This window comes from Peromyscus maniculatus, chromosome X, assembly GCF_049852395.1.
Source record: "Peromyscus maniculatus bairdii isolate BWxNUB_F1_BW_parent chromosome X, HU_Pman_BW_mat_3.1, whole genome shotgun sequence".
Classification (NCBI taxonomy): Eukaryota; Metazoa; Chordata; class Mammalia; order Rodentia; family Cricetidae; genus Peromyscus; species Peromyscus maniculatus.
This window is the reverse complement of record NC_134875.1, coordinates 81,123,165-81,177,463: the sequence shown is the minus strand read 5'-3', so window position 1 is coordinate 81,177,463 and position 54,299 is coordinate 81,123,165. Positions and strand designations below refer to the sequence as shown.

The 54,299-nt window shown below is 39.2% G+C and overlaps 1 protein-coding gene, 1 long non-coding RNA gene and 1 pseudogene across 3 annotated transcripts; 2 read left to right on the top strand and 1 right to left on the bottom strand.

Annotated features, from left to right (window-relative positions):
- Positions 1-12,241: 12,241 nt before the first annotated feature.
- On the bottom strand, positions 12,242-19,855 carry LOC121825632 (uncharacterized). The gene is made up of 3 exons (XR_006067932.2): positions 19,741-19,855; positions 15,732-15,818; positions 12,242-14,221 (listed from the first exon to the last, which is right to left on the bottom strand). It is a non-coding gene; the product is annotated as an uncharacterized LOC121825632 (long non-coding RNA).
- Positions 19,856-19,957: 102 nt separating this feature from the next.
- On the top strand, positions 19,958-49,233 carry Uprt (uracil phosphoribosyltransferase homolog). Of its 2 annotated transcripts, XM_006991566.4 has the most exons (8): positions 19,958-20,007; positions 20,109-20,531; positions 31,470-31,512; positions 35,317-35,386; positions 36,413-36,475; positions 39,228-39,389; positions 40,037-40,135; positions 42,779-49,233. In XM_006991566.4, exons 2-8 carry the CDS (start codon positions 20,146-20,148, stop codon positions 42,883-42,885), a joined length of 930 nt encoding a protein of 309 aa, XP_006991628.1. In that variant the 5' UTR covers positions 19,958-20,007; positions 20,109-20,145; the 3' UTR covers positions 42,886-49,233. The 2 variants fall into 2 exon arrangements, with proteins under 2 accessions (XP_006991628.1, XP_076418508.1); XM_076562393.1 differs by lacking the exon at positions 19,958-20,007 and having other exon boundaries at positions 20,014-20,531.
- Positions 49,234-50,391: 1,158 nt separating this feature from the next.
- On the top strand, positions 50,392-51,950 carry LOC143271070 (large ribosomal subunit protein uL16-like; annotated as a pseudogene).
- Positions 51,951-54,299: the final 2,349 nt, after the last annotated feature.

Sequence of the window (54,299 nt, the reverse complement as noted above, 5' to 3'; positions counted from 1 at the left end):
ATTCCACTAATAGATATATTAGTAATTATATTCTTTATAATTCTATTCTCTTTTCCTTCACTGATGGCATTATTGTGCTATAGTTTTGACCTGGATTATAACCCAATGGCTCATGCCATCAAGGCTAGATCTGTACTTTGGTGCTTTGGGGAGATAATAGTACTTTTATAAGCTAGTAGGAAGTATTTTTGTAATGGGAACATGCCTAAAGGAAGTGTGGTATCCTGGTATCCTCCTCTAACTTTGTCCTTTATTTTTCACCCATTAGATAAGTAGTTTTGTTCTGCCACATGTTTCTGACATGATCTGCTTCCAGAGACCCAAAGCAACAAGGCTTACTGATGGTGGACTGATACCTGTAAAACTGATGGCCCCCCAAAACCTTTAATTTGTATTAGGTAATTAACTTGAATATTCACTCTATTAACAGCAAACTAATATACATTGTTAGTCATACTACAAACTCAACAACATATTATAATTTTCATTTACCATGTGATAAAATTTTCTTAGCCTATTACTGTTTCCTTCTTTTTCTGGCATTGAAAGCTATTATACATATATAGTAAATTACTATATATTATAAGCCCAGCAATACACAATAATTTATATTATTTTATAATAGCTTTTTAAGTTCATTAAAAGAAGAAAGTAGAAAATCCATCAATAATGAGTATATTATGCTTCTTGTTTGCTATTATGGATTTGAATTATTGTCTGAAGTTTTTGCTTTCAGCTTTATGAATTTTGACTAGTTTTTCTTATATAATGGGTATAACAGCAATATATTATCTCAATTTTTATTCTATTTTTCTGGAAAGCCTATTACTTAGCTAGTTTTTTTATTGTTATTATAAAACATCATGACCAAGGCAAGTTATAGAAGAAAGAGTTTACTTGGGGCTTATATTTTTATAGGATGAATCCATGACCATTATGCATATGCCTGTGCATGGCAGCAGGTTGGCAGGCATGATGCTGGAGCAGTAATTGAGAGCTCACATCTTGAGACTTAACCATGAGGCAGAAAGAGCTAACTGAGAATGGTGTGAGCTTTTGAAACCTCAAATGCCCCAGTAACACACATCCTCTAAAGGCTATACCTCCTAATCCTTCCCAAACAGTTCCACCAACTTAGGACCAAATATATGAACTGTAGGGGCTATTCTCATTCAAACCACCCCAGCATATTAAAATGGATTTGTAAGTTCTCAACTTTTACTTACTTTTACAATTGTTTTTATATTTTTTTTATTTCCAACTTACGTGTATAGGTTATTTGCCTGAATATATGTCTGTGTACCATGTGTGTGCAGTACCCATGGAGGCTAGAAGAGTGTGTCAGAACCTGGTGTGGGATAATCTTTTTGTACACTGCGAAGATGTGTCTTTGACAATGCACCTTCTGATTGGTTTAATAAAGAGCTGAATGGCCAATAACTAGGCAGGAGAGGATAGGTAGGATTTCCAGGAAGAGATAGGAACTCTGGGAACAAGAGAGGCAGAATTCACCCACCAGCCAGACCCAGAGGAAGTGAGATGTACTATATTGAAGAGAGGTAATGATCCACATGCCAGAACATAGATTAATATAAATGGGTCAATTTAAGTTTTAAGAGCTAGTTGGGAACAAGTCTAAGCAGAGGCCAAACATTCATAATTAATAAGAGGTCTCTGTGTCATTATTTGGGAGCTGGCAGTATAAAGAAAGTCTGACTACAAGAACCTCTGGAAGTGAAGGAACAGATGGTTGTGCACCACCATGTGTATACTGGGAACTGAACTCAAGTCCTCTGAAAGAGCAGCAAGTGCTCTTAAGCACTAAGTTATCTCTCCAGCCCCTAAATCTCAACTTGGAAAAAAAACATATAATCATTGTACAAAATAATGGATTTTATTATGAAATTTTCAGACATGTATATAATGTACTTTGAGCATCCCACTTTCCTGTCATATTTCCCTTCTTACTCTGACTGGTCCACTTTCTTTTTCCTAAATAGGTCTCCTTCTATTTTTCTGTCTCCTATTTTTTGTAAGTGTAAGTTTCTTCAGATGAGAGAGCACCCATTTAGTATTTGTCTCTCTGAGTGTGGCTTATTTTGTTTAATATGTTATATCCAGTTCCATTCATTTTCCTACCAATAATATTTTCTTCACGATGGCCAAATAAAACTCCATTATGTATGTATGCTATATTTTTTTTATTATTTATTCATCTATTGATGGTTACTTAGACTGACTTCATAACTTGACTCTTCTGAATAGAGCCACAGTAAACATGAGTATTAAGGTACTGTGATCATTTATTGACAATAGCTTTGTTGAACATAGGATGATTGGTCGACAGTTTATTCTTAGAGGATTTTGAATGTGCTATTCTACTACCTTCTGACTTAAGTTGTTGTTGCTATGAAGCCAACTGATTACCTAAATGAAGATCTCTTATAAGTGACATATATTTTCTCTTGCCATTTTAAGATTTTTGTCCTTGTCTTTGACTTTCATCATTTTTACTATACTATATCTGTTTATGGATTATTGGCATTTATCTTACTTGTATTTTATTGTGCCTGCTGGATGTGCAGGTTATTGTCAATAAATTTAGGGAGTTTCAGCCATAATTTATCTAAACATTTTCTTGCCCTGTTTCTATTTGCTTTATATAGCTATTAGATTCGTTTGTGTAATTCATAGTTCCCTGTATTTCTTTATGGCTTGTTTGTTGTTGTTCTTTGTCTGCTGGTCAGCAAACCTTCTAGCTTCCAATATCTTTCGAAGGCCATTCATTTTTTCTATCAGTTCAGATCTAATGTTGAGCCCTTGCAGTGATTTCCTTTGTTTTTGCATTTTTCTTTCTTTCTTTTTTTAAGGTTTACTTGTTTATTTAGAGTGGTTTTTTTTTGCATTTTTACATACCGCCCACTATTCCCTCTCCCTTCCCTTCTCCTGCTCCCTCTCACCTCCCCCCATCCCACCCCCATCTACTCCTCATAGGGGGTAAGGACCCCCTTGGGTAGTCAACACAGGCTGACATACTAAGTTGAGGCAGTACCAAGCCCCTCTCCCCTGAATCAAGGCTGAGTAAGGCATCCCACTACAGGGAATGGGCTCTAAAAAGCCAGTTCATGTACTCAGGATGAGTCCTGGTCCAATTGCCAGGGGACTCACAAATCAAGCCACACATCTGTCACCCTCATTCAAGGGGCCTAGTGCAGTCCCAGGCCAGCTTCCCAGCTGTCAGTCCAGAGTCTGTGGGCTCTCACTAGCTTGGGTCAGCTGTCTCTGTGGTTTTTCCCTTCATGATCTTGTCCCCACTTGCTCTTATAGTCCCTCCTCCCTTTCTTCAACTGAACTCCAGGAGGTTGGCCAAGTGCTTGGCTATGGATCACGGCATCTGCTTCCATCAGTCACTGGATGTAGTTTCTATGATGACAATTAGGGTAGTCACCAATCTGAGTATAGGGGAAGGCTAGTTTAAGCACCGTCTCTCATCATTGCTATGAGTCTTGGCTGGGGACATCCTTGTGGGTTCCTGGGGATTTCCCTAGCACCAGATTTCTCCCTAACCCCATAATGGCTCATTCTGTCAAGTTATCTCTTTCACTATTCTCCCTCTCTGTTCCTCTCCTGTAGCATGAATCGTAAAAGGTCTTAATAAAAACAAACCTGGAGCCAGGTATTGGGGTGAACACTGAAAGATCAGAGAAACAGAACAAGCCACAGCCAACCTCACCTCACCAATTCCTCAGCTGATCTTGTTTCCTCAGACTGGAACCCTCTTTGTCCTCATCCAAATGGATCTCAGCTGAACTGCTGCTCAAAAGCCTAAAAGCTTAACAAATCCTCTAGTTCCTGGTCCTCACACCTTATATACCTTTCTGCTTCCTGCCGTCACTTCCTGAGATTAAACGTGTCACCATGCCTCCCATTCTGGAGGCTGCTGTTTTGTCTTATTAACCGTGTCCTTTGCTTTACAGAATCTTCTCAGTTTCAGGAGGTCCCATTGATTGATTGTTGCTCTCAGTGTCTGTGCTACAGGTGTTATATTTAGGAAGTGGTCTCCTGTGCTACTGAGTTCAAGGTTACTTCCCACTTTCTCTTCTATCAGGTTCAGTGTAATGGGGTTTATGTTGTTGAGGTCTTCGATCCACTTGGACTTGAGTTTTGTGCAGGGCAATAGATATGGATCAATTTGCATTCTTCTACATGTAGTTACCCAGTTATGCACCATTTGTTCAAGATACTTTATTTTTTTCATTGTACAGTTTTGGCTTTGTCAAAGATCAGGTGTTCATAGATGTGTGGGTTAATGTCAGGGTCTTTTATTCTATTCTACTGGTCCATGTGTCGGTTTTTATGCCAATACCAAGCTGTTTTTATTACTATAGCTCTACAGTAGAGCTTGAAGTCAGGGATGGTGATATCTCCAGAAGTTCCTCTATTGTACAGGATTGTTTTGGCTCTCCTGGGCATTTTGTTTTTCCATATGAAGCTGAGTATTATTCTTTCCAGGTCTGTGAAGAATTGCATTGGGATTCTGATGGGTATTTCACTGAATCTGTAGATTGCTTTTGGTAGAATTGCCATTTTACTATGTTGATCCTACCTATCCAAGAACATGGGAGATCTTTCCATTTTTGGATATCTTCTTCAATTTCTTTCTTCAAAGACTTAAAGTTCTTGTCATACAGGCCTATTGCTTGGTTGGTTAGAGTTACCCCAAGGTATTTTATATTATTTGTGGCTATTGTAAAGGGTGATGCTTCTCTAATTTCTTCCTCAGCCCATTTATCATCTGTGTATAGGAGGGCTAATGATTTTTTTTAGTTAATCTTGTATCCTGCCACATTACTGAAGGTTTTTATCACCTGTAGGAGTTCCCTGGAAGAGTTTTTGGGGTCACTTATGTATACTTTGATATCATCTGCAAATAGCAAAAGTTTGACTTTGGGCCGGGCTGCGGTGGCGCATGCCTTTAATCCCAGCACTTGGGAGGCAGAGGCAGGTGGATCTTTGTGAGTTCGAGGCCAGCCTGGTCTACAGAGTGATATCCAGGAAAGGCACAAAGCTACTCAGGGAAACACTGTCTCAAAAAAAAAAATTGACTTTTTTCCTGTCCAATTTGTATCCCCTTGATCTTCTTTTGTTTTCTTATTGCTCTAGCTAGAACTTCAAGTACTATATTGAATAGGTATAGGGAGAGTGGACATTCTTGTCTTGTTCCTGATGTTAGTGGAATTGCTTTTAATTTCTGTCCATTTAGTTTGATATTGGCTGTTAGTTTGCTGTATATTGCCTTTATTAAGTTTAGGTATGTCCCCTGTATTCCTGATCTCTCCAAGACCTTTATTATAAAGGGATGTTGGATTTTGTCAAAGGCTTTTTCAGCATCTAATGAGATGATCATGTGGGTTTTTTTCTTTCAGTTTGTTTATATGGTAGATTACACTGACAAATTTTCTTATGTTGAATCATCCCTGCATCTCTGAGATGAAGCCTACTTGATCATGATGGATGATTTTTTTGATGTGTTCTTGGATTCAGTTTCCCAGTATTTTATAGAGTATTTTTCAATCAATGTTCATGAGGTAAATTGGACTGTAGTTCTCTTTCCTAGCTGTGTCTTTGTGTGGTTTGGATATCAGGTAGCCTCGTGAAAATATTTGGCAATGTTCCTTCTGTTTTATTGTGTGGAACAATTTTAGGAGTATTGGTATTAGCTCTTCTTTGAAATTCTGGTAGAATTCTGCACTGAAACCATCTGGCCCTGGGTTTTGTTTTTTGTTTTTGACTGGGAGACTTTTTAATAACTTCTTCTATTTCCTTAGGGGTTATAGGTCTATTTAAATTGTTTATCTGGTTTTGATTTAATTTTGGTATGTGGTACCATCTCTTTTGATTTATTTTGTTTGGAAGTCTATTTTGTTATATAACAGAAAGGCTATACCAGCTTGCTTCTTTGGTCCGTTTGATTGGAAAATCTTTTTTTCCCAACCCTTCACTCTGAGGTAATGTCTGTCTTTGAGGTTGAGATACGTTTCTTATATGCAGCAGAAGGATGGATCCTGTTTCCATACCCATTCTGTTAGCCTGTATTTTTTATAGGTAAATTGAGTCCATTGATATTAAGAGATATTAATGACCAGTGATTGTTAATTCTTGTTATTTTTGGTTTTGTTGGTAGTGTTGGTAATGGATGTGTGTTTTCCTTCTTTGGGATTTGCTGGTGTGAGGCTTTCTATTGCCTATGTTTTGGTGGTTGCAGCTAACTTCCTTGGGTTGGAATTTTCCTTCTAGTACTTGATATAGGGCTGGGTTTGTGGGTATGTAATGTTTAAATCTGGTTTTGTCATGAAATATCTTGTTTTCTCCGTCTATGGTGATTGAAAGCTTTCTGGGTATAGTAGTCTAGGCTGGCATCCATGGTCTCTTAGTGCCTTCAGAACATCTGTCCAGGACCTTCTGGCTTTCAGAGTTTCCATTGAGAAGTCGGGTGTAATTCTGATAGGTCTGCCTTTATATGTTACTTGACCTTTTTCCTATGCTGCTCTTAATATTCGTTCTTTTATCTATATGTTTAGTGTTTTGATTATTATGGGGCAAAGGAACTTTTTTTTTTTTTGGTCTAGTCTATTTGGTGTTCGTATGCTTCTTGTATCTTCATAGGCATGTCTTTCTTTAGGTTGGGAACATTTTCTTCTATTATTTTGTTGAATATATTTTCTGTGCCATTGAGCTGGAATTCTCCTTCTTCTATTCCTATTATTCTTAGTTTTGATCTTTTCATGGTGTCCCAGATTTCCTGGATGTTTTGTGTTAAATATTTGCTGGATTTAACATTTTCTTTGACTGATTAATCTATTTCCTCTATGGTATCTTTAATACCTGAGATTCTCTCTTCCATTTCTTGGATTCTATTGGTTATGCTTGCCTCTGTATTTCCTGTTTACTTACATAGATTTTCCTTTTTCCGAATTCTCTCCATTTGTGTTTCTTTTTAGTGCCTCTATTTCAAGTCTTAAACTATTTCCTTCACCTGCTTGATTGTTTTCTCATAAGTTTCTTGGCTTTCTTTAAGGGATTTATTGATTTCTTCCATTTTTTTGTCTTTCTCTTCATTTTTTAAGGGAATTTTTCATTTCTTTTTAAGGGCCTCTATCATCTTCATAAAGTTATTTTTAAGATCAATTTCCTCTGGATCATCTGCACTGGGATGTTCAGGTCTTGCTGCTGTAGGGTCATTGGTGGTACTGTATAGCTCTTTATGTTGCTGAATGTGTTCTTACACTGCTGTCTACCCATTTCTTCCTTCAATCGGTACAGGTGAAGCTCTGGGTCCTCTTCTTCCAATCGGTGCAGGTGGGACCTGTGGTTGCTGTGCCTGGGAGGAGGGGCACAGAATGTGTCCCCGGGGCCTAGGGGCCAGAGAACTATGCTGTCTAGTTGGGAGATGGGGCCTTATCTCTTCTTCCCAACATGTGCAGGAGGGGCGTGTGGCTCTTTGTTTTGCATTTTAGTTATTGTTCTCTTCTCTTCCTCTTCCTCCTCCTTTTGTTCTTGGAAGAGGAACTCACTATGTATCCCAGGCTTGGTCTACAACTCTTAATCTTACGGATTCTGCCTTCTAAGTACTTGGATTACACACATGTTACCAAGCTTGACTTTAATTACTAATTTTGCAAACCCAGAACTTTTTTAAAATTTAATTTTGACTTTTACTTTATTTGTACCATGTTTCTGCCTAGTATCCATGGAGACTAGAAGAGACTATGGGCACCTTTTGAACTGTAGTTACACATGGTTGTGAAATACCACATGGGTGTTGGGAGCAAATCTGGCCCTCTGGAAGAGCAGTCAAAGGTCTTAACCACCGAGCCATCTTTCCAGTCCCTCAAACCCAACTTTATTACCAGTATATTGTTATAATTGTTCTGTTTTTGTTGTTGTTGTTGTTGCTTCTATCAACCTCTTACTGTTTTTAATTTATAAATTAAACTTTATCATAAGGGTGAGGCAGAACAAAAAATTGAGGGATACAGTTTGGCTTTCCTTCTGGAAGAATCAAGAAACTTCAGTACCACTGATATAGATAAAATTGCCTGCAGAAACAATGCATGTTTTCCAAAAATAATCCCAAACAAGGATAATAATAATAATAATAATAATAATAATAATAATAATAATAAGTGAACTATGCCTACTTAGGTTTGGGATGTTTATAACCTTGAGTTTTTACCAACAGCACTCTTCTATGATCCATAAATCTGAACAACACACCTCATAAAACCAGCTTACAATTTCACTTACAAAATGAAATTCTTTAGGAGAAATAAGCAAACAAGCCCATATTTTATTTAATTTTAAACTTTATTTGAATTTTAAGCTTACCTAATCTTTTAACCTTGTTGTAAACTATACTCTGAGCATGTAACTAAAAAACAATCGCAAGATCTCTCTGTTCCTCTCTCTGTCAGAGAGAGAAACAGAGAGAGAGAGAGTCACTGTAAGGAAAGTGAGAGATGACTCTTCTTTGAGAAATGCACATCCATGCTGTCAGATATTCCTTATTCTTTCCCAGAGAACTTTTCTTTATATTAAACTTATGCTTAAGATCTTACATTAGCCGGGCGGTGGTGGCGCATGCCTTTAATCCCAGCACTCGGGAGGCAGAGGCAGGCGGATCTCTGTGAGTTCGAGGCCAGCCTGGGCTACCAAGTGAGCTCCAGGAAAGGCGCAAAGCTACACAAAGAAACCCTGTCTCGAAAAAACCAAAAAAAAAAAAAAAAAAAAAAAAAAAAAAAAGATCTTACATTAAAAATGTCTTTTATCCAGGCGGTGGTGGCACATGCCTTTAATCCTAGCACTCAGGAGACAGAGGCAGGCGGATCTACGTGAGTTTGAGGCCAGCCTGGTCTACAAAGTGAGTTCCAGGAAAGGCGCAAAGCTACACAGAGAAAGCCTGTGTCGAAAAACCAAAAAAAAAAAAAGTCTTTTAACAAGCTCTAACTCTACTATATACAGTGGTTTGTCCTGGTTTATCTAAGGAGGAAGAGCATCCCTGCTGCTGTGGGTGGTAGTGTGGAGGCTGTTTCCACCCTTGCTACCTCTGATAGGTACATGTGTTGGGGAGAAACTCTGTGCATACTAGTATACACATGCATACATATATTTACACATGTATAATATATACATGTATACATGTTTATATGTGCATGCACACAAACTCAGTTTTGGTAGTGTCTGAGGTTTTAAGAATTTACTGAGTATCCTGGAATGTGTGACTTGTGGATATGGAGAACTACTATAATTCAAATATATTAGTTACTTTTCTGTGGCTATGATAAAACACTAAAAGCAACTTAAGGAAGACAGTTTATTTTAGGTGACAGTTGGTGGGGAAGAGTTCATCATGATAGGACAGAGGCACAGCAGCAAGTGACAAGCTTGGTGGGAGGGGCAGGAAGCTGAGAGCTCATATCTTAAAATGCAAGCATGGAAGTAGGGTGAGACTATAAATCTCGATGCCTGCCCCTAGTAACATACTTTTTCCATCAAGACTGCACCTCTTAAACCTCCCCCAAACAACACTACCAACTGAGAATCAAGTGTTCAAATGTCTGAGTCTATGTGGGACATTTCTCATTCAAATTACTGCACCAATCAAATTGTGCCTCCTAAGAAATGTTTTAGTCCGTATTTGATATTTGTTTTGAACCCTAGCAGACTCTTCTGATCTATTTCATTCGCTAATTCTCTCTTGCATGTTTGCTGTTGATAGTCTAGGCTGTGTTGTCATTAGATCTACTAATCTCCACCCAAGTCCCTTCATTCTAACTTGACTTCTTTGTGAGAGCTCTTACACAGTTGCAAATGAATTCAGGTCCTTTGAGAAGAGAACAGGAACAATCCATTTTATAACGTGGTTATCTCTGCCCCCCCCCCATCTTCAATCCTGATACTGAGGCTCTGAGCTGGAGGTAGGGACAATGTCAAGCCTCCCTACGAGTGAAGCAAATACGGTGGGGGCTGAGCATCCAGTGGAGGGGCTGCAGTGGCCAGAGTTCTTTTCCCTTTGCCTCTCCTGATACGGAACCAGGATTTCCTAAGCTCCTCAAGTTAGATCTATTTTACAAGTAGACAATAGAAGTTCTACCTACTGACCACATTGCCCTGGCTTTAACTTGACAATAGGGTTTTACTCTTCCTATGAAGAATGCCCTCCAGCTTGCCAGGAGCTAGTCAAGGGTGTGCCTTCATGAGTCTAGAACGAAGTTTGCACATCACTGAGCTGGGAGGGGGACTGGAGGAAGAGAAGAACAACGCTACTTCACAAACTCTAGCAGATATTTTAAAATTTTTATTTGCTTTTTATGACCATCCCAAGATACTTTCGATGCTGTACTTTTGAAGTACTAGCTCACTTAATTCACTCATTGTACTGGGAAGCAGGTTAGCAGAGCTGCTCCCCCTGTCATCCCAGAAGTCTTTCTTAAAGACCCATGCTTAAATCTCTTCTTGTTAACTTGTCTAGATCCATTTCCTTAATCTTATCCTATATCACATGCCTTTAAATGTCAATTATGCAACTAAAGTTTTTCAAAATGATATATTCTATAAGAATCCACGTCCCTCAATGTGAGTTCCATATCTAACTTGATTGTCATTGGCACTTGGGTATCTAATAGGTACCTCAAATTCATCATTTTTAGATTGGGATTGTTGCTCAATACCTCACCCTAAATCTTGCTCTAGCTATAGTCAATAAAGAGAAATTATCTATCTTTTGTTCTGGTCAAAAAGCTTAGGGCCATTCTTAACTCTTCCTCTTACTGCACATTCAATCTACCGGCAACATTTATAGACTTTATACACAAATATTTGACCACTTCAAACCAACATGGCCAAGTCAAAGTCACCTCTTCTCTGGATTACTGCAATACCTTTCCAACTGACCTTTGACCTACCGCCAACAATCTTCTTCCTTGTATCGCCTGACAGCCCAGTATGAACCACTTCAAACCTCAACTGTATCCTCCTCTCACAACCACCTGGAGTCCGAGAAAATGCCCCTGTCCTCAGAGTGTGCTCAGTGAGTCACAATAGTCTTCTCCCTGTCCACTTTACTCTGTGACCTCATTTCATTACCGTCGGCTCTCACACTCATTCTGCACCACCCTGTTTACTCTACCCTTTTACACATGGCTTTCTCCCAGGACCTTTGTACTTTGTCACTCTGCCAGGGACACTCTTCCTTCACCTATTTCTGCAAATTGTACTTTTCCTTCTTTCATGTCTTTGTTCTTGTTTTTAGCAGCACTGGGGATGGAATGCAGTGCTGTATGCATGTTAGATGAGTGCTGAGATCAATCCCCCTGTCTCCAGCTCTTTCTTCTTACAGAATCTTTTCAACAAGCCTTTTGTAAATCACTCCCATTTTAACCTGATGTCCTCTCTCTGCTGTCACTGTTTTAGTGTGGATCTGAAATGTCCCTGCAGGCTCGTATATTGAATACTTTCTTTCTAGCTAGAGCACTACTTTGGAGGTTGTGTACCTAAATGGTGGAAGTAGGTCACTAAGAACATGCCACTACAAAAAAACAATCAAACAAACAAATGAATAAATAAATCAATAAAGCCAGGTGGTTGTGTACCTAAATGGTGGAAGTAGGTCACTAAGAACATGCCACTACAAAAAACCAAATAAATAAATAAAGCCAGGTGGTTGTGGCAGTGCAAACCTTTAAACATGCAAAGGCAGGTGGATCTCTGAGTTCCAGGCCAGCCTGGTCTACAAAGTGAGTTCCAGGACAGCCAAGGCTACACAGAGAAACCCTGTCTCATAAAAACAAAACAAAACAACAAAAATGAAAAAAGAACACTGGCTCTGACCTGCAGTCACAGATTCTTGCTTTTGATCATATGAGCAGCTCTTCCTCATAAGCCCAAAGACATAGATGGTGACTCCATTTTCCCTTCTTGCAATGGTGGACTGAAACTCTTGAAACTAAAGTCTAAATACAACTTTCCTCCATTAGTTGTTTATGTCAGGTATTTGGGTCATAGTGGCATGAAAGTAATGAGTACACTCCCTATTTCCCTTTCCTGCTTGTCACCCTTATAATTAATGGACATTTTACTTAATCCTTTTGTGTGTCCCTGACAATTGACTATAGTACTTACAAGGATCAAGATCTTTTGACTTATTACCATCCAACATCTAAGAAGAATGTCTTGCACAAAGTTGGTTATAAATATTTATTAAATGGGTGAAATAACAGATTTCAAGTAAAGGGTAACATTTAAGCACTTTCTGGGATGGAAGAAGGGTATAAAAGTAAAAGACTTGAGTTTTGTTCTCATTACAAATTGGTTGCCTTTGAGTGTAAAGGCAACTCGGCTCCATCATCTAGTCAAGTTACTAGGCAGTTGATGTAGAAATCATATGGGTTATGACAATGCTTCCCAACATCCAGGTATACGGGCCTCCACTAATCAAGATGAGATAAATTGGTGGATTTCAAATCCTCTCCATATTCTGTCTAGTATAGTTAGGACTTTGGATGCATATATATATATATATATATATATATATATATATATATATATATAGCCTCAAGGAGAAGAGTAACTAGTGCTTGGAATATAAATGTTGTGGGCCTGGATGCAGAGTCCAGATCAGTGTCAGTCATTTTACTTCCATATCTCATTTACAGAGCCTTCAAAAGACATTCCATAGATTGTAAAGATATCTTGAACACAAAGCCTGATGTCTGAAAGGGACTCTGAGACACCATTTCTACAGTCCACGAATGAAGAACATGAGGCTCACAGAGCAAAAGAAACTTGATTAAGTTACTACATATATCAGAATGGAGAAATCTTTGCTCTTTTCTTCTAGTCTAATGTTTTATATAGGGTATCCCAACTGAAGTGAACTCCTAAGATAAGCAATAGCATAATATAAGCCAAATGCAGTATAGTGGGTCCAAAGTTTGATTTACAAAGTAAGAATAGTAAGAGATCACTGATTCTTTCAAAAGATCTTGTGGTTTATTGGGGGTAAGTGAAGTTGGGAACTTCAACTGTCAACAAGGCAGAACTACTTTATAACACAAAGGAATTTCATCTCAGCAAAACAAAGGTATAAGGTGTATACAGGTTCATATTAGTTCACAGTTTTGCAGCTCCTTTTAACAAATCAAAGCTAGAACACATTCAATTAATTTTTGTCAGTCCAACTCACTGATAAGTGGTTCTGATACTGCAATTTGCAAAGCAGAAGTTGCATGATCTCTTACGATTTTCTTTTGACAGCTTGAATCAAGTTCATGCAGGCACTCATGAGGTTACCTGGAATTTATGTTTCTTTCTGTCACAGAATGGATAGCTCAAAAACAGGCTTAAGTAAAGGTCTGAATGAAGGGAATTTATTAGGGGTAGTGTTCTTGAGAATATCTGCATGGAATAAAAGAAATATGATTGAGCCCAGCTTGATGGAGATTGACTTTAATCCTAGCAGTCAGGAGGCTGAGAGGCAAAGACAGAAGGATCTGAGTCTGAGGTCATACTGGTCCCCTGGACGGCCAGGCCTACAAAGAGAAACCCCATCTCAAGAAAAGAAAAAAAAAGAAAGAAAAGGAGGGGGGAGAGAATAAAAGAAATAAAAGGAGAGAAAATGAAAGAGGATTGAGTTCAGGGAGAAGTTACAACAAAGGATTCATTAACCAAATGAGAAGTTCTGGGGCTTGGACTGGCCCTTCAGGTGCTCTTCAAACTAACTCAAAGTTAGTTACCTTGTTTTGTTGTTGCTGCAACAAGATATCTGTCAGGGAGCAATTTCTGGGAAAAATGGTTTATTTTGGCTCCTGGTTCAGGGAATAAAGCACATCATAGTGGGGAAGGCATGGCAGCAGAACAGCCCTTATTTGTGCATCGGGGAGTTGCTTGTTCATAGTTCAGAAAACCAAAACCGCAGATAAATGGGTAATGCTGGAAGGCTGGCTTCCTTCCGCTTTTCTTTATATATTCAGTCTGGAATCACATCTCTGGGGATGGCACCTGTTCACATTCAGGATAGGTCTTCATCCCCTCATTTAAGCCTTTCTGGAAAAGCTCTTGTAGACACTCATGTACTGCTTATTAATCCAACCAGATTGACAACGGAAACTATCCACCACAGAAGGACATGAAACTTTGTATTCACACAGGATGCAGTCTGACCCTGTGGAAGAAAACAGCGTGTGGAACATTGAATACAGCAGATCTCTCAGGCTCAGCCTAGGATAATTCTTAGGGAGGGAATTAGTAGCAAATCTTGTAAGGCAGCATTCCAGGTGGCAAAGGGATTAGCATTAAAGTTCTTAGTGGAAGATGTGGGTGGCACACCTTAGCATCCATCCCACCTTTCTTTCTTTGCATCCCACCTCCCACCATTTACTTACACGAACGTCTTCAACTAGTTTCATTCATTTCGTGCCTTACTCTGCACTAGAAAGCCTCTCACAGGGTTCAAAAGAATCATCCACTTTCTCTTTGATTTTTAAATAAACACTTTATTAATGATTAAGGTAGCCGGAAGTGAGGGAGCTAACTAGAAGCTATAAACTTAGAATGATGACACCTTCAACTCTTAGCATGTCCATTTTACAAGTTTCCTTTTATACATATAATGTATGCTCTCTTATATGAGATGTGTCTATACTGACCACCCCCCTCCCGCCACTTCCCTGGAGATTGTTTAGGATCTATCTTTAGGGAAGGCTTTGTACTCAACAAGTAATCTAACTTCCAAAGACTAAGCAATATGTATTTAAAACGTCATTAGAGTTTTTAAAATGCTGAAAATTTTGATAATGTCAGTTCGACTGGAGGATATTATATTCAATGAGATGGGTCAGACACAGAAAGACACATACTGGATTGACTTGTGTATGTGCCAAATTCCAACAATTGAACTAAAGAATTAGAGAGTAGGCTGGTAGTATGTGGGAATGAGGAGGTACTGGTCAAATGATGTGTTGGTTAGCTTTTTATTTTTTTTTTTAACTTGACGAAAGCAAGAGTCATCTAGAAAGAGGGAATATCAGTTAGAAACAAGTTCGAGGCTGCACAAAAGGAGACCACCACTCCAATTGAAGGGTCTGAAGAAGGTAAACTTTACTCTTGATCAAAAAGGCGTGTTTGGAAGAGTGAACACGAAGAAAGACAGGAAGTGCATTTGGCTTTTATTCTCTTTAGGTGATCACGACTGTGTCTTTCCCCCTTTGCTAGGGTCTGACCTTCCAGTCTTTCAAGACTGGCTCCTTTTAAAAGAGTCCACAAAGGAAAGGGCAAGTGATTCCTGGCACAAGCTCATCAAGTTCCTGGAATGCAGTCGGGGCCTTTGTGCAAATAAAGGGTTGACTAGGTGGAGTTGGATTGAAAACATTTGCATAAAAGTCTTACAAGGTGGGAGATCAAAAGATTTGAATTCTTTATCAAAAACACAAGTTTTACAGTGTTTAATAGAAAAAAAAATAATGTCCAGTGTTCCTTAAATGTCTTGAGGAATTCTGTGGGGGGCGTTTGCTTGATTAATGATTAATGTGGGAGGGCCCAATTCACTCAGGGCAGTGCCACCCCCACATAAGTGAGTTGCATTACAAAGCAAGTGGGGTGGGGAGGGGCTCAGCAGTTAAGAGCATTTGTTGCTCCTGAAGAGGGTCTGGGTTTGATTACAAACAAGCACTCACATGGTGATTCCCAGCCATCTGTAATTCCAGATCCAGGGATCCAGTGACTTCTGACCTCCATGGGTACCAAGCATGTACATGGTAAACCTACAAACATGTAGGCAAAACACTCATACACAAAATAAAATGAAATATTTAAAAAAAAAGATTTGTTTTTTGTTGTTGCTTTTAAAGTAAGCTGAGAAAGCCACAAGGAGCAAGGAGCAAGCCATAAGCAGTGGCCCTCCATGATATTTGCTTCTGTTCCTGCCTCCAGGTTCCTGCTAGAGTTCCTGTTCTGACTTCTCTTCATGATGAACTGTGATTGAGTTGAGTAAGCTAAATAAACATTTTCCTTCCCACGTTGCTTTCAGTCATGGTGTTTTCAGCAATAGAACACAAACTAGGACAAAGGGGACAAACTTTCAGCCAGAAAATGAATGAGTTCTAGGATCTAGTGTGCAACATGGTGACTGCCATCCATATTATATTATATGCTTGATATATCCTTGCTACAGAGGACATCCTTTTAGGATGTAGAATAGTTAATGCAGGGTCTTGTTACATAGCCCAGGCTAGGCTAGATCTCACTTACTGCCCACGCTGGTCTCAAATACTCTATCCTCTTGCTTCAGCCACCTGAGGGCTAGAATTATACCTGGGCTATACAGCAAGACTTTGTTCTAATAAATAAAATAAAATAAAATGAAACCAAGATAAGGAATATACCTGAATGATGACACAGATATTCATTTTTTGGAAAAAAGTATACAACAATACCTATTCTTTGGATTTCCTTTTAAATAATATATTTTTGTTTATAAGAAATTTAAAATTATAGTAAAGTGGCTGAAACATCATTAAAATCAATGCCAAGAGATTACCAATACAAAGAGTTCAGGTGAGGACTATTTATTTATTTAGAGACAAGCAGTCATGTAACTCTAACTCATGCTGACCTTGAACTCTAGATCCTCTCATCTCTATCTACCAAGTACTAGGATTACAGATGTGTGCCACTATGGTCATGTAGGCATAAGAATTAAAACAAGATAATATCCTGATTCCTTAACTCAGTTATATAACACAATTTTGGCACATGTGTATAGTATTACAGGTGAGATACTGTCTAGTACAATATAAGGTATGGTCCACAGTAGAAGAATATAACCAAGACTAATCTGAGGACATGATTTACAGAAGCACATTGGGTTTCTCAAATTTAGTTTTAAATGCCTGCTCCTGCACTTACGGTCTGCATGACAAATTGTCAAGTAAATTAATCTAAGTCTTCATTTTCTTACATGTAAGATGGAAATAATAAGATGGACCACATTCAAAAGTCATTAGAAAGTTTACGTAAGATACTTAAAGAATAGAAAAGAGAGTTTATTATAAGGTCTCTTTTCTCCCAATTTTACTATTAGTTGGTTGTTACTGTAAGTTAAGCTCCTAACTCTTCATCTTCTTACCTGTTTTGCCATGTCAAATGATATTTAAAAAGTGCTTTGAAAAGACACTGTATAGCTACATGTGAAGGACCCCTGTTGGGATGTATAATCGGTCTGTAGTTAAAAATCATCTTAAGTTCAGAGCTTGAACCTCTGTATTTGACAGTCTGACCAATTTAGTGCATTGCCTGTGATTTCGTCCATCACGGATTAAGAAATACACAACAAAGCCTTACCAATTAGAAACTACTCTTGTATTAGTTGCCTTTCAAAATGTGTTATCTCTTAAATATATCTTTGCAACAAAGAGAAAAATGTATTAAACTGATTTAAAAACAAACGAAGAACAAATCACCCAAAATGAAGCCATGTCAATTACTGCAGGGGGATCTTCCAGCTTTTAATTTATATGGCTTTCTACATACTTCAGAAAGTAGTAAGCAAGAAAGCCAGGTGAAATTAGTTAATGCTGCTGTTTCCACATACGCCAAAGGTTTCAGTGCTGAGTAACATTATCCCTGCTTTGCAAAGATCCAGGCTGTCCACCACCACTTGAAAATTTCAATATTTTCATTTATTTTATCTTGCATCTATGTTGACACCCAGTAAACTGGCTGCATTGTAATAGTAAAGATGCAATCAGTATTTCATTAACTGAATGATCATGTATCTCTACATGTAGGTGAAGACTGGATTCAGAGTCCAAAGACTAGTGCTCCTGTGTTAGCTCCAATCCTTTTGAATGTGTGGTCTTGGACAATTATTTGATTGTGTGAGACAGGATTTGTGTTTTCTCCCCTCCACACCAATGTGTGTGTGTGTGTGTGTGTGTGTGTGTGTGTGTGTGTGTGTGTGTGTGTATCCCAGGCTGGCCTTGAATTGGTGATCCTCCTGCCTCAACACCCTGAGTGCTGGGATTATAGTCATATGTCACCATGTCTGGCTTTTTTCCCCTAAGTTTTCAAATAATAGAATGTATGTGAATGCTTTGTAAATTATAGAACACAAAACTTCATGTGCTATCATGATTAATCAGTAAAATTTATCTTACCAGAACCTCAAATGTAGACCTGCTAATGCTTATTGGTTAATATAAGCAAGTGTATGTTTAAATGAAAGTGCAGACAGAAGACAGACTGGCAATTGTACTGTTCCAATTCATTATTCTATGGCATTGAAAATAAGGTCACAGGACTGATGAAACAATGGACAAACTCTAGTGCAGTTTTGGAGCCGGGGTATCTTTGATCATGATACAATACTGGGCTTCAGTGAATTCCCTTAGAGTATTCATTAACAAAATAGCCATTTGTTCTTGAGTACTTCAAGCTAGCAGATGCAGGTTTTAAGCCCAGAGACCCTTTCGTTTGCATTATGTGCTAGGTGAAAAGATGTACAAGCTTTCAGAAGTGTGTGGGATTGCATTCGAGATCGCAATTTCACAAAGCAATGAAACTTATACAGTCTACATTTTATTTGTAGATAGTAATTTACTGACTTGAAAACTGGTACACAAAGGAGACACACAAAGAGGAAAACATGACTAATAATAACACTGCAACAACAAATGAGTGAAGAAAACATAAAACAGACAACTAGATCAAAGTTCAATTTCTGCCAAAGACCTGGGTAGTCCCATTTCTGTTACTCATATTTCTGTAAATTTTTTTTGGGGGGGGCAGTATAAGTATGGGTATAGATAACGAAAATAGAAAGGACATTGCAGGTGGGGAAAAGATTTTTATAAAGGACAGGGGAGAGAATATTATATGACATGAAAGTGGAGACTGAACTACTGTGAGTGAAAGCGGGGGAACAGGAGATGAAGGAGAGGTGTGGGGGAGAAAGGTCAACCCAAATAAAGCATTATGAAAACCATATACTGAAGCCTATCACACTGAAACAAGCAAACAAATAAGCAAAACAAATCGTTGAGTTACTTTACTTGTTAAAAATAAAGATTCTTGGGTCCTATTTCATGACTACTGTATTAGAATCTCAATGGTAAGCTCTGAGATGTTGCTTATTTTATTGTTTTTGAGACTATGGCTTGCTGTGTAACCCAGGCTGGGTTCGAACTCTTGATCCTTTTGTGTCAGCTTCCACAGAGCTGGGATTACAGATGTGTGCCTTCATGTCCAGTCAAAATTCAGCATCTTAACAAGTTCTACAATTGTTCTGATACACACAGATGTTTGAAAATTACTGTCCTAGACATTCATCTCTTTATGGTGAGTACCTATGCATTTTTGAAAGGTATCTATCTTTCCAAGTATTGTTTGGAAGAACAAAGTGACTGCGTATCAAAAACGACAACAAAATTTCCTTGGTAACGTGTGCAATGCAGGGCCCAACCAATACTAGTAAGAAAAACTTTGGTGGTCAAGCACACTTATGAGACTGCAGCTTGTAAAACAGTCTAGAAAGGCCAGGCTTTTCAGTAGCCTGCAGGTGTTCTTACTTCCTTCTGTAACACAGATAAGCTATTATTAGCTTGAAGATACAAAAAAACTACTCAAGTACAATTTCTTTGTTAAGTCACAAAGTCTGAAAGCATGTGCCTTATGTATATAACTCACCGGTACTTTCTCTTGACTGTACCAAAGTTCTGTTTTCAGGAAGTCTTAGGGGTTTCCGGGGCACTTGGCAATGAGGAATCTCCGGTTTAGCCACGTTTGCCAGGCTACGTGTGAGAATCTATCAAGCAGGAAAGACTCCAAAGGGTTAACAAACCAGCCTGCTGCTGACTGGCAGGCAGACAGACCAATAAGGTGTCAAAACCGGCAGTGCGTCTGATGTGGGCGGGTATGGGACAAAGCGTGCGAAAGGACCGTGGAGGCCTAGGGGTGAGAGGGCAGACGGGGTTAGAGATTTGGAGGAGGCGGGGGCCTGGAGAAAGCACGTGTCCGTATCCCCTTCTTCCTGCTCTTTATCCCTTTATCCTTAGGGTTTGACTGCTGCCGAGACAGCCCGGGGCCCTGTGTATGGCCACGGAGTTACAGTGTCCGGACTCCATGCCTTGTCACAACCGGCAAGTAAACTCTACTTCTACCCCAAGTCCCGAGCGTCTGCGAGCAGACGACCCGATCCTGGATCATGCCGAAGAAAATAACGCTGCTATGGCTAAGCTGACTCTGCTCCCCGGGCACGCCCATTCTAGCGTGCTCTCGGAGCGGGACTCTCAGGCCTGCCGTGGCACTAATCTTCACTCTGAGAACCACAGTGACAGTAGTGACAGTGGCAACTACGAAGCACCTGTCGGCGACTCCCTGCTAGGGGACTGTGAACTCTCCCGACAGATCGGGGCACAGCTTAAGCTGCTGCCTATGAATGATCAGATCCGGGAGCTGCAGACTATCATCCGGGACAAGTAAGCCCAGAGCGGAAGGGGGAGAGGGAGTGGAGGGGTGCAGGGTGAAAATAAACAGCCAGTGTTTGGATTTGGCAAACTGGTCTTTGGGGATTCGAGCCAGGCCTCTTTCTTTGGCATGTGAGTAGGAGGGGAGTCAGCTAGACACATCTATAACCCTCTCTTAGTTCTTGTGGTTAACATTGCTTTGTGTAGGAATGAAACCTTGTAGGTAGCCTTCAGCGTCTTCCGGCCTCTTTGTTTCTCTTAAGCAGAACCAATCCTCAACTGTGCCAGGCAGGTACACACCCCTAATGCCATCTGCTCAGTTCCTGACCACGTGGTAAATGTATAACCCAGAAATGGTTACTGCCTATGATTATTATCACCTAGCAGCCCAGGCTCACAGAAATAAAGCAATTTCAAGTGAAATGATATTGTGCTTCTCTGGCCCTCTGACTCATAGCATTTGCTGCTGCAGTGTGCCATTTGTTTACTGTGTGAAGTCCAGGGTTTACCTGGACTTCAGAAAGTTTATCATTCCAATCTGATCAAGATTGTCTTACTGAGAACTTACAGGTCGTAGTTAACAGCAAACGCAGTCTAAGAACATGTTGGACCCTCCTAATCCCACAAATCAGTGTAACAAGAACTTCATGTTAAAATACTTTGGAATGAGTTTTCTCTGAAAAATATGTACCACAATGAAATACAGCTGCTGTCCTTCCTTCTTGTATTCCTTTCTTTTCTTTTTTGAGACAGGGTTTCCCTAAGTTGCTGCTCATAGTCTGGCCTCAAACTCCAAGGCACAAGCCAGTCTCCCAAGTGGGTGGAACTACTGGACATGAGACCATCCCTGGCAGCTTTAAATGAGTAGCTACAGCATATAAGACCACTATCTTCCCAGCGTGCCTTGACATTTTAAAAATGCCCTCACCTAAGTCAGATTTTAGCAACTTTTTCTTCATCCTCTTGGTGTTTCCTCACTGCACTTGTCTTGAGGTGTTCACATTCATGCACCTTTTTAAACACACCAGCCTTGATTTGCTCCCTGCCATCTCAGCAGCCTTCGCTGGCCTATCAGAACCTACCAAAGTCGGGGATATTTGGCCCTTTTGGTTCTGAGGCATTCTTGTTTCTTCTTTCTTTTGGAATGCCCTATATCCCTATTTATGAATGGTCAGGTCCTATTTTTCAAGGCTAAACCCATTCTTTCTGGCTCATTTTCCTGATCTTTTAAAAAAGAAGACTTGTCTTCTATTTTGAATATTATTGTGTATGAATTCCTTTCCTTGCTTATTAGGCTTTATTAAGCTTTTTCTTTTCTTTTTTTCTTTCTTTTTTTTTTTTTTTTTGAGACAGGGTTTCTCTGTGTAGCTTTGCGCCTTTCCTGGAACTCGCTTTGGAGACCAGGCTGGCCTCGAACTCACAGAGATCCACCTGCCTCTGCCTCCCGAGTGCTGGGATTAAAGGCGTGCTCCACCACCACACGGCTTATTATGCGTTATGACAGAAATCATTTTATATTTTTGAATTACAACCATTCCTTGCCAGTAATAGATACTCAAGCATTAAAGATTGTTTCTACCTTTTGTGGATATAGAGTTTTACTATATAGCCTAGTCTGGCCTCAAACGTTTGATCCTCCTGCTTCAGCTTCTTGGATGCTTGAGTTACAGGAGCGCACTACTGTGCCTGGATCTAGCTCTCAAAATTATATTTATGAAACTGTACTATTTGTTTATAAAGAATCAGTATTGAAAACTGTGATCACGTGATCTAATGGCATAGAGGTCTTTAAAAAGATGAGGCATAGGCTTGGTAACAGTTGTTGAGAAATAAAGAAAATATGATGATTCTAATTTTGGTTCTTGGACCCTATTGCCCTTATAGATGAGTTTCGGGGCTTAGGAACTTTCTGGTAAATTGTATTTGTCCGTTATAATGGTTGTTTTAAAAAATAATGTCTTTACTGAAGGACTGGAATTTAGCTCAGTGATAGAACTCTCACATTGTAGACATGAGACCTTGGATTTGATTCCAAGCACTGCAAATAAAAGAAGATCTTTATTGAGATACAATTCATATACAATTGAAGCATTTTAAAGTATACAACTTAGTAGTTTTATATATGTTCATGGCTGTGTTTCATCACCTACCACAATCAGTTTTAGAACATAGTCATGGCCTCAACAAGAGACCTCACAGGTCAATCCACATTTCTCTACCATCTCCTCAATCCCTAGGCAGTAATTAGTTTACTTTATATTTCCAGCCGTTTGCCTATTCTGGGCATTTTTTATTTTTCTTTGTGTGTGTGGTATATATGTGTGTTCATTTTTGTGTGGGTGTAGGTATGCATGCATGTACGTATGTATGTGGAGTGTAGAGAGATGTTGACATCTAGAACCTTCACTTTCACTACCCACCTTATTTTTTGAGACAGTGTCTTTTACTAAACCTGGAGCTCACCGTTTCAGCAAGACTAGTAGCCTAGCAAGCTCCAAGGCTCCTTCCATGTCTATTTCTCCGGTGTTGGGATTAAAGGTATGCACACACCCAGCCTTACATGGGTACTGTGGGGTCTGAATTCAAGCCCTTACGCCAGTGTGCAAGCCCTTTACTAACTGGGCTATCTCCCTAGCCCTTACATTGATTTAACTAATATAAAAACATAAAAGTTTTGCATATCAATGGAGTAGTACATAGTGGTTAAATCAGGTTAAATATGTTTTTCCAAGCACTTGTCAACCTTTTATGGTAAAAGCTTTCTAAATATTTTATTCTTGTGTTTTGAAATGTGCATACATTATTATCTGTACTCCACCTACTATGTAACAGTACAACAAAGCACTTGCTAACTAATTCGTACTCAGTACTCCTTGATCAAACTTTCTACCTCCTTCTCGTCCCCCTTTCTTCCCCAGCCTGTGGTGAAATCCATTTTACTATCAAATTCCCTGAGAACAAGTTTTCAAGACTCCACATATGAGTGAGATCATGGGGTTCTTGCTATTTTGGACAGTTCACATCAAAGAATACAATATGTGGCTGGTTTCTTTTATTGTAATGTTGGCTAATTTCTTTTAGTGTAATGTTTTCAGGGTTCATTCCTATTTGTGGCTGAATGGTACTTCATTGTATAGACCTGCTGCAGTTTGTTTATGTATCCAACGGGTAATGAACATTTGGGTAATTTCCACTCTCTGATTATGATGAATAAGGCCACTGTGAACATTTGCTTATATGCCCTTGTGCAGGGGTAGGGATCTTTAGTTTTCATTACATTTCATAAAGGATCATGATGTAAAGGTTAAAAACCATTAATACAGAGCTTGGAGAGAGTATGACATTCAGCATTTGCATATGATAGTATCTATATGTTTTGATTATATCACATTATTTAGAAAGGCTTGGATTATATAGCAACTTGAGAATAAGTGGAATCCTTTATATTTTTCTTCTGATTTTGAAAAAGGAGACAGTAGAATCCTGTGAAAGGATCTTAGGCAAGATGTTTAACATCTCTGTGTTTCTGCTTTATAATTTATAAAATGAAGATGTTAGTGCAGCCTCATGGAGCTCCTGAGAAGCTAAAACAAGATACTATCCGTGAACACTGTTATAAACTGTGAATCGCTGCGTATATTTACAGCATTTAAATTCTTTGAGTTGGAAATTATGCATGCTTTTTACTGACACAGTATAAGGGATTTGCTTGTACAGAGAATTCAGATTCTTTATTTGAAAATCAATACCAAAGCCAGATCTTGTGGTTCATGCTGCTAATCCCAGCATTCAGGAGGCTGAATGAGAAGGATTGCTGTAGTTGGAGGCTAGTTAGCCTATGGTGATTAGTGAGGAACAAGCCAGCCAGAGCTACCTAGCAAGACCTTCCTCAAAACAAACAAAAATACTGAAAAAGCCTACATAATTTGTATCCCACTTTGACACAGTACAGAAAGACCTACTGTGATTTTTCCCTAATGAGTTGGTGCTTATTATTCAGGCTGGAGACAGTGTTTTTTAGTTTTGTTTCTGTTAACCAGCATAATCTGGTAACAGAAGCTTTCTCTTTCTTTCTTTTTTTAATTGTCTTGCCGTTATGCAAACAAGGCCCATTTCAGGTTCTGTAGGAGCTGACAGAGTGTCTGTTGTAACCCGAGCAATATTCTTGTAGGTCTAGTTATGGAAAGTGCAACCGGTTGTCATAGTCTGTCCTCTTTGAGGCATATGCTTTTCTCTGTTTTCATAGGACAGCATGCATATATATTATGGAGGTGTCTGATACTAGAAGCCCTTGGAGTACATGTTGTTTCTTTTATTGTTCCTGGTTCTTAGAATCTATCTGCTAAGGGATTGCTTTATGAATTGACTCTGGCATGGAGAAATGGGGTGATCCAACAGGACTGCAAGTTGTTGTATATCTATAAAGCAGGCAAGATTGAGGACATTGTACTGATTTAAAATGGCTTTATTTTTTTGAAGTGTACAATATTTGAAACGTAATATGTTGGCTGTATTATTGAATTTCAAGGAAATGATTTTCTCTCTTTGAGAGTGCAGTAATCTAAACACCAAATGGAATGGATAATTTACTCAGCTACACATACATGGGTCACTGGCAAACGAGGAAAAAAATGACTCCCTCATTTTCCTGTGGTTTCTTTTTTGTCGCTGTTGAAATGGATTAAACTATGCATTCTTTTCTTCCTGAATAATAAACCCAGTAGAATCTGGGTGTAATGTACTTTCCCTCTTGAACATGGTTCATGACCTCATATGGAAGGCAATGAAGTGAATTTTTAAAAATCATTCTCCAGGCCCCAGTTGTATGGGGGTGGGGAGGAAGGGAGGGAAGGAGGAGGGGAGGGAGAGGAGAGGAGAGGAGAGGAGAGGAGAGGAGAGGAGAGGAGAGGAGAGGAGAGGAGAGAGAGAGAGAGAGAGAGAGAGAGAGAGAGAGAGAGAGAGAGAGAGAGAGAGATTGATTTTGTCTCCTGAAATACTAGAGTAAAATAGCTATTGAGTATATTCTGTCTGTATTCTTGTCCTGGGAAAGGCTTTGGCATGGCTTCTGTATGCTGCTTGGATGGAAGTTGAGCAATTATCTTAAGATTTTTTTCAGTCTACAAAATGGCACCAAAGAACTACCTTCAGCCCTGTGACTGGTTTTTAAGTCACCTGGAGAGGAGACATTTAACCTCAGGTTGGATGAAAGTGCTGTGCAGCCCTAATACGAGGATTGCCTAATGTGATGTGAGTCATCTAAGTAATGTACTGTTCTGAACCAAAGCTGTGCATTAGAACTGATAGTGAAGTCTTTTTTAAAAACAAGTTCCTGGCTCTCATCCTTAGAGCTTGTTTGTGCAGTGTTGGGTGGAACCTCTTTGCAGTGTTACAAACACCACAAATGATTATACTGTGCTCAGATGAGACCACTGCCTCTGGGAGAACGACCAGGCTCCCTGGGCGGTGCTTGGCCTGGCTTCAGACTTGGAGTATAGAGTGATCCAGGGATCTATACACAAAACAAGAAGTAGCTTAAACAACTTGTCCTGGCGTTGTCCTGAGGCTAGAGGAATGTCAGCATTTGTCATTTCAATTGATATGAAATCAAAATGCTCACTATAGAGAAAATATGATTTACAAATTGTTTAAAACATGAACATGTTTTTTTTTTAATTTTTGTACATTTCCCATTTGAATTTTCTGACTTTACTGAAGTAGGGAGGAAGTCCCATCTCTAAGCAGCACAAATCCCTGATATAAGATGTGCTGGGTCTATCCTAGTAATGGCTCACCAGTTACATTGGCCTCTAGCAGGTGAAAATGAGAACTCTTGCTTTCCTACCTGCTTTTTGGCATTTATATTGAACTGTTTGGAGATGCATGTCCACAGTGAGTGGCACTCTATTACTAAGAAGACTTTGCTGACTTGCACCTGGCAGCTGGAAGAAGCTATTGATTGATTGATTTTAATTTCCATTGAGTTTGATTTGTTGTTGGAAGGCAATGGGAGGAGGAAAGTCAGTTGCAGGCCATCTGCATGCTACAGCAAACCTTGGGGCTATCCTTGGTTTTAGTCATCACATAATGGAGAGGTGGAGCTTACCTTCTCAGTGCTCATTACACCCGAGCTTGACATGAAACCCATCTTTTTGACTGAGCCTGCCAGAACTGCTTTTAGGTTTCCCTTCCCTTCTACCTGTTGGTTACACAAACAAACAAAACATTAAGTCTGAGTACTCACACTCTGAGTTTTAATATTCTTACTTTGAAAGTCCAATATATTATTCCTGCTCTTATCAGGTAAAACACAGGATGCCCAGTTAAGTTTGAGTTCAAGTAAACAACGAACACTTTCTTACATAAGTGTAGCTTATATATTTCATGGGATTTCTGAAATTCACATTATTGTGTATCCTGAATTTTTGTCCTGTATTTTTATTTGCTAAATGCTCACTCCAGTCTCCCTTCTCCAAAGGTCACAAACAATCCACGTATATAATCTTCTAGGAAGAAGAGTGATGTAGTTAAACTTTTGAAATGACATCCAATTCAGTGTTCCTAGGATTTGATTTTAGTTAAATTGTTTAGAGTTATGATTCAGGAAGAGTTTGCCTTTAATTGCTTTTGGAAAGCATGTATTTTTTTTCCAAAGCAGGGTCTTGATATATGGTCCTTGCCTTAAACTTGTTAGGGATGCCAGGCTGTCTTTGAACTTTGTAATCTACTGACCTCATCCTCTTGAGTGTTGGTATCACAGGTTTATACCTCCATACCCACCAAAGGGTGTGTTGCATGTGGTAACCTTAGTGGATTACCCTTTCCAAGCTATATTATAAAACCATCTGCCTCTTCAGGAAGAACATTTTGTTCATTTGCCATCTCTACTTTATTTTACATGCTGCTTGTCCTGGCGGTGGCTGCAGAGTCTCTCTGCCTCAGCCTTCTGCTTCCCAGAATTCTCCTCTCTCCTTGTCCCACCTACTTCCTGCCTGGCCACTGGCCAATCAGTGTTTTATTTATTGACCAATCAGAGCAATTTGACATACAGACCATCCCACAGCAGGTCCCTCTAGGTTTATAGTTTTGAATGTTTGGTTCCCAGTTGGTGGACTGTTTAGGAAGGATTAGTAGGTGAGGTCTTGTTGGAGGAGGTGTGACCTTTTTGGGAGGTGTGTTACTGGGGGTGGCCTTTTAGGATTCAAAACCACACCAGGCCCAGTCTCTCTGTCTCTGTCCACCCCCTTCTCTCTCTCTCTCTCTCTCTCTCTCTCTCTCTCTCTCTCGCTCTCTCGCTCTCTCGCTCTCTCGCTCTCTCGCTCTCGCTCTCGCTCTCGCTCTCTCTCTCTCTCGCTCTCTCTCTCTCTCACTCTCTCATTCTCTCTCGCTCGCTCACTCTCGCTCACTCTCTCGCTCGCTCTCGCTCGCTCTCTCGCTCTCACTCTCTCACTCTCTCGCTCGCTCTCACTCTCGCTCTCTCACTCTCTTGTTCTCTTGCTCTCTCTGCTGCTTGTGAATCAAAAGGAAGCTCTCAGCTACTACTCCAGCACCATGCCTGCCTGCTTGCCTCCATGCTTCAGCATGATGATGGTGGACTCACCCTCTGAATTATAAGCAAGTTCCCCATTAAGTGCTCTCGTTTATAAGTTGCCTTGTTCATGGTGTCTCTTCATTGCAGTAAGTAAGAAACCTGGCATCCAGTTTTTGTTTTGTTTTGTTTGAGATAGGATTTCCTTATGTAGTGCAGTCTTACTTCTAACTCACTATGTAATTTAGGATGAATTCAAACTTTGATTCTCCTGTATCAGCCTTCTGAATGCTGGAATTACAGGTATAAACTACCATACCTAGCACCCTGGAGATTTTAAAGTATTATCTAGACAGTCTTACTTAACAAATGGGGAAAATTCGCTTTTAGATACTCCATGTTGAAATGAATATTTGGTTTCTGGTATGAATTGTGTTTCCATGTGAAAACTACATTTTAAAATGGCTGCCTTTGGTTTTCAGCATGTTGCTACAGTATGTGACACATATATTTGAGGGGAAACTGTTTAGACAAGTAAATATTCTTAGATATAGTTATATCCTCATTGTTGGATATGTTTGGAGCTTGTATAATTTAAAAGATCTCAGTTTAATATTAATTACAGTTCCGTGCATTGGACTCTGATTGCTTGGATATTCTTGCTTATTTAAGTATAGGATATTTGGTTACTTAAATACACTTTAGAATATTTTAGGATCTGGGAGTGGTTGTGCACACCTTTAATGCCAGCACTTGAAGGCAGAGGCAGGGGGATCTCTGTGAGTTTGATGCCAGGGAATTCAAGGACGGCCAGGCAATATGGACCCTGGATTAAAAAAAAAATATTCTAGGGATGTGTGTCTGTGTGATTTTGCTTTATGGCAGTTTTGTATTATATTATTTTAGCCTGTTCTTAGAAGATGGTTGGTATTTTACAAAGCTTTGTTTCTGTGGGACAAGATTTTTTGAGTGGTTTTGAAATAATATGAATAATTATGTTTTGAAACAAGGTGTGTGGGGTGAATAGTACTCGGAGGCTAGTTTCCATTAAAACATATTTTTAAACAAATGATTCAGACCAGCATTGGGCCCAAAGGAAAAACTCAGAGAATACAGGCACCTGTATCTGATAAGCAAATTCTGTTTTTATGAAACTGTTCTCAACAGTGTTAAGAATTTCAACATGATGTTGAAGGCCACTGTGGATTTTTAATAAATGTAATCACTTTATTGTATTCTAGCTTTCCATTAATTTCTAAATTGATTTAAAGTAAATAGTATGAGTTGAAGTCTGTCTAAAATAACAGAAGGCAAGATAGTAATTACTGTTCATCATGGAATAACTTGGAATAGTGAATGATTTCTTTTGTAGGTCAAATAACTGTTAAGAGAAGGCAATTCCTCTTAGATTCTCAGTATATACCTTTTGTAGAATGTAGATAAAGTACTTATTACGCAAAGACTATCAGCTAAAGCTGATTTTGGCGAGAGAGGGTATGAAAGGTGTTAAAATGTCTGATTCCAAATTAAAATAACAAATGGTGATAGCTCTGATCGCTTTACCTGATATAACTATTTTGTGTAATAACTTGATGTATGAAAGACATATTGTCAAAATATATTATAGGACATTTCTTTAAGAAATTTCAGACCAGCTGGGCAGTGGTGGCGCACACCTTTAATCCCAGCACTTGGGAGCCAGAGGCAGGTGGGTCACTGTGAGTTCGAGGCCAGCCTGGTCTCCAAAGCGAGTTCCAGGATAGCCAGCAGCTACACAGAGAAACCCTGTCTTGAAAAACTGAAAAGAAAAAAAAAAGAAAATTTCAGTCTTGATGGCTTGGGAGATGGCTCAGCGGTTAAGAGTACATGCTGCTCTTACAGAAAGAAGACTCTGGTTGTGTTCCCAGCACCCACATGGCAGTTCATAACCACCTATAATTCTCATTCCAGGGACTCAAATGCCTCCTTCTAGCCTTCATGGGCATCAGGCATGTACATGGTGCATAGCTATACATTCAGGCAAAACACTTGCATGCATGAAATAAATATAAAAATTAAAGAAATGCACTAGGTTTCTAAAATAACCTGAAAAATTAAGAGTTTTCTTCCCCCTTGAAAAGGTTTATTTTGGCTGCTGAGGCAAATTTGCATGGGTCTAGCATCAAGAGTAGTATTTTTTTCTTATAGTTCTCTGCTTCTTATTTCATTGACAGGTGTGTTTTGAAAATGAGTTGTAGAAATGAAAGACACTGTTCCCATTTGAAAACAGCAGTACATGTAACAGAACCTGTTTTAGATGTCATCTCTATGTATATAGGTAGGCGTGCGTGCGTGCGTGCGTGCATGTGTTCGAAATTTTTTGAGTCTAGAGAATCGTCTATATAAAGACTACAAACCCATATTCTTACTATTGTTTAATTTTTAGGGAGTTAATATCTACAATATGATAGAGCTCTGATTGCTGTAAGAAACATGATGTCATTTGTATTTGGTATATCGTATTGTTTTCCTGTTAGAAAAAAAATGAGTGTACATGCAAAAAAGTGATGAATGGTCTGCCGAGATAATCAGCACTTGCATTTGTCCCTTTGATGCTGTGGTGAGGAATGTTTTAGTATATTTTAGTATAGGCAGGTAGAAAATTTTAAGTACATAAGCTGTTAATGAATCCATTCCATCAAAATGCTTAACTTCCATGAAAGAAGGAAGAGAATTTTACATACAGAAAAAGCATCGGTCTCCTAACATTTTTTTTTTGGGGGGGGGGCTGGTTAACAGCTTGTGGATATGTGCAAGACTAGATTACTATTGCTTGAGTACCTCAGGATAAGATGGTATTAACCAGAAGAAAATAACAGAAAAATCTAAGGAGTGAAGGGCTTCACTGGAAATCAGGGCAAAAGAACAAGTTATAAATGATTTGAGAAAGGGGGCTTAGAAATTAAGTTACACGTTTTTGAAGACAGTGACAAAAACAGAAGACTTATTTTAACTCTTATAATCCCCCAAAGGACTAGAGACAAAGTAGATGCATTATTTATCTCCACTGTATGCATAGAAAGCAAGGTGAACAGAGGGCAGGGAAAAGCTAGTTTTCTTATTGTAAAGTTTCTTCTCAGTTTGAGCTTATAGCCTTGCTGTTGTCTTGCAAGGGATCTTTGTTTTCTGACAGCTCAATGGAGATCACATGATCTTCAATTCCTATCTCAAATATTGATATCAAGTAATCAAATGAGCTTTTCCAATAATACTTGTGAAGTCATCACATTTTGATGTCTGTATCCTAGTAAAAATATATTGTACACATAAACATTTCAGCTTTTAGTATGTAATAGGTCTTAATATCAGTGTTACTATGTGTATTAACTTTATATTTGACCTTGAAGCTCTAAAACTAATCCTAAAACTTGTACTGTTTTTTTTAGGACAGCCAGTAGAGGGGACTTCATGTTTTCTGCGGATCGTTTGGTAGGTGGAGGCTTTCCATTTTCATTTCATTGTTATGCACAGTGATATGATCCTGGTAGACCAGGGGGCTCTTTCATTGTGGAGCATTCTGGGGTTGAGAGAGATTGCACTGAGTAACCATTGTCGTACTAGGCTTCTGAAGTGTTCTTTCCATTAGAGCATTAAAGCACTACCTCATTCCCTTTTACTCCAAAGCAATGCCTATGAATCCACTCCTTGTCATTCTTAGATGGATCTTGGCAGTCTGGTTCTCAGCAACTCATAAAATGCCTCATCTTAGGGCTATGAATTAAGGTACATTAGAAGAAAACTAAGTATGTTCTGAGACCTAGCATTCACCCCTGTGTATCAGCTAATGTGCAAAAATTAGTGTATTTTCTTTTGTAGTTTACAATGTGAATTGTATTTGTTTTGCTTCTGCCCTGTGATATATTCACAATATAAAATTCTAAGTTGAACTGTATACTCCTTCTTCAAGGGCATCCTATTAAGTCCTGACCAAACCTAATCCTTATATTGTCAGTATACATCTCAGGCCAAATTGCTTTGCCACAGATTTTCATTCTTATGTTGATACCTAAGTATGCTCCATTCTTGGAATGAAATTGATAATTAGTTGCTAAGACTAATGCTCTTCATTAATGAAAATAAACACTGGGTAGATATTAGGCTCTGCACTAGACTATTTTGGGAGGGAGGAGATAAGACAGTTAGGAATATAGATATGGTCCTTGCTCTTGTTGAATTTACAAGCTTAACACTGTTGTTAGTATTTAGCTTAAGAAAGAAATGTGGCTTATTAACTTTGTAGGTATAATCAAATCAAATAAAATAGGAAAAGAAGTATGAGAAACAGGCATGAAACTTTTAATTTTGATTTTTCCTAGAGCATATATTCTAAAAGAGTATAGGCAACTCCTCTTCTGCTTTTGGCTTCAAATATTCTGGGTTGAGAGACCCAATTCTATTTAAACTTACATGGATAGTAATAACTATTGGTAGCAGCAAGAGAAATATGGTTGACATTCCTGGGGCAGTAGCCATTGTTTTTCATGTTTTCTTCTTTGTATGTATGTGTGTATTTGTGGAGGTGCATATTTGTGCTTGCATGTAGAAACCAAAGGTCAACCTTGAGTGTGGAGGCCAGAGATCAGTCTTGGTTGCTTCTCAGGAGCCATCTACCTCATTTTTTTTCCACATAAAGTTTCATACTGGGATCTGGGGCTTGCCAGTTAGCCTAGGCTGACTGGCTGTCAAGTCCTCCAGAGATCCTCCTGTCACTAGGTTATAAAGCATATGCTACCACTTGGCTTTTTTATGTGGCTTCTAGAGATTGCACCTAGGTCTTCATGTTTACAAGACAAGTACTTACCATCAGTTGAGTCATCTCTTCAGCCTTCTCTTATGTTTTCAGCAAAAAAACAAACAAAAAACCCAAATTGTTTTGAGGCATTAGGAACTTTCACCTTAATGGCTGCTGAGCAGAGTGCAGGAGTCTCTGTTTTCTGGTAAATTTTTTTCATCTCTCTTTTGTTTCCCTTATGCCTTCTTTCTTCTCTCTCTCTCTCTCTCTCTCTCTCTCTCTCTCTCTCAGACAATCTCTCTTTTTTTCCAGAATGATCTCAAAATTCTGGGCTGAAACATTCCTTCTGCCTCAGCTTCCCAAGTAGCTGGGACTACAAGCCTAAGGACAGATGCATATGTTTCTTTTCGTTATAGAAAGTAGGAGTCAAGTTCATGGGTGTTCTAAAATGCTTCTCTGAAACAACAGGTATTATATCCTAGCCAAATGAGATATGTGGCATACTTCACATAGGGTATGGTAATTTGGGCTTCTCAATTCTTTGAGTTGGCTCTGAAGGACCATGATGAGTTGAGGTTAAGTGGTCTGTTTATATTTTTATTGTTGATGATTTCCAGTCCACCATCTCCTCAATACAAGGGTCCCATCCCTAATAGTGGGCAATTGATGTTATCCTGAGTTTGTCGAGAGTTGCTTCCTACAGTTCTTTACATCTTAATTATTTTTGGGAGAGAGTGGTGGTGAAGGTTGAACTGAGTGCCTTGAGTGTACTTGACACATGTGGTTCCACTGAACTGCAACCCATCCTTTAAAGGAATTTTAGTCATTCTTCTAGTTTTATGCTCTCCTCTAACTTAGACACACCTGTCTCCACACCTATGTTTATATATTTTCTTTTATTCTTTGAAAATTTCATGTGTGTACAATATACATTGATCATATCCCTCCTCACTCCCCCTCCAACTCCTCTCACTCCCAGCCAACTTCATATCCTCTTTCTTTTCAAAGCCGACAGAGTCTAATTTATGCTGCCCACATGCACCTGGGTGTGAGGCCATCCAATGCAGTGGGGTCGACCTTTCAGGGGCCATACCTGACTCTTCCTCCTTCAGAAGCCATCTACTGCTAATAGCGCCTCAATTAGGGGTGGGGCCTGTGAGCTCCTCCTCCATGTATGTGGAGTGTTGATTGGCTTGATCTTGTGCCTTTCTTGTGTCAGCAAATACACCTCTGGTGAGTGTGCAGCGGCCCAGCCATGTCCAGAAAACAATATTTCACAGCAGTCCTCTCCAACCTCTGGCTCTTACAGACATGATAATTTCTGTCCCAGAGTTTCAGGTGATGGGGCAGGAAACAAGGCTTGTTTGAGGAATGTTACTAGAGGAAAGAGATAGGGACTTTTGAAAGAAAAAATTTCTCCCCTGTAATTTTCTCTTGAGCAAACACAATAGTCAGGAAGGTGGTAGCTAGCAGTCAGTGTGCTCTTGCATACACTATTCAAAAGGTTTCTGGGCCCATTCTCTGATTCTGCAGGGGCACAAAGTGATGGGCCATTTCCGATTGATCCTTTTAATGGCAGCAGGGTGATGTGTTGTGATAACAGAGAATGAAGCTTCGTACTTCTGCCTGCTGTTCCTGATTCTCAATCAGTAACGGCATATTGATCGGAGAAAATGTGCACTACAGGCTCAGCTCTGTCTTTGTTACAGTGGGCTCGGGTTGCTCAGAGCTCGCTGGCAGAGGCTGTCTCTAATAATTTTGAGTGATTCTTCCCCTCTACCACATAACTGCTACGAGACTCATAAAACTCGGTTTTAACATCTTAAAAATATTTATTTCTTTACTTGCGTGTGCATGTATGTGTGTGTGTGCACACACCTGCTCATACCATTGTGGATGCCTGTGAAAGTCATAGTACAACTTTTGGGAGTGAGTTCTATCCTTCTACCTGCTTCTCTGCTATCTAATTAGCCTTCATAGTACTTTTCTTTGCCTGAGGAGTCCCAAGATATTCTACTGGGTCCTCCTTCAGACTTAGCAAATTGCTTCAGCCCATCTACTTATTCATTTTCTCATAAGGACTGTTAGGTTTTATTTGTATTATGGTGGACCTTTGTTAAAAGTGAATACAAGTTCATTTTTAAATTGCAAAGATTTCAAAGGTACTAGGCAAGGTAGAGAATTCTAGGTGGGTACTTTCCACAGTAACCCATAATTTTATTACTACGGATGTTGTCTTTGCTATAAATCCTTTTGAAGTTTTCCATTCTCATATTCGTGACTGACTCAGAAGGCTCATTGGAGCCCTTTGGTGACAGTTACGTGTCAAGTGGAGGTTGGGTCCTTAGCAAAAAGCAGCCTGGCATTTCCATGTGTCCCTGGAGTTAATACATGGTAGGGGCCCCCTTCCTTCCTCCATGAGCTAAGCCCTCAGCTCCCGAGGCTAGCAGCTAGCAGGAGACTCTGAAGGCCCTCAACTTACTCTTTCTTTGGCTTTGTAGATCAGACTTGTTGTAGAAGAGGGACTGAATCAGCTGCCATATAAGGAATGCATGGTGACCACGCCGACAGGTAATCACGGCTTGCACTCTCAGCTTTTCCTCATAAAAATCCTGAACTAGGGTGGAGGGAGGAAAATGGAAGGAAGGCATCTTGTGCAAAATCGGTGTGAAAAATGAGTTTAGGTAGAGCTATTTTTTTTAACATCTTAAAAAAAGAGAGACATTTGTAAAGAAATCTATGTAGGCGACTTTTTGTTAATGGCTTGCTTGTCAATTCAAGTTAAAGGTTATTACATACTCTTCAGCATGCAGGTGTCGCTTCTGATGGCAGCCCACCAGGACCAGAGTTAAGAATTGCTGGCAGCTTATCTTCACCTCTGTGGGGAAGCCGCTGGTACTAACAAATGCTGGAGACTGGTTTGGCACAGAAACTCCGGGTTGAAAAAAAGATGAGATGTGGAAAAGGGAAAGAAAACTAAAAATGATAAGATTTGGAGGTTCTTTGTTCTAATAAAAATAGCCTGCAATCCCCCTTTCAGAGATTTGAAATTCTGATTTTTTTTATAAATGATGGAAAACTCTTCTATTCAAAGGGTTGACTATGAACAATTGAGGGCTGAGTTGTTGCAGCATAATTGACGCCATTCAGAATGAGACCAAGTTTTGAGTAGCTTGATAACTATTTCAGCCTCTTTCTTCTACTTGTTAAGGGATGGAATGAGGAGGCTTTCTGCTGTGGCTCTCAGTGAGGCCCTGGTGTGAACTGATGGGGTATCTAGTATTCTTGGGCTGCAGTAATTCTCCTTTGAATTCAATTTGGAGGCTGTGTACGTGAATATTGTGCTATAATAAGTCCAATTCCCACTTGATGAAACCCTCCTCTTCCAATTATTCTCACAGGTTTCTTCTGAGGAATTAAGAAATGACTATGAAAAATTGTGAATCATTACTTTTACACGAAACCCAAGGTGTTATACAATGTGTCTGGGCAAGGGTTGCTTTGTGCTCATCTGCTTTGAACCATGATCACCTTATACAATATGCACATTGCTCTAATGATAAAGCATCTATTTTTTTTTATTTTATTTCCCAACAGGGCACAAGTATGAAGGAGTGAAATTTGAGAAAGGAAATTGTGGGGTCAGCATAATGAGGAGCGGTAGGTTTGCATGTGTATGATTTTGTTTCTTTGCATGCATGGAAACGGTTGCTGTTTTCCAGGAGAGAGGCGGGCTGGTTTGTCATAATTGCATCCTGCCTTTGCTTAAATCTCACCACCTGTGTTGCCTGTCCTCATGGTGCCTTGGAGTCATGGCCCATGTGCTGCTAAGTTTGGCTAATTGTAATTGCAGGCATCGTCCCTAGTGGCCTGCTCCCACGAGCAAGCCAGCTTTTAAAACGCCCCAAAGGAGGCTGGGAGGATAGCAGGCTGGGAGGACAGGATGCTCCTGTCTTGGGGAGAATGGTTTGCAGACTGAAGGAATGTGGCATAAATTAAATTCTGAAGCAGAACATTTGGATACCTGGCTGGAGAAAATGCCTCCTCTGTTTTTCTCTGTGTTGCAGGGAACTCTGCCAAAAGCTGGACTTCTTTAATATTTTAAATTTTACATTCTGTGAATATGTGACTACATAGGCAAAAGCACCTAGCTGTCATTAGCTCTAGATATTTCCACTTGCTGATCTTATACATTTTGTATTGATGCTTTGAGTCTAACTGATCATCTTAACTAACAACTTTGGTGCAGCAAAATGGCATGCCTGTGATGAGAATGTGTTCCCGTTACAGAGGAATGATTTCTCTTCAGCAAACTGAACTTTTTTTTTTTTCACAAGAGCTGGAAGCCTCACTTGTTTGCACTGGAAACAGATGGATTTTTAAAACATAGAAACATTCGTTTTTCTCTTGCTCTGGTTGTGTTTGTGAACAATTGAACACTTCAATTACAAAAGGAGCTTTAGGCTCTGTTCTTGCAGGAAGATAGCTCTTAGCAGAGAAAGCATTCTCAGGATAGTCTTGTTCAGCATTTGAAGTTGGATATAGTTTCTTCTCAGCTCTGAGAGTCCCAGCTTCTCTGAGAGTCGCAGCTTGCACCTCTGATGTTTTTCTGTTGGCTTAGTGGCTGCACATGAATCTACTGATATTTTAATTATCATCTGCTACCCATGGCCCCTCAGTCAGTGCTTCACCAGCCACTTAGGCCTTGGCCTGATGGAGCTTGTGGTCCTGCAGTTCTGGCCATGCTATGTAGGCTTAAATTAAGTCTCTATCATTCCATTTACCAATAAGACACAGGAGTCAAAGGCTGAGGTGAAGACATGCTAGCTCAGAGAGGCTGTGTAGCAATTAGCTGACCTTGCTTTGGGCCAGAGATACTGCAAGAGACAAGTCTCTTCCCTAGTCCCAGAACCAAGAGGAAGCTCAAACTCCAGTCTCCACCCTTTCCTTCCTGTGCATCTTCTCTATCGAAATTGCTGGCTTCTCTATGGCCAATTCTGGTCAGCTAGTCACTAGCTCTGCCCCCTTATCCAAGGTATAGTCTCAGGAGTGTCAGAATGTGAGAAAAAATATCCCACAACATACCTCTATTGTTTACCAGATGATTCAGAGAGATAAAGGCAGACTTGAGAGGTTGTGGGTTTTTTTTTGTCTTTTGTGTTTTGTTACTATGGTTTGAATTCAGAATCTTGTACATGTTATACGCACACTATTACCATCAAACTCCATCCCCAGCTTTGACATAGTTGTTTTTATTCTTAAAAGCCACCTGTTTATTGTATTTCTTTTTAGAAGAAACTGGTTATATGTTTACACTAGTGCACTAAAGTTTCCTCTTAAATTTAAATGAAAAGTTAATTTAAGAAACTATTAAGTAAATACCAGTACTGGTAGATTTTAAAGTAATGCAAAATCTTAAAAACTGCATGAGAATGATTGATTTTTAGAAAATACTTCTTTAACGGGATTCAGACTTAGGAATAGTCCTGTATTTAGGGGCTGGAGAGATATCTCAGGGGTTAAATCACCTGCCATACAAGTGTGAAGACTGAAGTTTAACTAAGTGTGTCAACCTGCCTGTAATTCTAGTACTCAAAAGGCACAGGCAGGAGATCCCAGAACAAGATGGTTAGCCAAATTCGTCATATCAGGAAGCCCTAGGTTCAATTGAGAGATCTTGCCTCAAAAAATAAGATGGAGAGGGATTAAGGAAGACTCTTGAAGTCAACCTTGAGCTTCCACATGCATGCATACACGTGTGCCCATTCACATGTGAACATGTCTACAAACATTACACACAGAGACACATTAAAGAAATGTAGCTTGTATTTAGTAACCAATGGAGTGGGGGTCAAGTTGGCTCTATGGGGAAGGGAGCACAACATACTACTGTTTCACTACTTGCAGGAAAACGTGGGTCAGTGAAATCATTGTTGAACTAAGTGATGAATCCGGGCCACTTTTATCTAAAAGGAAATCCTTTGGCCTACAGTCCCCAGTCTTTCATGAATCTTTCATATTTTTCTCTGATGAAAGTGACAAATTTAGCTGGCTTCAAATCTTCTTTAAAAATAATGAGGAAAAGTATCTCTGATGCAGAAGAAGCTCAAGGAACAATCCAGTCAAGCTTTTATTTCCATGATCATGGGAGCAGAAGAGCTCCATAGCTTGTAAGCAGACAATAAGTCTAGCTTATCGTGGTTTCATTGGCAAGCTTTTCATCTGCTTTCATTGAGTTCCTACTAAGAATAAAATATAAGCACAGTAGAAGAGAAAGAAGAATGCTTCTGTCTTGATAGTGCTCTTTTTGTATTAATAGCAGTGAAAAACTCTGCTTCAGCCTGTTCTTGGATTTGCACTCTATCTGCCGCAACCCTTTTGTCCTTGATTCCTTTTCATTTCCTTCTTCAAGGTGAGGCAATGGAGCAAGGTTTACGAGACTGCTGTCGATCCATACGAATTGGGAAGATCCTGATTCAGAGCGATGAGGAGACACAAAGGGCCAAAGTGTATTATGCCAAGTTCCCTCCAGACATTTATCGCAGAAAAGTCCTTCTGATGTATCCAATTCTCAGTGAGTGGCTTAAGTTGCATTTGTAATTTTTTGTTAGAGTTTAAATTCAAGTTAGTGTCTACCTCCTACGCACCCTTATATAAAAGGCAAAACCAGTTTCTAAATGTGTTTTTCTCTGTTGGATTTGGAGTTGCCCTGGGCAGTTCACTGGGAAATTTTTATTGTGTAATAAGGGAATATACATTAGTCAAACTTGGTTAGCTCCAAAGAACATCTGTTTTGAAATGAACACATTGAAGCAAAGGACCTAATGAGGCAAAATATATAGAACACAGAAAATATATTGAAACATGTTCTGTCTTTACCTTAGTGATTTTCACAAGGTTTTATCCTTTCTATGGGTAAATTTTTTCTAGTATTCTGCTCTCATCCCTGTACTTTCTCATATCATGGTCTCCCAGGGAAGTGAGCAGGGGTGGTGGTGGTGTTAAATTTGGTATCTCAAGCAATAAGTGAGTTTAGGACTTGTACATTTGATGCCTGTTTATGTTGTATCCATCATCAAAGATAACACTGACAAAGAACAAACACTTTCAGATGAAGCGTTCACTAGTCAAGTCTTATGTTAAGATTACTGCCCTTAATTCAAGACCATTTCAATGTAGATGTTAACATTGCTAATGGGTTTGGTTGCCTTTTTGTTTTAGGCACTGGAAACACTGTAATTGAAGCTGTAAAGGTTCTTATAGAACATGGAGTTCAACCCAGTGTTATTATCCTACTCAGTCTCTTCTCCACTCCCCATGGTGAGTTAAGTTGCAGCTGTAAGTTGAGCTCCAGATAGTGATGAGAGATAGTGTGTATCTTTCTAGCCTCTCGTTCCAAGGAAAAATAGAGTTGTATGTCCTTATTCAATTTAAATCTAGTTTTGGTAGTTATGAGTTGTGTTTGTCATCTCTAAACTTAGTGATAATATTAAATGATTTTTTGAGACAAGGTATCACACACTGATCTTGACTCAGGCGATCCTTTTGTCTCATTTTCCTAAGCAACTGAAACCATAGGCATATATTAATTAGCATGTCTGGCTTGTTTTCCACCATACTGATGTTAAATTTTTTATTTCATTATTTTATTTTATGTGTATGTTGTTTTGCTACATGTATGTTTTTGTACCTCAGAGGCCAGAAAAGGGTGTTTGATCCCCTGGAACTAGAATTACAGATGGTTGTAACCTGCCATGTGGGTGATGGGAATCGAACCCAGGTTCTCTGGTAGTAATCTTTGGGATGTGACATGAAGATCAGATGTTCATTTTTGAAATAGATGTCTGTTTTAAGGGCATGTGAGGAAGTCATCTATTCCCCATTTCCTGCAAGAGATGTACCTAAATTAAGACTGTCTTTCTTACCAAACAATCTAGGACAATTAGGAATATGTGGCAAGAAAACAATCATAGAGGCATAAGAATTTAGTTTCTAGGGTCTTCATTATAGAGTCATTTAGTATAAGAAGTAATTTGAAAGCATGTAAATGGTGTTTGGGAATGGTGACACATTGTTGTAATTCGAGCACTTGGGAGGCAGAGACAAGAGGATCAGTGCAAGTTCAAGGCCAGCCTGCCCTACATAAAGAACCTAACTATAGAGCAAGACTGTCTCAAAAACAACAACAGCAACAAATGGACTTACACAGATGACTGAAAAGAAAATGGGTATATAAGTAACATCTGTTTAGAGGATATATTACATACCTTGCAGAAGTTGCTTTTAAACAACATTTAGTGATATAAAACTATAGATAGCAAGTATGAAAAAGCAGCACAAACAAGGCAATTACATGCTGTGAAATTCATCCCTCCTCCAAAGTCTCAGGACCTTTTTGAAGGGGTGGAAGATCTTAAGAGCCAGAAGTAGTGGATGACTTTAAGGAAACAGAGTTTTCTAGACTGTTCCACATGTGAGCTCATAGAAGCTGTGACAACATGCATAAGACCTGTGCAGGCTCAGGCCAGATAAAATCCTAGCATGGAGATAGGGAAGGCAGACATGGATTCCTACCGCTACCTGAGAAGCTACTGGCCTCTAATAGCTGCCGGGGGAGGGAGAGTCAGTTTTTTGAATGGTTTGACCCCTGCTAGGTCGACACACCAAAGGAGTTGGGTAACCCAGCCTGTGCTTGATCGTTTGAGGGTGAGGAGAGGAAAAGAGAGAACACAAAAACACGTGAAGTTGAGTGAGTAGGGAGTAGGGATGAGGTGTGAATAAAGATCAAAATATACTGTATGAATTTCTCAAAGAAGTAATACAAATATAAAGAAATATTGTGAAATGTTACCAATAAGTTTGGAGATGACCAAATACAAATTATAACACTAACCTACCAAAGCAGACTTTAGCATAAAACCAAATAAATTTGACCTCAATGTGAGTGGCTAGAAAGATATACAATGCTATTTCAATTTTGGTTTCAAAATGCACACACACAGTGGTTATTTTCAGGCATAATTCTAAATGACTTTCATTTTTAAGCTTTCGGGTTTTTTTTTTGGACATTTTCTAAATGTTTTACAGTGAATTATATTTGTTTCAGAATTGAAAGAGAAATAGATGGCTTCTTTAGTTAGGCTGTTCTCTCATTTCCGGCTAGGCCAGGTTTCAGGCAAACCTCCGAAGCCACAGCGTGTGTGTTAGAAAGGCTCTTCTCAGCACGCTGTTGTGTCTAATTGTGGCCTATTGGATTACTTTGTTCTTTTGTAACCTAATGTACCTGGAATTCAAATACTAGTGGTGACAAAGGGTGATTTGCTTGATTGCCCATTGTATGGAGCACTGGTGACATTGAAAACATTAAGATAATCCAGTAATTATCCACCTTTGGCAAAAGAAAAATAATCTCTTTAGCTGTCGTTGTGTTAATTGGAACAGTGTCCCATTGTTTGGCATTAAAACTGAAAAATCCACATTGTGTAGCAGCTTTCACTGTGGCTTTTTGGTTTGGGGTCCCACCTAGTCTAAATTCCCTGCCCAATCCCCTCATCTTAAGCTTGAATCCTTATTTCTAAACAACTAGCATTCTCTGACAGACCAAAGACGCCTTCACACTTGTTTTAGGGTGTTTCAGTTGGAAAACTTTCATTTCATGTGATTTTCCTTTTAGAGAGTGCCATATTACTTGATTCTAGCCAAAGCTGGTATAACTGAACAATTTGATTTTCAGACCAAATTATTGAGTGGGTAGGAGTATGGTCTGAACTACTAGCAAAGCTTTTCAGATACCAGATATTGTATAAAGAGATTAAATATTGTATAAAGAGATTAAATATCCCTAACTCAGCATCCCTGTTTTCTGTCAGTATTGAGTCTGGAGACAATGATTATAAAATTCCTGAATTCTAACTAGTGTTACCAAAATCTTGCAGTAATAACAATTATTTTTACTTTTTGAAGGTGCCAAATCAATCATTCAAGAATTTCCAGAGATCACAATTTTAACTACTGAAGTTCATCCTGTTGCACCTACACATTTTGGACAGAAATACTTTGGAACAGACTAAGTTGTTAAAGGAAGACGGAATACTTTGTGTGATATTGTGGTTGTAAATGGATTTCATATTTGTTTTTACTAATTTGTTTGAGAAATAATGGAGAAAATACATTAGGAATACCTTTTTTTTTTCTTTTCTTTTTTTTTTTTTGGCTTTTCGAGACAGGGTTTCTCTGTGTAGCTTTGCGCCTTTCCTGGAGCTCACTCGGTAGCCCAGGCTGGCCTCGAACTCACAAAGAACCACCTGCCTCTGCCTCCAGGGTGCTGGGATTAAAGGCGTGCGCGCCCGCCACCCAGCTAGGAATGCCTTTTAACATTGGAAGTAGCTGTAGCAACAAGAAATAGTGGAAGTTTATTTGTTTGATTTGGTCATTTCCTCACACGCGGTACCAAACTCAACAATGAAGCACACCCACAGTGCTTCGAAAGATGGAAATTTTAATCGTCTGCTCATGGAAATCACCACACCCTCACTCAGTGCATGGAAACTGTCGAACTTGTGTCCCTCTTGGTTTGGAGGTTGCTTGCAGCTGCAAAGAAACCCAAACAAGAGTTAGTTCTTCGGCACACTCTAGTTTACATTTTCTTTACTGTGCTTTTGGCTCTAGGGTGGTTTCTTGTGTGTGGTTGTTGTGACCGTCCGTACTCTCTCCTTCCTTGTATTATATGTGCAGGCTCCTTGGAGAAGAGAGAACAAGAATATATCCTGGAATTTTATGTTGCCATTAATGTCCTCGCTTAAATTTTTCAGACCCAGGATGTCTGGTTAACTCTTCGGCTAAACTCTTGTGTTCCTCCTGGCTCCTTTCCCAAACTGGGGACTGAGGGAAGGGGCTTGCAAAGCTTTAATACAGTGAAAAAAATAAAGACGGCAGGGCCTTTTCAGTATCTGGATCTGTAACATGAATCTACAAAGACTGAACCACGAATGCCTGATGCTGACAAGAGAGAGCTAAGTCAGCCCTCTACAAAGGAACTGAGGAGTTTTTCTAAAGTGTGCGGGAGAGTGGACGCTTTGCTGCATTTTGTGGCTGATAAGTAAATCAACAGGATTCTTTTAAATTTAGTTGTTTCTACTAGTTGCCTTTGGTTTGGGACTTAGTTATTTTGCATGTTTTACAACTATAGCTGTATTAAAATAGACAAAAACTAATGTTCTTTAAAGATATATAAAGTTTGTATGTGCTCATATGTAAGCTACTGAAAGGGAGAGAAACAATCTTAGACTCAATCTTTGCACTTTTGAAATGTGCTTAGAAAACCCTGATCCCATTTTACATTGATATTAAAACTTCTAACTGTGGTGGCTGGATGAATTACACTCTCATGGCCCCACAGCCAGCTGCTGTGGGACTCTGTTCGGAAGCCTAAGAAAGAGCAGAAGGTAGTCTCTTAGGAAGAACTAAAGCTGAAAGGTCCGTGAGGCTCAGAGGAGGAAAGCACCCTTGAGTAGATTGACTGGATTTTACCCGCCGTACTTTTACTTTTGTTATTGTTGTTTGTTTGAGACAGGGTTTCTCTGTGTAGCCCTGGCTGTCCTGGATCTTGCTCTTGTAAACCAGGCTGGCCTTGAACTTAGAGGCCTGCCTCTGCCTCCAGAGTAGGATTAAAGGTGTGCACCACCATGCCCACCTACTTTAGTTTTGAAAACTATCATATAATAAAATTAAAATTCATCATTCTTTCATGGCAGAATGTTGCCTTCAAGTTCTTACTGAAGTTTTTTAAAGATAGGGTCTTGCTGGCTGGCCTGGGATTTCCTATGTAGATCAGGCTGGCCTGGAACTCACAGAGATCCTCCCGCCTCTTGACTTCTGGGGATTAAAGGTGTTCACCACCTTGCCCAGCTGAAAGTTTTATTTACATTTGTTAGTTCAGTGTCCCCAGGAATGATGTGAGCAGCAAATTCTGACAGACCAGATCTGTTGACATTATTATTACATTGAACCAGTCGGAAAGATGATGTTCACTAATTTGGGTGTGGTAGTGCAGTCCTGTAACCCTGGCATTGAGGAGGTTGAGGTAGGAGGATTTTGAGTTTGAGGGTAGCTTAAGTAACTGAGCCAGATTTTATCTCCCAAATATTTTTTTTGGCCTGCCAACCTGAGAGTTGCTGCAGCTGAATGGAGTTGGTGCTTCTTTGGGCTGCAGTATTTTGTTTGAAGTGAGATAATTTCACGTTCAACTGTAGGTAGAAAACCGAATTTCAAGCAAATTCTTTTTTTGTTTTGAAACATGATCTTCTGTAGCCGAGGTTGGCTTTGAACTTTCTCTGTAGTCAACTCTGGCCTTAACTCATCACCCTCATTGAGTTCTGGGATGAAAGGCTTACAACCAGCATGCCCATCGTAAACAAATTCTTTTTATATCATTAACCATTTAGATCCAAATGTCTGCTGCTTTCCAGCAAAGAACATGATTAAAAGTTAACTACATTTAATTCCCACATGGGAAGCCCAGTATAAACAGTAGGAATTATTCAATAAGGCCATATTCCCCACTGATACTTGTACCCTACACCCCTGCAGATAGAACTCTGGTCTCTGAATTTTGGAATGTTTTAGCAAACAAATTCTTACTTGCAGGGTTAATCACTTGCAGGATTCTATTTTCTAAAGTCAACATAAGATTAACAGACCACTGAAAGTAAGATTGACTTTAGTGACATGAACTTCGGAGCAGTCTAAATTGTGTAGGTTCTTTATTGAAGAATAAAGGCTACAGCAAAAATGACATGCAAATAACATATAGCAGTGATTCTCAAAGTATGACATGCATCGTAATTACTTAGAGGGCTACAGATTGCTGGGCCCCACCCTTCCAGTTTCTGATTCAACGTCTTGATTTCCAACATTTCTCCTTTTTATAATGTGAGCATTTAATGATATAAAACTTCTATAACAGTTTAGCTATTTTTTAATATGTTTTCATTTTCATTCATGTAAAAATATTTTCTCTTTTTGTCTTCAACCCAGGGTCTTTTAGAATAGTCAACTAATTGCAATATTCATGCCATTTTTCCATATTTTTCTTTGATATTATTTCTTAATTTAATTCCATTATGGTGAGAGAATATAATTGTTATGATTTGAATCCTTTTAATTTATGAGGGTTTTTGACATAGGATCTTGTCCATAAACTATTGTCCTTTGGTAAATCTTCCATGCTTACTTGGAATGTATGCAGATCCTGTATTGTTTGCTATGAATGTCAGGTTCAGTTGGTTGATAAAGCTGTTCAAGTTTTCTACTCCTTCACTAATTTTTCTGTCTACTTGTTCTGTTGATTATTGGAAGGATATTGAAAGCTCAGACTAAAGTGTTGTATTTGTCTCTTCTTTCAGTTCTCTGAAGGGTTTGCTTCGTTCATTTGGAGCACTCTTGTTAGGTGCAGACTGTTAGAATTGTTGTAGTCTCTTGATAATGTGACCCTTTGCCATTTGGAAATGTTCCATTTTGTACCTTTTAATACTCTTTGTGCTGAAATCTGTTTTAGCTGATGATACTAATGATCCCAGCTTTCTTTTGACTAGCTTTACTTTGAACATGTTTATGTTTTCATCTGAATTTCTTATAAGCAGCTGTAGGGCTGTGTCCTGCTTTGTGAAAAGTGCAGTTTGACAGTGTCTGCCTTTTTTTGCAGTGTTGAGATAATTTTCATGTCATGTAATTATTGATTTACTTTTTCCTCATTTTCACCTTCTTTTGGATTGAGTATTATTCATGATTCTATTTTATGTCTTGATAACATTTGTGTCAACTCTTTCCACTAAGTCCACCCTCTGGGACATTGGTCCAGTCCCTTCCCCCCTCTCTTTTTGAGACAGGGTCTCTCTATTATGTAGCTCTGGCTGTCTTGAAATTTACTGTGTAGACAAGGCTGTCCTCAAACTTAACAGTGCTGGGACTAAAGGCATGTACCACCACGCTTGGCCAGCCCAGTTTCCCTTAAAGGAAGACTGTTGTATTTTTCTGAGCATTTACATTTAATATAGCAGATAAATTATAGAAATAATAGCATGAATATATCCAACATTTAGAGGATTTCATGTAAAATATAAATAGACTTGAAGCAGTTAATCCATCTTATAAAGCCATTATATACACCTCAATATTTTTATATTAATCTGATTATTTTTCCCTTTGTCTACCATTATTTGAACTTTTATTTTATTATTTTTTTATTTTATTTAGTTTTTCGAGACAGGGTTCCTCTGTGTAGCTTTGCGCCTTTCCTGGAACTCACTTGGTAGCCCAGGCTGGCCTTGAACTCACAGAGATCCACCTGTCTCTGCCTCCCGAGTGCTGGGATTAAAGGTGTGCGCCACTACCTCCCGGCATGTTATTTTCCATTGATTTCACATCTTGAAACTTAAATTGCTCAATCCGTATAACTATCAATGCTTTCTGTGACCTGTTTAACGTACTTGAATTCACCAGCAATGCCCACTTCCCACCATATCACAAAGAGATAACATAGTTGTTTTATTCCACAGGTCACTAAGATAACCATTATACGTCCTCCAAATAATTGGCTCCTAACCATGTGCCACATGTTCTTAGGGAAAGGTTCAGCTGGATTTGTTCATGTCCAGGTTCCAAGTCAGTATATTAGTTTATTTGAGCTGTTGTAACAAAATACCAGACTGCATGGTTTTAACAACAGACATAGTTTTGGAGGCCACAGGTCCAAGATCAAAGTGTTGATATGTTTGTGTACTTTGCAGAGGCCTCTCTTTGACTTGACTTCCCGTGGTCTTCCACCTGTATGTACATACTTGGTGTTCCTTTGTATGTTCAGATTTTCTCTTTGTATGACTGCAGTCAGATTGTATTAGGGCCTACTTAATGGCCTTGTTTTAACCAAATCACTTCCTTAAAAGCCCTAGCTCCAATATAGTCACATTCTGAGGTACTGGGGATTAGAACTTCAATATGGATTGAGGAGGCACATAATTGTAATGACAAAAGTAGTCATCTATCAATCCACCGGCTTTTTCTGAGACTTTTTCCATATGTGTTATGTGGCAGGGCCTGTTTTTTTCTTTCTTATTATTACTTTTTGTTTTGAGATAGCATTTCACTATATAGCCCTGGCTAGCCTGGTGCTCACTATGCAGACCAGGCTAGCCTCGAACTCACAGAGATCCACCTGCTTCTGCCTCCAAAGTAGTGAGATTGAAAGTGTGCACTAGCACTCTGGGCAGGTTGGGTTTCTTATGGCAAATCTAAGGGTGTAGTTTAGAATTATTTCTACTTCTCTGCTGTGAAATCAGGTGCAACTTCCTTTACTTCATTCTTGGGGTGAGAACAAGCACTGCATATTATTGTAAGTTGTTTTGACCTTCAGAGAACTTAGAAGTTTGAAGGTTTAGAGGAATTCCACAAGTGTTGATATGTCATTGCCTATCAGGAAGGGCTATTGATTCATATCTGGGTCAGGCTTCAACTGTTTTAAATTGGTCTAAAGACCCTGTTTGTTCAGGATACAAGCCTTTGCCCAGCTGTAAGTCCTAACATTGTCCAGCTTGATTCAAAGAATCTGTCGGGCCCAGGTGGCTAAAGCCTTACTATCTTTCCAGGCTGATTCCTTCCTTTCCTTTTCCTGTCTTCTGGAAGAGTGACCCTTCTACTCTTCTAATCCACTTAACTCACCATTTTCTTGTGAATGCCATTCATTAAAAGGAAATTCACTTTGCTCTAGCAGTCACACTACTGAGTATTTAAGCAAAGAGAATGAAAATATGCTGAAGAGACATCTGCATTCCCATGTTCATTGAAGCAGTATTCTCAATAATTAAGAAATAGAAACAGCCAAAGTGTATGTCAAGTGATGAATGTATAAAGAAAGCATAGTACATTTATACAATGGGATACTATTCAGCCATGCAAAGGGATGAATTTGTGACTAAATTGAATGAGACTGGAGATTATGTTAAGTGAATGAAACAAGCCAGCCACAGATACACATACACTGTATGACTTCTACTATGTGGAATCTGGTGACAACTGATCTCGTGCAGGTTGAGAGTAGAGTGCTTGTTACCAAAATTTCGGGACTGATGACTGAATGAGAAAAGGTTGAACAGGGTCGCAAGTTATAGTTACTTAGATAAGAAAGTTCTGCTGTGCTCTTACATAGTAGGGTGGCTGTAGATCATCGTTAATGTACTATACATAAGAAATTAGAAGAAAATATTTTGTTTTTACTATGAAGAAGTAATAATAAGGAAAATGATAAATGATTTAAATATTACACAAAGTGTACTTGTACTGAAATATCATCTGGTATCCCATTGATATGTACAAATTTTGTTTTTATGGATCACTTAAAATAAATTTAAATAAATGAAAAATAATGACTCAGTTTGTCTTTTTTTGAGAAAAGGTCTTACTCTGGAGCTCAGGCTGTCCTTACATCACTCTACAGACTAGACTGACCTCAAACTCACAACAATCCTTCCCCCAGCCTTCCTGGCTCTTTGGGTTTTTATGCCTACACTGGTACCTATTTCTCACATAGCTCATATCTGTCCTGTGGACCAGTGTTTAATCCAGCAGGCATGTTGTTGCCATTGTAATTACCTTAGCACAATTAGAAAACATGTTTTGTACCCAAAGATATTGGATCTCCCTACTAAGATTACGTGGATGCTATCATGCTTGGAAATAACTTACTCTCAGATAAAGAAAATGTAATACATTTATACAATGGAGTGTTACTCAGCTGTTAAAAACAATGACATCATGAAATTTGCAGGCAAATGGATGGAACTAGAAAAAAATCATCCTAAGTGAGGTAACACAGACTCAGAAGGACAAACATGGTATGTACTCACTCATAAGTGGATACTAGCTGTAAAGGATAACCATGCCTATAATCCACAGCCTCAGAGACACTAGATTGGTGCCTACCCCAATTGTCATCAGGGAGCCTTCATCCAGTAGCTGATGAAACAGAAGCAGAAATCTACAGCCAAAAATTGGGCTGTAGAATCCTGCTGAAGAGAGGGAGGAAGGATTGTAGGAGCCAGGGGGTCAAGGTCATCACAAGAGAACCCACAAAAACAACTAACCTGGGCTCTCAGAAGCTCACAGAGTCTGGACCGACAGCCAGGGAACCTGCATGGGACTGACCTAGGCCCTCTAGATATGTGTGACAGTTGTGCAGCTTGGTCTGCTTTTGAGACTCCTAGCAGTGGGAGCAGGGGCTGTCCCTAATACTTTGGCTGGCTTTTGGGAACCCAGTCCTCGTGCTGGGTTGCCTTGCCCAGCTTTAATAAAAGGGGAGGATCTTAGTCCTACCTCAGCTTGATATGCCATGCTTTGTTGATACCCATGGGAGGCCTGCCCCTTTCTGAACAGAAACAGAAGAGGGGGAGTGGGTGGGGGTGAGGTGGGGGAGGGGCTGAGAGGAGAGGGGGAGGGGAAACTTTGGTTAGGATGTAAAATCAATGAATAAATTTAATTAATAAAAAACAACACTTGGGTGTACCACTCAAGATCCTCTTGTCATCATGAGCCACTGCCACCCAGCCTGGTATTCCCGGTATTGTAAGAACAAAACTTAGAGTCTTACTTCTGCCAGGGCATTCCTGATGCCAAGATCTGCATCTTTGACTTGGGGCAGAAGAAGGCAAATGTTGAATTCCCACTTTGTGTCCACATGGTGTCAAATAATTATGAGCAACTCTCCTCCAAAGCCCTGGATGGCCACTTGTACTTGTGCCAACAAATACATGGTAAAGAGTTGTGGCAAGGATGGCTTTCATATCCAAGTAAAGCTCCACCCTTCCCATGTCATCTGCATCAACAAGATGTCCTGTGCTGGGCCAGACAGGCTCCATGTAGATATGTGTATGCCTTTTGGGCAGCTCCAGGGCACATTGGCCAGGTCATCATGTTCATCTGCACCAAGCCGTAGAATAAGAAATATGTGATTGAAGCTATGTGTAGAGCCAAGTTCAAGCTCCCTGGCCACCAGAAGATCCACATCTCAAAGATGTGGGGCTTTACCAAGTTTACTGCTGATGAATGTAAAGACATAGTAGCTGAGAAGCGGCTCACTCCTGATGGCCATGGGGTCAAATATATCCCCAGTTGCAGTACCATGGACATGTGGCAGGTCCTGCACTCCTGAGGTCTTCCACCATGATCTCCTATACTACACAGATCATGTTCAGTAGTAAATCTCACAACCAGTCAAAGCAAAAAGAATTCATTCTGCATAAGCCATAAGGACCTCACCTAACCTTTCCTGTCTCAAGGTAGTCATTTCCCATGGAAATTCCATCATGAACACATTGTCTCTATCTTTTTAAAGATTTATTATATTTTAAATTATGTATATGTGTGCCTTTTTGTTTGGCTATATGCTCATGAGTGTGTGCCCATGGGGCCCAGAAGAAGGCTTCAAATCCTCTGGAGCTGGAGAGAGGCAGATGTGAGCTGTCCAGTGTTGGTGCTGGGAACTGAACTTGGGTCCCCTTCAAAAATAATACATGCTTGTATTCACTGAGCCATCTCTTTATCCCCCAACTCTGTTTTAAAATCTGCAGAAACAAGCGTAATTTGTATTTATGCACAGAACACTTTGGCATCACAGGCAGTGACTGTATTCATAATAGCTAATGATCTTTCTAAGTGGTGATCAAAGTTGATAGTTACTCAATTGTCATTCTGTCTGTTGTATGTTGCATAGTTTGATGACCAGACAGGGAGTAATTCCTGGAAGTTCATTCCCAAATGATAACCTTTGTAGTAGATGTAACTTGGAAAAAAAGGCTTTGGAGGTGCCTGGTACCAAGCCTAGGGCCTCATGACATGGTAGGCTAGTGATCTACCGAGCTATAGTCCTATACTGTAACATGCTTTTTAAGAATAAAAACACAGGTTTATTTCTAGAGCTCCATCATAGCCGTTATTGTTCAAATCTGAAATGTCCTTTATAAAGTCAATTTTAAAAATGAACTTATTTTTAAAGATTTTATAAAAGTAAATACTATATGTTGAGAATACATCCCCATCCATGTCCCTCACTGCCGCTCCCCATCCCAACCATCTTCCTGTTAGACATTTCCACTTCTACTTTCCTGTCATATATACATGATTTTACATGCTTGTGTTTTGAGTGCTTGTTCCCCAGGTGGAGAACAATGTCTTTTGAGGGACAATGGAAGCTTTAGGAGGTAGAGTCTAGCTAGTGGTAATAGGTTGTTAGGGGCAGGCCTTTCAAGGTTATGTATAGCCTAGCTCCTGGTTGCAGCTGCTTTCTGCTTTTCTGATCTCCTGGGATGTGAGGAATCTCTACAACATACTCCCATAGCCATGAATTCTGCCATACCTTCTTTATCACAATGGACTGTTGGGGATTGAACCCAGGGCCTTGCCATGTAGTAGGCTAGCAATCTAGCACTGAGCTGTAGCCTCAGCCCTACAGTTGATTATAACCTAAATATTTTCACCTTGGAAGGAATGTCACACTCATTGACTATTGACTCTCAGTGGCAGCAGTAGTGGTCTGAGTCTAGCAAGGGCTTTCATTTTAGACCACACTTACCTGTATAGAGTTACACAGAGATTCACTGGGATATCTTAGCCACTAGACAATAGAGCTACATTTTTGGTGAGTCCAAATTTTGTAAGAGAGGGTGAAATTTTAATTTGTCCCATTAAGCCTTTATAAATTGTGGCATAAAAGTTTAATGATATAATTACAGTCATTCCTTCTGCATCCCTGAGGGATGAATTGTAAGCCTGCAGTGAATGCTTGAAAACTGGGATAATACCAAACCACGAATTCAATTCCTTTCTCTATCTTAGCCAAGCACTTGTCATGCTGTGCCTATAGTTTTTGTAGTCTGAGGTGTGACAGCAAAACTAACACAAATTTCTTTTTCCTTCTTTGCAATTTCATGGGAAGAGACTCATTCTTACCACAGATCTTATCAGCTTCGGAATACTTCATTGTTCTTGTTTCCTTAAGTCCAGAACTTTTGCCTTTTCACTTAAAGGAAGCACTTTATTACTTTTCTTTAGCATATCCAAATTGAAAGTATCACTACTCTAGTACTTGGGGACTATTATTAAGTAAAATAAGTGTTAATCAAAACCATGCACTATGATTCAGAAATAGTCAATCTGGTCATGAAATAACTATTAAGGGACTCAATTAGTAGATAGTATATACAGCATGAAAACACCGAACAAAGCAATAATTCACGTCTTGGAAAGGACAGTAAAACAGATTAAGTTTATCACAATATTTATAACTGCACATTTCAATTATTTTTTTCTCATATCTAGGTGTGTAGCATTGAGGGTTGAAAACAGTGCCCTGTGCATACTAGGCAAGCTATTTACCACTGACCCATAGCCCAGAACAAATATAAAGGTTTGTCTATGAACTCTGAATTTTATACTTCATTACCCTATGTTTGTATTATTATGCTAATTTTGATTACTGGGGCTTTGTAGTATATCTTGGTATCAGAAAGTTACTTTTCTTGCTTTGCTGTTCCTTTTCTTCATTGTTTAACTAGTTAGAGTCCCTTGTAACTTGTTATGAATTTTAGAACTAGGATCAGGAATTGGGATTTTGATAGAGATTATAATGAAGCCATAGGTCATTTTGGGTAATAGTGATATCTTAATGTTAAATTTTCCAATCTATGAACATGGAATATCTTTCCATTTATTTGCCTCTGTTACCTTTTTTGTAGCAGTGTTTTGTGATTTCCAGGCAGGCTATAAGCTTTTATATCCTTGGTTCAATTTATTTCTAAATATCGAAATCCTTTTATGGTATTATAAATGGGTTTTTCTTAATTTTCTTTTTAGTTTGTCCATGGTTAGTGTATAAAATGTATTTTGTGTGTTGATCATATATTCTGCAACTTTGCTGAATTCATTTACTAATTTTAATTTTTAGTATACATTTAGTATACTAAATTTAGTATACATTAGGATTTTTTCATATACAGAGTCATGTTATCAATGTACAGGGATCATTTTCCCTTCCTTTCCTATTTCCTATTACTCTCAGTTTCCTATTTGGATGACTTCTTTCTCAAAGTGACTGACATGAACTCCATGTCAATGTTGAATGAAAGTGATGAAATCAAGTATCATTTATTGTTACTGGTCTCGGGGAAAATAATTCCATATTTCACCACTGGGTATCATTATAAAATTGTTGGGGATGTCTTTCTGTATGCTGTAAATGTGTTGTTCTGATTGATTGACAAATAAAGTGCTGATTGGCCAGTAGCCAGGCAGGAAGTATAGTATAGGTGGGATAAGGAGAGAGGAGAATTCTGGGAAGTGGAATGCTGAGTCAGGAGATGCTGCCAGCCACCACCGCCATGAGAAGTAAGATGAAAAGATACTGGTAAGCCACAAGCCACATGGCAAGGTATAGATTTAT

What these genes read in the sequence shown, in the direction of transcription:
- Uprt (XM_006991566.4), top strand. Translation starts at nt 20,146, where the DNA reads ATGGCCACGGAGTTACAGTGTCCGGACTCCATGCCTTGTCACAACCGG. An exon ending in GGTCAGCATAATGAGGAGCG is followed by an intron (nt 36,476 to 39,227) that starts GTAGGTTTGCAT and finishes TCCTTCTTCAAG; the next exon opens with GTGAGGCAATGGAGCAAGGT. An exon ending in TCTCTTCTCCACTCCCCATG is followed by an intron (nt 40,136 to 42,778) that starts GTGAGTTAAGTT and finishes TACTTTTTGAAG; the next exon opens with GTGCCAAATCAATCATTCAA.